Source organism: Dipteris shenzhenensis, chromosome 30 (genome assembly GCF_047967505.1).
Source record: "Dipteris shenzhenensis isolate YYH24624 ecotype China chromosome 30, Dip_SZ_1.0, whole genome shotgun sequence".
Taxonomy (NCBI): domain Eukaryota; kingdom Viridiplantae; phylum Streptophyta; class Polypodiopsida; order Gleicheniales; family Dipteridaceae; genus Dipteris; species Dipteris shenzhenensis.
In genome coordinates, this window is record NC_141625.1 from 48,747,243 (window position 1) to 48,819,331 (window position 72,089).

At 41.9% G+C, this 72,089-nt stretch overlaps 2 protein-coding genes across 3 annotated transcripts in view; one reads left to right on the forward strand and one right to left on the reverse strand.

Annotated features, from left to right (window-relative positions):
* The window catches only part of LOC147882250 (alpha-amylase type B isozyme-like), a 2,468-nt gene extending 648 nt beyond the window's left edge, over nt 1-1,820 (reverse strand). The window contains exons 1-3 of the mRNA XM_087401843.1: nt 1,300-1,820; nt 1,071-1,200; nt 100-902 (exon numbers count right to left, since the gene is read on the reverse strand). Of these exons, the coding sequence (XP_087257969.1) occupies nt 100-902; nt 1,071-1,200; nt 1,300-1,626 (1,260 nt within the window). The 5' untranslated portion in view covers nt 1,627-1,820. The remainder of the gene's footprint in view (nt 1-99; nt 903-1,070; nt 1,201-1,299) is intronic.
* Nucleotides 1,821-16,831: 15,011 nt separating this feature from the next.
* On the forward strand, nt 16,832-53,281 carry PYRB (PYRIMIDINE B). Of its 2 annotated transcripts, none has more exons than XM_087401540.1 (5): nt 16,832-17,408; nt 20,150-20,289; nt 20,417-20,590; nt 52,708-52,944; nt 53,034-53,281. In XM_087401540.1, the coding sequence occupies exons 1-5, from the start codon at nt 16,919-16,921 to the stop codon at nt 53,139-53,141; spliced, it is 1,149 nt and encodes a 382-aa protein (XP_087257666.1). In that variant the 5' UTR covers nt 16,832-16,918; the 3' UTR covers nt 53,142-53,281. The 2 variants fall into 2 exon arrangements, with proteins under 2 accessions (XP_087257666.1, XP_087257668.1); XM_087401542.1 differs by having other exon boundaries at nt 52,786-52,944.
* Nucleotides 53,282-72,089: the final 18,808 nt, after the last annotated feature.

Consider the following 72,089-nt stretch of genomic DNA (forward strand, 5'->3'; position numbering starts at 1 on the left):
GCAAAATACAAGCCAGAGTTAAACCGAATCTTTAGAAGCAACATGTATAGACGACATTTTAAAATAGAATGTAAAACATAAGCAAAGAAACAAACTTACAATGCAAGGCACTCCTGGGTGAGTAATGATATACGCATATCCCTGCATAACCTTGTCAGCAGGGAATGGCCAGTGCACCTGCGTAGAGCCCGTGTCATGATTCTCTAAGAATGTAACAGCTTTCTCAGGCCAATAGCCGATCATGCCCGGAGGCTTGCTATTGTGATCTCTTAATCTCCAATACTGGCTGTGGACAGCTTCCTGTAAAATCCCCTTTGTCGTGAAATCAAAGGCTGCTGATTTCCCACCTGTTGCATTCACCCAATTTACTAACTCTTGCCTGTGGCTGTCCTGATTGTATTGTAAACCATCATCACCATAGTTCAAAGTTGTCCACACCTCTCCCACTGAATACTCCGGCCCGGTCTTCTCTACATAGAGGCCTACATAGTGGCCTGCATACCCTTTAGCAAAATCAAATCTCCATCCATCAAAACCAATGTCAGACTTCAACCACTTCATCCAGTTGACTAGATCATTCTGTACACGTTCGTTAGTGTGGTCAATGTCTGGAGCAGCACCGAAATCTTCACCAGTGTCGGGCTGCCCAGAGCCATCGGTGTAAGGGTGATCGTGTTTAGTGACAGCCCAAGGTCCCCAATCGAGCCGTTCATCGCGCGTGCCTCCCTCAAAGATGCACCACACTCCACGTCCATCTTTCTTATCAGCGCATCTATGGTTGATGACAATATCAGCGATGCAGCGAACTCCATTTTCATGAAACGAGTCAATAAGCTGCTTCAGCTTTTCCTCATTGCCATACTTGGAGGCGTTCAAGTCGTAGAGCCTTCCTGGCATATATCCTGTAAGCAAAAGCGATATTGTATATCTAAGACCAAAGATTTGAAATCAGCCGCAGACTACGGCTTTTGAAGTTCCATGGAGCCACGAGACTAGACTCTAGTGCAAGCCACACCTCATGAAGCTACTAATACAGAAGCAGAACAAGCAATTCTAGCAGGTAGGCGCACCTTGAGGTGCCACAGAGTGACTCGAAGGCGGCAGCCAGACGTCTGTCATTCCAGCTTCAGCCAAGTCCTTAGTGACCTTCATGAGTACATCGTACCAACATGGACTCCTCCAAGATTCCCAGTTGAAGCCCTGTATAATCATTCAAGTATAAGTTAGAGTGTCAATAATATAGCACGGAGAGGAGAAATGCTTTACTTTAGCTTGCTTCGAAGTAGCAGATTGAACTACCTGGAACATGAGCACATCAAGAGGGTCTATCTTGATGAGGCCGCCTCTGGAAGCCGGCTTGGGCTGAGTTTGGACATGGTCTAGGACGTCCTGGACAGTGATATCAGTAAGCTTTAAGTCAGACTCGGAGGAACCTGCAGGGGCAGGGGGGACTTGAACGGCGGTGATGGGTCTTAGTTCCCTGGCATGAAGAGCAGGCGGTGTGAGGGAGGAGGAGAGAAAAGGAGATGGGAAGCAAGAGAGGTATGGTTTAGAGCCAGGAAAACGGAGCTTCTGGGTAGGAACAGGGCTATAGTGAGCAGTCGGAATTTGAGTGAGGGCAGGCATGGTGTATATAAATGTGGGGAGAGCTAGTTGGAACAAAGAGAGTGAAAGAAGAAGCAAGCAGCGCAAGGAGAAATGGCAAGAGTTCGACAGAAGAAACGTTTGCTGAGGAAGACGATCGAGATACAGAGCTAGAAATTTGTGTGAAGTCACAGAGCCAGAAATTTGTGATTGGTTACTCTTGGAAAGACTCAGAAGACGCTCCGTTAGTTTAGCCTGCCTCTTGCGTGTCGCCCCGCCCTGCCGCCAGCTGTCCCCCCTCCACATGGCGCTCCCGCTCGTGCCGACCACTTTTCCACCTATCACCTGCTGCCACTTGCCTGACGTTGACATTGGATGCTGTCCACGTGTCCACGTCTCCCCACGGGTGTCGGCGTGAATCTCGAAAAAACTTGGGTTCGTCCTTCCATATGGCACTAATCTATTCGCTCTTAAATACAGATTTACTAACAAAATAATTTGATCTTAAAAAAATGAAACACGAATCGCCCTTCCATTGGCCTATTTATTCAGTGCGAAAAAAGCCCTTATTAATTAATCTATTTGTGTGGGGGCTCAAGCCTCCATGGGCTGGATTAAACACTAATCCTGCTCGAAAGTGGCGAATTGCAAATTCGCCATGTGTCAATACTGAAAATCCAAGAAACGTCCACAATCTTCCCGATCCTTCAATCAATCACCCCTCACGAATATATGAGGGGAGGGGAGGAGGGTGGGAGGGAGAAGGAGACAAGGGGAGAGGAGTGGGAGGTGAGGGAGAGGAGAGGGAGCGTAGGCTGAGAGGATTGAGCATAGGGGGGCTGAGGGAGAGAGAGAGAGAGAGGGAGGTATTGAGAGGGAAGGGGGGTTGAGCGAGAGGAGTGAGAGGCAAGGGAGGAGGCAGAGAGGGGGAGGGAGCGGAGAAGGAAGGACGTAGCATTAATCGTCGACGGAGGAAGGAGACAAAATTAATCGCGATCAAGGGGATTTTAAGCATAGATTCATTGTGATTTAGGGGGAGTGAAGTCGACGACTAATTAATTAAGAGATTTTGGCGTAGGAGCGATTAGGGACTAGTAGGGCAACTACACACCAACCCATGCTCGCCCAAGCTTGGGTAGGCAAGTAATGTGTGGGCTGACAATAAAAGCCTACGTAAGGGGACTTAGTGCTTTGTTGGATTCCCGTTGTCAAAAGCTGTGCGGGCGAGATCTACTTGCCCAAGACGATGGGCTATGGCCACCGTCACCTTCTTGCGGCTTCTCTCTCTCTCTCAAGGTCTCCCTAGGCCCTTTCTCGACCATCAAGGGTTGGAGGAAGGAGGTGGCAAAATAAAAAAAACTAGCGGTGGGTGGTTAAAATGGGCAAGTGAGAGGCAAGAAGCGGGGATCTGAATGGAATAGGTGGCAAATTGATGATCGTGCCATGTCAACCCACAGTTTGGTGGATGAGGGTGCCATGTCATTGTGTGTTTTGATTTGTGTGAAGTTAGGCTATCTACATGTGGCTGTGCGTAGTCAATCTGCTCCTAATTATTCGCGGTCAGACTATTCGTGATTAGGTTGTGTAGTCCAGACGGTTCACGGTCTTTGTGTGGAGAAGCCTCCTTTGGTTCGGGCAATTAGTGGCACGGGAAGACTGCAATCCTCCAATGATGTTGTGGCACGTAGAGACTCTGTGGACTGGAGCAAAGGTGATGGCGTGTTGTGGCGGTGTGGCATTCATGATTACATTTTGACATGTGCCAGTCGACACCACTTGTCTGCCTATAATCTCGTTCCAGGTCACTCTCTGAGTTTGGAATTGCTGATGTGTCGATTGCTCATGGTGTTTCAAATTTTCGGTGCGGTTTTTACCATGCTTTGGTGGGTTTTTACCTTTATTTCGATCTGGAAGGGTACTGGATCAAATAGTCGAGATCGTCCTTCCATGGACCTCGGCCCTTAATGGTACTAACAAAATAATTTGATCTCAAAAACATGAAAAATGAATCGTATATGTCACCCTACTATTAATGGAAAGTTGGGGGCCTATTTATTTAAAAAATGGAAGGTCATATACCTAATAAGGTGACTACACTCCAACCCATGCCCGCTCAAGCTTGGGCAGGCAAGCAATGTGTGGACCGAACACGATAAAATTAAAAACTGCTCCATTTATCACAAACACCTACGTGGTATAGCGTGTGGGACTTCTTATTGGAGGGCGATGCTCAATTCTTGTTGTTAGAGGCTGGGTGGGTGGGGCTGTGCCTGCCCAAGACGATGGGCACCATTGTTTTTGCAACAAATTGCATCTAAATGTGGATGCACATAAGGTGATTCCCTTTGTTAGCTTGGGTGGAGCCTAGTGTGTATAACTTTTAAAGTTTTGAGGACTGGCTCATTACGGCATCCTTTACCCCCCCCCTAGTGAAGAGGGTGCAGGATGTGGGGCGTGGCATATGTGAGAGGTTAGGGACTGGTTGATTTGCATTTGTGCAAACATTCTATGAGAATGGATAAAACATGAGAGATTGAAAATAGCTACATTTTTAGCGCATGAATTCAACATACCATGAGGAAAGCCTACAAAAGGAAGTATCGTTGGTTGATTCTTCATGGTAAGTTTATGTCCACGGGAGCTTTCTCAAGCTACGAGCTTGTGATAGACTTTGCTTTGTTTTATTAAAGGCAATTTATTTAAAATTTGGAAAGTTCTTCACATGTTGGCTATCTCATATGGAACAAAGGATCAAAAGTGTGCAATTCAAAAGTGTGTGCCCGTGGGGAAGATGAAAAAGCCTTTACATTTGGTTCATTACATGTGAAACGAGAATCTAGAAAGTAGCCTTTCTTAAAGGATTGTTGTTTGTTTGATATCACATGTGAAAGCAAAGAATCCTCCACATGTGCAACATTACAAGTGGAAGGAAAGACCTAAATATCATGGCCTTTCTCCAAGTGCTATTATTTATAATCTTCATGGAGTGTCCACGTATCTTTTATGAGAATTTGATAAATTTATTAGAACTATGCTTTTAATGTTGGACTAAGAAATTATATGTGGAGATAAGTTTACATATCAATGTGGATGTGTGTAGAACAAATGTGATAACAAGAAGTAATATTGACATTGTGAATCACAACATCCACAATCAACATAAGTTGCTCTTGATTTTTCTTTAATATAAAAATCATATAGCCCTATCCAATTTTATGAGTAATGCCAACAATAGAAAGAGAAGTCTCCTTCAATGGTGCACAATACTAGGTGGGATTTAACATTGGTTGGCTCATATGCAATGCTACAAGCTAAAGTTTTTTGACAATTGATTCACTTCCTATGAGCACACGCATGGGCGACCCTCTCCAATATCTTCAATTCCCCTTTGGGAAATGGCATGCTAAGTACTAATGTAAAATTTTTTGTTGCCCTCTACAAAAGTTTAAAGAGCATACCCCTAGTATGTCATGTTATTTTATGTATGTACATCTCGCAAAATGGGTAAACCAGTTGTTGCTTCTTAGAGAGTTAGTAAAACAACTTTCCTTGGTGTGCTTCTCAAACTATATTTCTCTTCTAGAGAAGGCATGGCAAGGACCACTAACAAGTTTTTCATGAAAATGATAGGATATGCCATTTTAAATCAAGTAGAGGGTTATCAATTTAGTGGTCATACCAAACTTAACAAGAAAATGAGAAAAGATTTTGTCGCCTCTTCAAGAATAAACATATTTTCCTTGGTCTACCCATCTCTGATAATCTTTTCACTGCAGAGAATGCATGACAAGTACTAGTGTAAAGTGATCCATACTTGCAATGAATAAAACAAATCCTTTTCAATAATGATGAGAGGGTCTAGTAGAGCATGATAAAATCTTCTAGCACATCTAAAGAATGGATAAACCTCGAGAACATGTAAGCATCTCTTCCTTAGTGTGACCTTCTCCCATAATCTTTCCTTTTGAAGAAGGCTCGAGAATACAAGTATCACCATTTCCAAATTATGTATCTTGTGTGCTCAAAGTGCTTGCATATCCCCCTCTTCATTGCTCCCCCTTGAATATTGACTCTTGAAACTTGCTCACAAACTCTCCATAATAGAGATATATTTCTAGAATTGTTATACAAATGGTCACATGGCTATCCTGTGATGGCCAAAGATTTCCCTCACTAACTACTCCAAACCATAATGGTAGTTTAGAGTACCCTCATCCAATATATGCCATTCTCCACCAAATGAGTTGACCTTGAGGAAGAGACCTGCCACACTAGTAAGCCACACTAGTAACCCTTCAATATGACCTATGTAATCTCTCTCTCTCTCTCTCTCTCTCTCTCTCTCTCTCTCTCTCTCTCTCTCTCTCTCTCTCCTCACGCACATGCACTATGCACATGCACATGCACATGTGCACACACACACACATGCACGATGTGCACATGTGTGCACACACACATGCACGTGTGCGCACGCACATGCACACACACACACGTGCACACACATGCATGCACAATTGCACGCACGCATGCACACACATGCATGCACAATTGCACGCACGCGTGCACACACATGCACTGTACACGTGCATGTAGACACATGCGCACACGCACACACATAATCGCTTTGAAAAATGACCATAAGAAGGCTTATCTGTGCCCTTTGTGAATAGGTCTATAACATCCTAGATGAAAGCATGGTTGGGAGCTATGGCCCAAGGCAGATCTCCTCCCAAGCATCTATATACATTTTCACATGGATCCAAAGGACCAAGGAGCTTACAACTTAAAGATGTGACTGAATGTAAGGGTTGGGGGGGACACATCAAGGATAAGTGGCATACTGAGGTGCAACTAACCCAAAGGAATGTGGCTAGAAGTGGCAACAAACCAAGGAGAAATGCATAGCAGGAGGAATTGAAATGCAATATTGTAATATGCCTCCTAAAATTGATTATAGAACACTTTGGATGAATCAAGGCATGTTCACTCATTAAAAAATTGTACGTTGGATCATAATACATTACCCGGGTCAAAGTACTTGAAGCTCTTTTAAGTTTCACTTAAATTATCTAACCAAAAGGTCTTTAAGCCTGTGCTTTATGTGAATTGAACCACCTACAAGTAAACAAAAGATTGTATCAACTTGTTTACTTTGGAGTTACTTGCATTCATGCTCACACTCATCTTGAGCTCATGCTTATTTTCTAGACATGTACTCATGGTCATGCCAATGCTTGTGTTGCATTCATGTTCATGCTCTATGTATGTGTACCATGTGCTCATGGTCATGGCATGTGCTTGTGTGCATATCATGTTCATGGTCTATGTATGTGTACCATGTGCATGGGAATAAAGTGGAGTATCATGCAAACTAGCTAGCTTCTTTTTAAAAATAGAGAAGGGAACTTTCCATTTATGCTTATAAAGTTCAAACATACAAGCCAGCAGTCCCTCAAGTAGACATTGTTGAAAGCATTCATCTCAAATGATTGCAAGCTAGATTTTTTTTAACTCTTCAAAGTCAGTGTGCCCCTTATGCAATGGTACCCACAAAGCATTTCTTTTGCACGTTGGTTTGTTTCTCGCCATGAACGCCTCACAGTCCAAGCTATGGGTAGTGGCACCGTAGACTTCTTATACTTTTCCACAAGAGCAGACTTGAAAATTTGAAACATAGATGTGTAAGCTTCACAACTTACACCAACAACATCACAAGCTCCAAGCATCTTCTTTGCATCTACAATGTCCTTGAAGTCCTTTACACCACTTCAGCAACTTGCATATGCATGCGTTTGTGTCTTGGGTCCTTTAGTATCGTGATGACATTTCTTGACTTCAATAAACTGGCTAGAGCATATGAATAGTCAATATCATCCCTGTCCATTCTTCCCATTACATCTTCCATGAGTTCCTAAAGAAGAACACAAACAAAACTTAGCACAAACAATGTAGCACAAAAGAGTGAAATTTCATTGGAACATTGGAGAACCAACCTTGTAGCCTGGATTCTCCTCTTTCTAGCAACACTATTGGATGCCAATGCATCCATGTATAGTTATTAGCTTTTCTTATCCTTCAATCCCAAAGGTGTTTCCTTGTTGCCCTTAACCTAGGGGCCAACAATATATGGCCTGTTGAGCTTAGCTGTATATTGTTGGCCCCTGGGTTAAGGCCAAAAAGGGAAAAGGAGCTTACCAATATAGGAGTGAGTATGATTCTTGTAGGCAGTAACTAAGTATCTCATTGGCTAATTCTTGTAGCGAGTAGTTACGAGTGGCGTGACCCTAGTCAATTTTTGAATAGCAAGCATTGGTGGCAAAAGCGGTGAAGTAAAATAGCAAGGGTAATTAACCAATGGTAAGTAGCCCTGTAGCAAGCTAAGCATGCCACCTTTAAAAGCTAGTTTTTCTATAGTCTACAAAAGCTTTATAACAAGGACAAGGGAAGAGAGAGTGACATTATGAGTTCACGCTCTGCCTCTCACCTAAGCTTGCTAGGTTAGGAAGCTTGATAGTGAAATTTCATTTACGAGCTGAGGTAGGCTTGATTGTATATATAATCAATTTACTTCAATATATATGAGTGTGATTTCCTTTCCTATCTCTCTCAATGGAATGAAGCTCCCACTCTTTGGGATTCAATGCTCAAGTTTACTATGGTGTTCACGAGCTTGTTCTCCTTGGATCCATGCTCCCTCAACACTATAGTCTGATAGCATGCTCTAAGCCTTTAATCTCCCATCCTCCCCTCTTCTTCTTCTCCTCTTCCTCCCTCCTCCTCCCCCTCTTGCTTCTCCCTTTTCCTCCTCCTCTTCCCACCTCCTCCTCCTCCCCCCTCCACCTCCTCCTCCCTCCCTTGATCCTCCTTCTCAACCCTTTACCACTTGAAGTCATGAGGGAGACTAGCTCTCCACTCCTCAACCTTGGACTCCTCTTGAACCCTGCAAGCCTCTCAACCCTAGAACTCCTAGTTAGCTCTCTCAACCTTATCCCCCTTCTAAACCCTATAACCCCCTTATAAACCCTTGAACTCACATGGAGGTGACAGCCTCCACCCATCGCTATGATCCAGCTCTCTTTCTCACCCTCTTCTCACCTAAGCAAGTGCGAGAGCTATTTTCATGCTTCAACCTACACCTCTCAATGGAATACAACCCGAGGACCTATGCTACACTTGTGAACACCTATACTACAACGAGCAATGATAGGACTATAGGTGACCAAAGCCCTCGGTACTTGGACTTGGAAGAGATAGTGATAACATTCCTGCAAGCTACTTTTTGGAATGGGGACTAGTTTGGAGTGTAAGAGGGGTAGGTTTTTCTAAGTAGGGGGCCTCCTCCAAGCAGAAGAGAGAGGTGCACTTTTTGGGACCAACAATTTTCTAGGGAGATAGACCTTTTTTGGACTCATATGGGGGTGATGGGACCGTATTAAGACCTTGTTATTTCTTAATCCAATATGCTAATCCACTCCTTATGAGGCCATTTTTGAGTTTGAAATTCCCCTAATCTAAGAGATCCCAAGAAAAGAAATAAGCTAAACAAACAAACAGTTGGAGCAAGAGCCTTTGGAGAAAGAGAAGCAAGAAAAGCCCACGAGCCACATCGAAGAAGCTATTTAATGAAGGCCTGTGATGATCGAGCGGCTATTGTAGATAACGCTTGACAAATAGACCTGACAATCTAGGAGTAGGAAACATGTTTAGAAAATCAAGAAGCTCAACAAATAGCTTTGTAGAAGCAGCAAGTGCCTACCATGAATAGCCCGATGGCAAAACTCTAATGTGGGCTTGCATTGATGTATAATAGCTAAGTACCTATCCTTCCAAATTTGTTGAATTGCTCCTACTCTAGTGAGACTCTAAAGCTGCCATTCAACTTTCCTTTGTAGCCAAGCTTCTATTTGAGCAAAACAAGTATCTCCAGTTTAGAAAGCCATAATTGAATTTGGTTTTATAGCATTTGTAGAGAGGTTGAAAGTGCATTAACTATAGTCGAACTTCCCAATACCTAGTATCCAAAGAAATCTAACCAACACAAAATCTCACTCTAAATATCAACAAAGTAACCTAACAAAATTGTACAATGTATCTAATAACAACAACGCTGACAATACTCCAAATACCCTATAACATGTCATTGAACAACCATATAACATGGCCTTGGGACTTAGTGTAGCATTTTTTGCATTTGCCACTTGCCCAACACTCTCCCTTTTTGAGCACATATCAATCCTCCAATGGCCACCCCTTGCAATTCATACCACAATTTCAGTAGCATCTACTCACTATGAGAAATTGATGTGATCTAAATTGCAAGAAAGCATTGCAAGAAAGCAGGACTTTTTTTTTGGTGTCCTATGGGACTTGGATACCTGCATCACTCCATACACTATCCAACTAGACCTTGATAGATGGCAATGGGTCCCCTGCAACCTCCCCCTAGAGTCTCGTAGTAGCAATCCCTCATCTAGGAGAAGATTGTATAGAGTTTGTAAATCCGTAGGTCCTAGGCACTATATAACAGATTCAGAGGAGAGGCATCTTCAAATGGTTTTTGTAGGAACCCAAAGAGATGCCCTTTTGCATAGTAATGCTAAAGATGGAAGATCCCATTATGCCTAGGTTCATAGAAGAGGTTACAACTTTACATGTGCTAGAGCTAGAGATATATCAAGAAGAAAATATTGACGAGGCCCCTGAAGCAAACTTGCCCATGGAATGGTCTATCAAGATTCTAGAGAAAGGGAAACACACAGTAATAGTAGTAGTAGTAGTAGTAGTAGTAGAAGAAGAAGCAATAGGGTTAAAGCTAGCCCTCTAGCAAGACTGACACAAGATTATCCAACATGGGAGAGGAGCAAGCACTGAGAAGGCCAATCCCCCATAGAGGATACGATAGAAGAAGAGGACATGTCAAAAAAGATTTTGTTATAGCCTCTTCCACATGTTTTAATTGAACATAGAGAATATTTATAGTAGTAGACATTTAATTCATCTACAAGATGAGAAAATATGAATTTTTTGCTATACTCTCTACTGAGAACAATAATATTGATTTAGGCTTTAAAGATGAAGGGATCCACCAGTGTACAGGTTTAGCCCTTGTTAGGTCTTTAAGGAACCAATCTTCAAGACTTGGAAAGAAATGCATGATTCAGACAAGCAACAATTATAGAGGCCAAGTTTCTACAACTACAAGAATGTGTGGAGAAGGAGATGTAGGTGAAATGAGCAGAGGGGAAGACCCTTGAGAGCCCTCTTCATCTCCACTGTCTACTAACATCAAAGGAATCAAGAGGTCCATTGACCTTTGCATAGAGGGTTTTGACCAAAAAGATGCAAAAGAAGTAAGTTAATGCTTTAAAAGTTCGTTTGATTTAATTTAGGCTGCCTTCAAAGTCGACAGTTTTGGGTTGCAACATAGGGGTCAAGGGGAAAGCATAGGTATAGTCTCCTCACTTGGACATTACATGGGGTTGTTTTTAGAGTGACACATTAGTATGCATGCATTCTAAACTCTCACCTCACAACAAGGAGAAATTATTGAAGTGTAGGGAGATTTTGAAGCTGATGTCTCTCGTGCTCTTACGTTATAGTATCCACTGAGTTGCATGTATGCCATTTTCTTGGTATTATTATTTTTTCCATTTTGTGGGCTTCAATGGTCCAAACTTCTTTTCAATTTTCTTTTATTTTCAAGCACTTTGACACGTGTATTCAAAAGCTCTTGATGATCAAGAGCTTGTATTTGTGGGAAATTTTCCAATTTAGAGGAAGAAGAGCATTTTGAAATCCTCTAATTGGAAGAGGAGCATGCATGGTCTTTACAAACACTTTGACACATGTATTCAAAAGCTCTTGATGATCAAGAGCTTGTATTTGTGGGAAATCTTTTAATTTAGAGGAAGAAGAGCATTTTGAAATCCTCTAATTGGAAGAGGAGCATCCATGTGATAAGAGGGGATGTTGAAACCTCTCATGGAATCCTCCAAAAGGGAAGAATGAAAACATGTAACATTGTTCCTCAAACAAATGTGCTCTGGACATGTAATACTGTATGTATTTAAGGTGAGTACGTAATGCTCGTCATGTGATGCCACATGTTGGCATTGAGAGAGGAAGTTGGAACATCTCTATGTAATGGAAACAAGACATGTAGGGGGGTGTGTGGGTTTGGCTAATCATGTGAGGAGAGGATAATCATGATTTGTCGGTATGTGGATTACGAGATAAGGACCCTATTCAAATACTTGCATAAAGGCACACATGGTTGGAGTGTAATTGGGTAGAATGGCTCTTATGTCTCTCTCAAGTTGTTTAGTCTTTCCCTTTGAGATTCTTCTACCATTGAGCATTCTTTCTTCATGAATCTCTTCTCCATTGTGTACTACTTCACTCTCTCTTTTGGGCATATCGATCCTAGAAGGTTAACAATGAGATCTAGCCTAAAATATGCTCATGAATATTGAGACCTCAGCTAGCAAAGCCAAGTAGGAAGTTTGCTAATGCTTGGGTCCATGTGTAGTCCAAACGAAGACCCAAAGAACAATTGATGAAGCAAGGAGAGATCTACCACAAAAAACCATCCCTAACCTGTAGAGGTTGCCTCTAATTGTCTAGGCCATAACAAATCCAATTGAGAAGGCAATTATACTCATGAGCAACAATATGGTAGGCAATGGGGCCATCACCCCAATGACTTCATGTGTTTGGAAAATCATCACATTGGCAACCATGTAGAATACAAAGAGTGCTCCAACAGATATCACATCCATTAATATGGGAAAAATGGTAATGGGATGATGGAAATGAATGCATTGGCAACAGTGTCTAATATGAAGAGTTCTAATGAATATCAAATCCATCAAAATTGGAAGACGGTGATGAGAGTCTATGCACACACCTATCAAGTCCATCAAAGTGGAGGCACATGAAACAAAGGTACAAGACCTATACAATGTGGTTTGAAGAAATGGCTCCAATAAGAATGCACACCTATAAAAATATTGGCTTTCCTAAGGACTCAACCATGGAAAATCAAATGGGAATACCTATCACACATAGGTAGCAAGCTTGTCCTCCGAGCATAGCTACACGTGGCAAGGTGAGGAATGCTCCAACATTGATCAAAATAGAAGGTCATCTTGAGGTGGCCACACTCTTGAAGGCCAAAGGAAATTTTGTTTCTATGCATTAAAAAAGAGAGGAAGATAGATAAAGATGTAGAATGTTGAAATCTACAATCATTGCAAACTAATTAAAGATACTCAGAGAATAAGATTTGTGAGAAAGCCAACCCCATCATAAGGAAGAAGCAATGTTATTGCTGTAGCCCATCAAACAATAGAGCATTGTTATGATCATGATGGATCCAAAGATCCTTTTTGGTATATTTCTAGATGGTTTCTCACTTTGGCCAATCTTTTCCAGGTTTGATGTATGAATCAAGGATAACATTGTAAGTGACACCATTTGGTTTTGCACCCCTCTTCTTGAGTTGTAGCAAGGGCCCCATATTTGCCAATTTGAGAGTACACAGTTATGAGGGAATCCTACACCTAGACACTTGTCCTCTTGAAGCTCTCAAAATGCTTTGTAGCTAGTAATAGCGGAGATTCTCTATCCCAAACTCTCACAATAGTAGCAGTAGTGCCTACTCATAGCTCATACTTTTCCTGCATTCTCATCCACAAGAACACATGCAAAGCCCTCTACACAAAATAACAAGCAAGTGAAAAATCAAGGAGGAAGTGGGGAGGGGTGCCATAGCTAAGGGTTGGCAAGCTTTGGAGTTTCAGAGCTTGTCTAGGTGCCACCATAGGCGAAAGCTACAAGGCATCTAGGTTCTCATCAACGTCAAAATCCACAAAGGTTGAAAGAGATCAAAAGTCCTCAATTCTTCATCTTGTTTCTTTCAAATGTTGTTGCCTCCCATTGTACATAGCCCACCCTGGTATCTCTTTTGAGTGTTAAGGAGAGAGCTCTATACATTTTTGTGAAGATGATTGAGGGTGTAGCCGCCGGTAGATAAGGCATGGTGGATCGACTTATTTGGGTTGGATGTTTTGACATTTGTAGATTGGCACGGGGAAATTTTTAAAATTAGATGCATGCCATGTGGAGGGGTTGGAGAGTGCAAGGAGGGTTGTGCATGGAGCTATCATTTGCTTGCCACGTGCCACCCTTGCCTTAAGAAAATATAGAGATAGAGAAGACATGGTTGCCACATGCACAAAAGTAAGATGATAGAGATAGAACACATTAGGAGTACATGTACTTTCAACCATTGGATCAAATATGCACCGATTGATTAGGCAAGTGTGTTGAGCATGAAATTCATAATTGAGTGATCCTTGGATTCTTATGATCTGAGGAAAATGTCCTTTGTGTCTAAAAATAGTTAAAAGCTAGTTAAAACTAACCTACACTAAAATAGCAATATTTGCAAGCTTTTTGGAAGTGTATTGAGTACAAAATTCATAATCGTAGTACCCCTTTTCCACGGATTTGGTTTTGGAGATTGAATAATGTGAAAGCTACGACTAATTGAATGTTGGCTAGGTGAGCGTTGCGGTTATGCTAGAAGTGGCGGATATTACATGATTTCCTCATAGGTAGACATCAATGATGTAGAGTCGGGGAGTGCCGCAAGGAGTATGATCGCATCTTAGAAGGTTCAACATCTTATATAGTAGAGCAACAAACATATATAAAGTAAATCTAGGAAAAGCTTGTTTCTCCCATAAATTGAGCATATGGCAAGTTACAAACAAGGAAAGCTATGGGTTTTAGAATTTAGGAAGCATCAAAGAAGGTAGTGCATGATGTGCATCTCATTGTGAGATGAAAGCTCCATTGAATAGTCTAGGAATAGGAACTTAGCAACCAAACCTGCATAGTGGGTGTTTTGCAAGAAGGCAACCTCCTCAAAGCTCTAGAGAAAGTCAATTTCTTTAAGCAGACCTATCTATCTCAATTTGAAATCATTCTTAAACATGTGACAAGATGTGACCTACTACTAGTTCCAATTGTTTGTGTACATAATGCTTTCAAGTTGTGTTGGGATGATCTATTACACTCCTCTCTCTCTCTCTCTTTCTACAATTTTTCTTGTTGGATGAATATGGATTATCACATATGTACTTCGAGGATGATCACCAGTTTTGTAGATGTTTGGAATTGGGTTTTCAATAACTATTTGCCTATGTATAATCCATGGATGCAGGCAAGGGTGGTGGGCATACTGCTTCCTTGACTTTTTAGGGGAGTTTTGAGCTTCTCATCATTCATTAAAGACATGAAGGTAAGTCATTGTCTCATATAATGTTTGAGAGGAGGATTTCTATTCTAATAGATAATGATCTTTCATACCATGAAGTTTCATGACACTGCAACACTTTTCTTTACCTAAGATCTTCACCCGCAAGAGGCTCAATGGGCACTATGGAGTTGCAATGTTCATAATTGCAAATGTCTTGTCCTCCTTCCCCTTCAAAGTCCTGCCATCTCTCATCGTTGGAGTGCAATTCTCTACTCAATGGGTTCTTTATCACATTTATAGCAGCCCCTTTGAGTGGTAGGGAGTTTGTTGCTAGTGTGGTACCCGATTATAAAACAGGTGTGTGGAATCATGGTAAGCTGAAGGACAAAAAGTGGTTGATGAATTGGTGATCTTGATCCTAATGAACTGTAGGTATGTGGTTATGTTCACATTTTTGCATTTAATAATGTCATGCCATTTCTTGATAAAGATAACAATTCTTTGTTTCTGAATGCTTCAAGGAGCAGGTTCATGGCAACTGACATGGATTCTCAAAGTGATTGGACAAAGAGTTAATAGAAGTAGCGGACACGGATGAAGATGAAGGACAATGGGAATGAGAATCCCCCATTCCAATCTACTCTTCCCCTGGGCTGCCCATGAACCAAACTCTGAGCCAACTGTGTGAAGTAGCTAAAGCAAGCAATTATGCGATTTAGCAAACTCTGAGCCAAGCGTGTGAAGTACATGAAGCAAGCAATTATGTGATTCAACTTGAAAGTTGTGGCTATTTTGTTCACTTTCTTCTAGACAAAGGATGGCATAGTAAAGCAAGAAAGAAACAAGGGCTCTGTGGACTTGCAAGAAAATAAAAACAATGTATTGGTGGGCAAAGAGCTGGGCACAGCAAAGAGGAAAAAAGGCATGTAAGATGAGAAGAGTATGTATTGGTCTGGTTTGCTAATGGTCCCTATGTCCACACTAATTGACCCGACTTTATTTTTTCTCATCCATATGCCCATACTAATTGGCTAGCAAAGCAACCGAACATAGTTTTTGAGCTTCCAAATGAAGCTAATGACAAGAACTTTGACAATACTCGAGATACCAAATAACATGTCATGAAGCAACCCCTTATCATTGAGGAGATGGACTTTCCATTTGAATGGAATATTGAAGTGAGCCTGGGCGAACCACTTGTGAATTTGGAGCAGCCACAGAGATCAAACAAAACCAAAAGCTTGAGGACGGTTGTAATGCCTTAGTGAAGGTTTAACTTTTGAGATGCCAAAAATAATTTATAGCATTTTCGAGAGGTGTTTTTTTGGTTGTCTTGACTTTAGAGCATCTCTTTCAAATTTGGGGGTGCCTTTTTGGAAGTGCATTCATTCCCTCTCTCTCCTCTTTCATTTCTCTCTCTCTCTCACCTTGGGTAGACGCATTGAATACTATTCACCTTTTTCTCCCCTTTTCTCTCTCTCTCTTCTCCTTCTTCTCTCTCTCTTCTTCTTCTTCTCTTCTCTCTCTTGGCAGGCCACATGAATGAAATTCATCTTGTTAATTCAATTTTAATTTTGTGCTAGACTCAAAATAAAAACAAGGTGGTGATACCACTTTGGCCCTACTTGGAACCTTCGTCTTCATCACTCACCATCTACTACTGTTGCTCCTGTTGCTCTTCTACTGCTTGCTGTGCAAGGCTAAGGGGGTAGGTACTAATTACTTTCAATAAAGGAAGTTGCTAAAACAAATTTAGTAAGATTTGGGTTAGTTCCTATTTGGGTCAAATAAATTTAGTAAGATCTCGGTTAGTCCTATTTGGGACAAACATTCTTAACTACATCAGTAACCTAAGACGTAACCCTAGTCCCCACTAACCCGGTCAACTTGACCTACGACTCACAAACCCCCACTTTTACTAACCCAACCTAAGACCCTTTGGAGGGCCGATAAAAATAAATTTGCAGAGAGACTTTTGCCAACCCTGCCAACTCCTTCAAAATTATAGGAGTTAGTTCTCGCTGAGCGTTCAATCTCTAAAACTTTCCGTCAAGTCGTGAAGCATCAACGATGGGAGCAGACTTAGGGTTGCTATCCTCGCCCGTTTGCTCCAATTACGCCGAGACTTATTCATGTCCTGCTTTGAACAAACCATTTTTGCGGAAGAGCCGGATTCATCCTTCGCAGGGACCGAGACACTTGTGTAAGCACGCATTCTTCCTTCCGTTTAGGGCGTGCAGTGAATCAACAGTTGCTCAGCAGGATCATACATTGTTGCTTGGTCAGAAGTTCCCTTTGGATGATGTAATTGAGGCGCAGCAATTTGACAGAGGTCTTCTCAGTGGCATTTTTGATGTTGCTCGCGAAATGGAAAACATAGAGGCAGGTTCTGGCAAGGCACAGGTCCTTAAAGGCTACTTGATGGCCACTTTGTTTTACGAGCCATCTACTCGCACCAGGCTTTCTTTTGAATCGGCAATGAAGAGGCTTGGAGGAGAAGTATTAACAACCGAAAATGCCCGGGAGTTCTCTTCTGCAGCAAAAGGAGAAACGCTGGAAGGTAATATGGGTTTGTTTCTTTTTATAAGCTGCCATATTCCTCTCATCTTTCAAGTTTTTCATCAGTTCTCACCTCCTTGCTCCTTTGTACTCTCCATGGCCAGGTCACCTGAAAGGACATTGGCTGTGAGTAAGCTTTATAACCATATAGATATAGATAAGAATATAATAAACCCAACGCTAGCATTCGAGTCCGTCCCCTTTGGGCGCGTTCCTACTAGGGATGTCTCTATGTGTAGGGGACGGTCCTTGGCCTGCAACTTCCCTAAATGTTTTATTCAAGGTTCGAGCGCTAGATTTGTCTATCCTAGTCTTATGAGCTTATGTCATGGAGGGGAGAAAGGAGGGAAATAAGGATGGCTATTGGCCTGCCACGTTTCGTGTGGAAGCCTTATTGACGACTGGGCTGCTTGGAGAAGCGAAAGTCTTTTTGGAGCTATTTTCTTTTGGATTTCCACGTATTGTTTTCTCCCCCTTTCTCTCTCTCCTCTTCTTCTTCTTATTCTTCTTGCTCTCTCTCTTAGCTTCCAGGGCAGGCCTTTTGAATGTATTCAACTTGTTTTGGATGTTTTTCCTTGGAGGAGCCTAGTTTGGACGTTTTCCCTTGTCACATCAATGGTTCTCAAGAGTGTGGGAAATAGGCTATAGCACCTTGAGGTCTAGAGCATGGAGTGCTATTTCCCATAGTCCCACCCTATTTCCCCTCTATTTCCCATGGTGCATTTGCACAACATAACAGAAATAACTATTTCTTACGTATTTCCCTTCCATGATATAAGGCCTTTGGTGATATTTAGTAATTGCATTCTTACAGCTTGCCTACTTGCGTGGATATGTTTTTCGTTTCATGATTTCTTATGTAGGGAAATGTTCAAATAATTTTGTCTTGACTTGTAAAAAGTTAAAGTTATATTAGCACTACCTCTTATAGTGGAGGATTGAAACTTCATTTTTGAATTTCCACATGTAATTTTGAAAGAAATTAAGCGAGACTTGTGTTTCAAATTGCAATTTATGGAGATCATGCTACGAAAATTGCCTTATGCCTTTAAAAAACTGCCTTTCAATATCCCAATGCCTTTAAAAAATCATTTGCTTTCTCTTCTGCATCCAAAAGCGAATGCTTTACTACTATAGTTGGAGGCAATGCACATGCGTAGGTCTATATCTCAAAGGATTTGATTTTGAAACATCACAACTTTGTAAGCCTTTTGGGTTCATTTGCAACCCAAATCGTTCTTACATTGGTGCAGCTTGGCAGTTTCATAAAAAACCTAAGAAATCTATATTTATTGCACCGGTATTAAGTGACGTCTCAAAGTTGTTGAGTTATTGCTTCAAGGATAGTCCATGAACTTTGGAGAGACCTATTGAGAGAGCTTATGTTCCGGTAGATTTAAGTTGGATTTAAGTGGGGGTTATACTCTCACGAAGTGTAGAAGAGAACCGTACTCCAAGCTTGCTTGAGACATTTGATTTTACTACACTCTACAATAAGTTAGGAAGTTGAAGTCATGAATAGGAATGCTTCTTTCCTAAGTTTTCAATTATCGATATGAAAAAGATAGATGCAAAGTTTTAAGGGTTGAAAAATCAGCCTTGTACTTTGATTTTGTATGATGAAATCTCAAAAACAAGACCTTAATTTGAAAAAAAAAGCTGCATAAAATTTGTGATGTCTAGTAAGTACTTGACTCTGCTTTAATAGCATGTGGCCCTAGGTAAATTGTTCATGACTCCAGGACACTAAGCTACTATAGTTTCGTGGATCTTAGATCTTCTTTGGGTTGATGTCTATGATAAAACGACAACAACTTGAGTATGCCGTGTTGAATATCATACGTATGTCTCACTTCCCAGTTCTATTGTAAGCTCTCTCGTCTTTGCACAAGGAAGACTTTATCTTTCAATTTAGTAATTTAATCTTATTACTTCTTAGAGTGGGCTATAATACAAGAAAAGTAAAGAAGAAACTCCACGCTATCTTAGGTTGTAGTCGTAATATATTTAGAGTTTTGGCTTTGGGTATGTTTAGATTTATTGAACGTAGAATGAAACTCGAAAGTGGAGAGCTTTGAAGCTTTTTGTTTTTTTAGCTCTTAGGTTTGGAGGTCATCTGCTCTTAGGTACTTGTTTAGTGTTGGTTTTCTCCCACCCCTTATTTTATGATTTATAATTATTTGTAAATTCAAATTAAATAACAAAAATAATGATCATAAATGTTTCCTTGTATTTGCGTCGGTGTTTCGCTTGTTTTCTTATATTGCATTGGTTTATCTTTGTTTCCTTGTGCTAGCATTAATGTTTCTTTTGTTTTTGATATTTCACCTAATTTAATTCTCTCTCTCTCTCTCTCTCTCTCTCTCTCCCATTTCTTTTTCTTATTCATTGCTTTGTTTCTTATGTTTTTGTTGTTTTTAAAGCTTGGTAAGCACTGGCTTTACCGAGAGATTTATGAAATTTTGAACCCCAGATGAGAACATAAACATAGCATTGGTTACTAAGTTATTTTCATTTTTATTTTTCTCATTCTCTCATAATCTTGTTTAAAGTCTCATTCTCTCATAATTTTGTTTTATAAAGGATTATATTCTAGTTTTATGAAAATAAATAAATGTATTCAGTTAGTTTCTACTTTGTAAGCTTGACAATATGTATATGAGATCTAGGCAAATTGGGAAAAATTGATGTCTTTATCTGCTCAAACGTTAACATATTGTGTGGGATTGAAGTTGACAATAGATACAATAAGAACGGTTGAAGGGTATTCGGATATCATAGTGTTGAGGCATTTTGAGAATGGAGCTGCAAAGCAAGCTGCAGCAGCTACAACGATTCCCGTAATCAATGCTGGTGATGGGCCTGGTCAGCATCCAACTCAGGTTCTACATTTTCATATGTATTTGAAGTTTAGTATTACTTCACTTATTCAGGTGTCTTTGGTGAAGCTGTAGAGATTTGGCTTTCATTACATTCAGTTTGCTCATGGTTTTTTTGGCATGCACTCAGGCATTGCTTGATGTGTATACAATTCAAAGAGAAATAGGCCGCTTGGATGATATCAAAGTTGGCCTTGTCGGTGATCTTGCTAATGGACGCACTGTGAGGTCACTGGCTTACTTGCTAGCAAAATATAACGATGTGAAGATTTACTTTGTGGCACCTGACGTTGTCAAGATGAAGGTCTCTCTCTTCCCCCCTCTCCTATACTAATACAAGTCTAATATTAATACGTTGATTTTTCTAGCTATTTGGTTTCTCATCGTGGCTTTGAATTCTCAGAATCTTTCAAAGACCAGACTTTTCTTTTGGAAAATAGACTGAGCAGTATCTACTATAATCATCGATGAATGTTACATAATAGAGTGAACAATTTATGCTTTTAGGTTATGCATAACACCAAACATTCACAAGTTTTCCTCCAAGTTGTGGCCTGCTGGTATTGCGATAATTTCTTCTATTTAAATGTGCATTGCCCTATTAGCTAGATTTAGATTTAGATGCTCGTTTGGGAGAGACTAAAATGAAATCGTTTAGACTTCACAAGCAGTTGTAGCTTGAATGAAGAGATTTGGAGTGCTAGCCTTTGTCATGGCTGAGTTTGCCCTTCACCTCCAGAGTGCCCACAGAAACTCAGTACGAAGACTTTGTATAAATGGATGCTGGTGTGTGGTTTTGTATATGTGAGAGCATACTTTTATACTATGGTCTAAACCCACTGTTGGGCAGATGTCAGTGGGGATGTTATAGTAGCTAGTCCCTGCTATGCGTGATGGAGTTTATGGTTTTCAATCTTATGAGTGACTATCGTGAGATTGAAACTGCACTATGTTGTGTTTTTAGAGGATGAGTTTGGGAATGTTCCTAGATTTATCTAAGTATATGCTTCTGCCGTATTAGCGGACATGCAAATTTAACCTTGTGAAGTTTTCGTCCAAGTTGCGGCCTGCTGGTATTGCGATAATTCTTTCTATCTTAAATGGCACATTGCCCTATCAGCTAGATTTAGATTTAGATGCTCATTTGGGAGAGACTAAAATGAAATCGTTTAGACTTCACAAGCAGTTGTAGCTTGAATGAAGAGATTTGGACTACTTTTTGATTAACCTTCTCTTGTAGTGCTAGCCTTCGTCATGGCTGAGTTTGCCCTTCACCTCTGGAGTGCCGACAGAAACTCAGTACGAAGACTTTGTATAAATGGATGCTCAAGTATGTGTGGGTGTGTGGATTTGTATGTGTGAGAGCATACTTTTATACTATGGTCTACACGCACTGTTGGGCACTGATGACATTAGTGGGGATGTTATAGTAGCTAGTCCTTGCTATGCGTGATGGAGTTTATGGTTTTCAATCTTGTGAGCGACTATCGTGAGATTGAAACTGCACTATGTTGTGTTTTTAGAGGACGAGTTTGAGAATGTTCCTAGATTCATCTAGGTATATATTGTTTCCTTTTGCCATGAAAATTTTTTCTACCTTGTATTGACTATATTGATGATGTCGTTTCTTTTTGCGATCTCAAGCCCTTTAGAACAATTCACTCATTAATGTTTACCCATAAAAGAATAGCACTCCCCAGAGAAGGATTTATTTTTGATAATCAAGTTTTGCCTTCTTGTTAAAAAGCACTGCAAGAATGTGTCTCTTATGATGGGGCATTATCATGCTATTTACTGATGTGGTTGAAACAGCAGGACCTACAACAGTGTAAAAATGCAATCTTTAAAACTTAAGATATCCAGAGAGATACTCAATCAACTCTCATCATTGATTGAATTCATAGTGTATGCAAATGCATGAGAGGTCGAATGGCTAAGGAGAAATGGCTCTTGTTGTTTATAGAATGATGTGCTATTTGGGACTGAGGTTAGTTTTGCTGAATGTTTTGTGACTGAAGCTTGGCAAAACAACATAAAATGAGTTAGAAGTTTCAATTCTATGTGCCTCATATGAGGAGAACGAGGTGTAGGTGGATATACCTAGGATAGGAGAGGTAGTGCATGCCACCCATGATTTGGTCTGCCCCAGCCCATTGGCCCTCTCCATGGGCACTTGGCTGGGCTGTATCCAGCGCCGTATCCAGCCCTAATCAAGGGCATACAAATGCTGACAAGACAAGAAGGAGATCTACGGTTCTACGTGCTGCCCATGTGGCAGCCAGTTTGCTGCCCACATGGCAGCCCTAATCCATCCCCCTTCATCCCATCCTATTTTGTATATTATCCTCTCCCCCCCCCCCATGTATGGGGGTTCACAGGAACGTAACCAATCAGTTTTAACATTGCCGATCTCACTCTCTCAAGTGCAGAAAGACTAGTCCATAAATCTTCATTTGTACAGTAGCAAGTACAGCTGCAACAAAGCATCCTTCTTAAGTTTATTTTACGGCAGCCACAAGGGCTGCCCAGGCCAGCACATCTGGCTGGCAATAGACCCTGGTGTAGGGGACATTGGGGCTAGAATGTGCCTAGCCATGAGCCCTAGTAGCGGGCAGAAGACCTAGGAAAGACCCAGCAGAAAAGTGCCAATTTACTATTGCCTTATATAGGCCTGTACAGAGCAGCAGGTCTGCAGGACCTGGCTGCTGGTTGGCAGTCCCACAGACTGCAGTCGACAGAAGACCTTCGTTGAGGGTCAGTCAGCCTGACTATGTACCCCACAGAAATGGTTCAAGTCATTCTGAATGGACTAGGAGAGGGATACAAGAATCTAGTCCAGAGTATCAGGTCTATCTTCATCAATAGAGGACTTCTCACACAAAGCTGGTCGACTACCACAAAGCAGCATACAATAAAAGCAAGCGGCTGTGACTCTAATCAACAAAAGAAGCAAAGAAAGCATAGTCGACCCCTACGCCAAGCATGTTAGTGACAAGCGATCTGTTGCATGACCAACAAGCTCACGACGACGCTCAGAGGATGGAAAGCAGCTCTACCTATAGCAACTGACTGGGCTACACGACGTCAACACACAAGCTCCCAACAACTGAGCGGCTCAATGTAACAACAAACGAAGCACTAAAGCAATCAAGGCAATGCGAGACTAAGCTGTGACTCTCTATAACCCCCACAAGCGGGCTATTGTCATGCAAGCAAGACAACGCCTAACACGACCTTGTAGCACAGACAACAAACTCAACCGGGCAAGGTGACAACCTACGAGACGAAGCTACAACGCACAACAGCAACTATTGCCATGGTCGGCAACTCGGATGCCCACAAGCACAACGGTGCAAGAAGACCTCACGAGCTAGCAATAAGACCTGCAATCATTCAATGGCTCATGGCGGAGAGAACCCGATGCGACGGAACCGGACGATGAAGAGACCGGATCTCCTAGATTATGTCAAGATCTTACATATTTCTTAGCACTTTATCACACAGAGATTGATCACACAAGTGACACATGGCAATCAATCTTCCACCCTTGGTCTTGATCAAGAAGTCGACACGTGGCAACCTTAGCTGCCACATCACTCTTGTCCGCCACGTCTGTACCTTCCAGTTGACAAGCCACGTCATACTGCGAAATCAACATCCACTCAGCAGTCCAACTCAATTGCCACGTTAGTAGTGACTTAGCAGTGCCACGTCGTTAGGCCGTGTCAACGTTCACTTCATCAGTGCCACATGGCGCACAGTGCCAGCTAGGCACAATTGCCTCCTCATATGCACACTTTGCATTCTGCATGCGAACCCATCCGACACATCATCACACCATCATTTTTTTCCCTCCACCTTGATCCAGGAGGGTGCTCCAAAAAGAAAAATCAATTGGTTTTTCGAGCTCTACGCACTCGTCAGCTCATGCGTAGGTTTTGACACTTGCATCATACACTTTTTAGCCTTGTCATCAAATCCACTTATTTCACACATTGAAGCCTCTACATCGACACATCTGACCCAACATCTAAAAGGAACACAAGAAAAAGAAACTATTTCTTGCTTTTCATCGCTCGACGGTTGGTCTAGCATAGATTAGTTTGCCATAAAGGAGACGGTTGAATTTCTCCAAGCAGCCGATCGATGCCTTGCTCGATATTCTTGACTAGTTTCTACTCAGAGTTAGTCCCTTCGCTCACATGTGGTTTCACATCATAATTTCTGAAACCCTAGATCATTGAGCAGATTTCAGAGTGTTAGAGGTATTGGTAGATTGTTCAGCGGGTAGATTGTACATCATTTCATTTTGCACTCACATGCCTTAATTGTAAAGCCCATTGGCTAGTTTTTGGCATTGTGCACACTATTTGAGCCTTGTAAAGCCTCTCGTTACTTGGGATCATTTGCCACACAAGCCTTGTAGCAGTTTGGATATATATTTGCAGTTCAATCTTCACCAATAGTTCAGATTGCAGTTGATATAGATAGTGTTTTTTCACAGGCACTTTGAGCACTATTTTGCATCATGTCTACTAATAGCAATCTCAATTTAGAGGCATTTACTAAGTTAGACAACTCCACTACGGCACATGGAAATATCAAATGGAGACCATTCTTGTACTTCAAGACAAATGAAAGTATGTAGATGGGTCTACAGCTAGACCATCTAGTGAACCTGCAGCAACTCCCACCATTATCGGAGCACAAGCACTTGCACCAATTGTATCTACACCTACAATAGATCCTATCATTGCCCGAGCACAGGCAGATTGGGACAAGAAAGACAAATATGCGTATCATTTGATTAAGGAAAATATGCAAGATGTCATGCTTGGACAGCTCAATATAGTCAAGACATCCAGCTCTTTATGAGTCCAAGAACACTTTCAGGATGAGAAACCAGCTCAATTAGAGTTTCCGCAACAGTAATGAATTTGGTCATGCTTATGTACTCAGAATCAAGGATTACAATAATCAACTTGCAGTAGTAAGAGAGACTTTGAAGTTGCAGAGATGGTTCAAGTCATCTTGAATGAACTAGGAGAGGGATATGAGAATCTAGTCTAGAGTATTGTCATTCAAAGGCAAATTCCAACATTGGAAGAGATACAATCAATGTTACTTGGTGAGGAGCTTATGACAAAGGTAATTTAAGTACGGAAAGGTCATTCCAATGATCAAGCATTCACAGCCTCAGACAGAGACAGAGGCAGAGACAGAGCATCTCAGAGAAGTCATTAGCATGAAAATCAGCATCAACAACAGCATCTGCAACAACATCAGTGTTGGGGTAAAGGCACTGGCCACCCTATGTAAATAGTACTTTATGTTGTACTTTAGTGTAGGACACTTAAGTATGCTATGTACACATTTGTACTTAGCTGTACTTAAGGGTTACTACCTTATCCATAATATAAAAGTGTGTACTTGGGGAGGTACCACTCACTCATTGTGATTATCCCCACAAGTGTGTGTCTACAGTGAGTCACTCCCTCACTCCCTACTCTCTCCCTCACAATCTATCAACTGGATCAGAGCCAACGGGCTCTCTCCCCTCCCCTCATCCTCCATCCTCACGGGCTTTCCATCGCGACATCTCCCTCAGCCAAGGGGCTGGGACTGGTTACGTCGCAGGATCTTCTTTGCGAGAAACGCCACGCCATCTCTCAGCTTTCGACGCAGGTCTCGAGGCGACGCGCATCCACGAACAGCACGCAACCACGATTTCGACGTGCATCCACGAACAGCACGCAACCAACAGGTTCCTTGTAGGCAAGCAGCCGGCAGCAGGCTGTCGGCAGCATCTAGCACGCGAGGCAAGGAGGAGGCGGCGTGAGCAAGCTGCTCACGGACAGTCCCAGACCAGTCGCGCAACGGCGCGCTATCGCGCAGGTCGGCCAGACCACCCGCGCAAGGGCGCGCTAACGCGCAGGTCGGCCAGACCACCCGCGCAATGGCGCGCTATCGCACAGGTCGGCCAAACCGGCCGACACAGGTCGGCCAGACCAGACAGACGACTGGCCCAGCTCCTCCTCTTCGTGGAATCCAGCATCGAAATCGCAGGAGCAAGTACAGAAACTTCTGTACTTGCCCTGAAAAATGTGCTGAAGATATCTAGCAAGGGCTGCGTGCACTCCAATCGAAGTAGGAACAAGTTCTCTGTCAACATCGTGCTACGCGCAAGCTCGAGCAATTCAGCCCCGAAAATCTCTCTGCAATACACATTTCGAAGGTACTGTTTTGCACGAAAATCGAGTGCATAGTACAGCAGCAAGTACACCGTACAAGTACAGCCAACAGGCAGGGTACCGTGCAAAGGTACGCAAGGTGTTCTACTTGGGGCAGGGCTTACACTCGCACTGAGGCATTATGCCGCAAACAGTGTTGAGACAGGTCTTATCACTTGGCCAGTGATTGTGCACAGTGGTGGCACTGAGAGTATGCATTGGACAGATCTGTACTTGATACTTGCAGTGTATGCTTTGTTGGATGCAACTCAATGGATTTGCAGTCAAACGCCTTGTGTGAGCAGTAGCAGTTGATGCCATTTACTGTGTCAATGCACGGAATGTGCTGCCAATTCAAGGGGCTTTTGATGCTATTATGCTTGTGACAAATGCTTTAGCTTGTTGCTGAAAGTACAATCACATTTGGTACAGATTTGGTCGATTTTGACCAAGTTTGACTTTAGTCAAATTTGGGGCTTTTGTAGCCTGACCGGCAATTTGTCAAGTGGGAGCACTCTACATGCATCAGGCTATCTTGTGGAGCACTACTATGCTTTGAAAGTGCAAATTTGACTTACAGTGTTTGGTCAAAGGTCAATCTTTTCAAATTGGAGGTCACATCCCTGATTTTCTTCATGCATTCAAAGGGCTTTTGAGCCACCTTACTTCCAAACTGTAAATTCAGTTGGGGGGGAAGTTTCTGGAGCATATAAAGGTCTAAAATCAGAGATTTTCATCCAAAATCAGAGATTCACTGTTTCTTGACAGTCCTGGACTGTCAAACAGCAAGTTTGACCAAATTTGACTGTCAAAAAGTCACTGTTTCTGCAGCAAGTGGGAGAAAGACTTTCAGTTGGTTTTATGCCACTGAAACAGTACCAAGTTCACTTTTGATCGTACTTCCGCTGCGGGAGAATTTTTTCTTGGAGTGACTAGTGCTTAATTGCACACCTACAGGGAGTCTACTTTCTTTACTATGAGTTCCGGTAGCGACGTGTCGTCCTTGTTTCAGATAAAGAAGCTCGAAGGAGCTAAAAATTACGACATATGGAGGACACAATGCTACAATGTGCTGATGCAGAAGGACCAGTACAAGCCTATAAAGGAGAGGGGTGTTAAGCCCCCCAACGTTACTGATGAGCAGTGGGAGAAGATGGACGGCTTGGCCAGGTCGACCATTATGCTTACAGTTGTTGATTCACTGGTTGTAGGCATCAGGGATGAACCTATTGCGTGGAAGATGTGGCAACGTCTTGAGAATACTTATGCCAAGAAAAGTGCCACGGGAAAAGCTTACTGGCTAAAAAAGCTTGTTGGTCTTCAAATGAAGGAGGGGACAGCTATGTCCACTCATATTATTGAGTTTAACAGCATATTCAGCCAGGTGATCAACCAGGGGTTGAAGCTCGATGATGAGCTGAAAGCTACACTCATCCTATGTTCTCTACCTGAGTCATGGGACACATTCAGGACTTCTACCAGCAACTCAAAAGCCATTCTGTTATTTGCAGATGTGGAGAGTGCTCTTCTACAGGAAGAGATGAACAGAAAGAACAATGCTATTGGGAAGTCAAATGCTTTGAATGCACGCAGCAGGTCCAAAACACGTGGAAAAGACAAAGAAAGAGAGAGGAGCAAGTCCCGCTCTAAGAGTGATCTTGTATGCAACTATTGCGGCAAGAAGGGACATATTGAGAAAAAGTGTTTTCAAAAGAAGAATGACCAGAGAGCCAAAGAAGGCAAGGCTCAAGGCAAGTCTAAGGGCAAAGAAAAAGAGGAGCTGAATGTTACTTATGTTAGTGACAGTGACAGTGGACGTGAGATATGTTTCACCTCTTCACTGGAGGCTCATACACTTCATGCTGGTGATGGATCAGATATGTTTTCCTGGATTATAGATTCAGGTGCTTCCTTTCATGTGACATCCTACAGAAATCTGTTTGTCAGATATGCAGGAGGGCAAAAGGGAGTTGTCTTTCTTGGTGATAACCATGCATGTTCTATCATTGGCATAGGTGATGTCAGGCTTGTTCTTGAAAATGGCCAGCAGTTAATGCTCAAAGGGGTCAGGCATGTTCCTGAGGTGAAGAAAAACTTGATTTCCACAGGGTTGTTGGATGACGATGGTTATCATACCACCTTTGGTAATCAGAAATGGAAAATCAGCAAAGGGGCAATGGCTATTGCCAAAGGTCCTAAGGTTGATACTTTGTATTCACTTCATGGTGGACATTGTCCACATTCTGATGTAAATGCCACCGAGCTGCCAAAGATTTCATTGTGGCATAGCCGGCTTGGCCATATGAGTATTAAGGGAATGGAGCAATTGGCTCATTTTGGTTACTTGCCGAGTCTAAAATTTTCAGATTTAAAGAAATGTGAATTTTGTCTCTACGGTCGTCAAGTACAAATACCTCATAAGAGAAGGTCAGATCAGAAATTACAGCTCTTGGAGCTAGTACATACAGATGTGTGTGAGATGCCTACACTCTCTTTAGGAGGTTCAAAGTACATACTGTCATTCATAGATGACGCCACCCGCAAAGTGTGGGTTTACACTCTCAGAAAGAAGAGTGATACGTTCAAGGCTTTCACTAAGTTTGTTGCACTGGTCGAAAATGAGACAGGCAAAAAACTGAAAGCCTTACGATCTGACAATGGTGGAGAGTATTTGTCCAAAGAATTTCAAGAATTCTGTGAGGCAAAGGGTATTCAAAGGGTGTTGTCTGCACCATATGATCCTCCACAGAATGGTACAGCTGAAAAAATGTTCAGGACCATTCAAGAGAAAGTCAGATCCATGTTGTCACATGCTGCATTGCCCCACACATTTTGGGCTGAAGCTGTAAAGACAGCTGTGCACCTTATTAATAGGTCACCAAACAAGAGACTATGTGGCGGTGTGCCTGAACAGGCATGGACGGGTAAGCCTCCGTCTTACAAACACCTACGGGTCTTTGGTTGTGTCGCGTATGTGCATGTACGCAGGGAGGACAGAACTAAACTGGATCCAAAGTCTCTTAAATGCATATTCCTAGGTTACGGTGACAAAGGTGAGATGGGCTACAGGATTTGGGATCCCAAGAACAGAAAACTTATACGCAGCAATGATGTCGTGTTTGATGAAACCATCATGTTCAAGGAACCTGTTGTACAGCAGGGACCTTTAAAAGTAACTATTGATGATGACAGGCATCATGGGCAACACGAACAGGCTGTAAATCAGCCACAACAGCAGCATAACCAGCCATTAAATGATGCTGCAGCAGGTCCTAATGGACAGCCAGGTATGGCAGAAGACATCCCAATGGATGAAGCACAGTTAGGTGATCTTCCTGACATGCAAATGCAGCCAGGAGACATGGGACAGCCACCTTATCTGGGTGATGAACAGGCTGGACAGCCAGCTCAAGACGATGGTCATTGGGTTAGAAGGTCAACTAGACCGACGGGGCAGCCAGAAAGATTTGTTCCAAGCATTGATTATTTGATGCTCACTGATTGTGGAGAGCCTTCATGCTACAGAGAGGCTAGGCAGAGGGCAGACAAGGTTCAATGGGATCTTGCTATGAAGGCTGAAATGGACAGCCTTCACAAGAATGGCACTTGGGAATTGGTATCCTTGCCTACTGGTAAGAAGGTACTGCCATGCAAATGGGTTTATCGACTTAAGGTCACACCTGGTGAAAAGCCAAGGCATAAAGCCAGACTGGTTGCCAAGGGGTTCAAGCAGGAATATGGTGTTGACTTTGATGAGATATTCTCTCCTGTCGTTAAGATGACAACACTCAGAACTGTATTAGCATTGGTTGCATATGCAGATATGGACTTGGTCCAAATGGATGTCAAGACGGCATTTCTTCATGGTGATTTACATGAAGAGATTTTTATGCAGCAGCCAGAAGGCTTTACAGTAAAGGGAAAAGAGAAGCTTGTGTGCAGGCTGAAGAAAAGTCTTTATGGTCTTAAGCAGGCACCCAGAGAATGGTATCATAAGTTTGATACATTCATGCAAATCCAAGGATATAAAAGAAGTGACACTGATCACTGCTTGTATACCAAGAAAGCTTCAGATGGCAGTTTACTGATCCTCATTTTGTATGTGGATGATATGTTGATTGCTGGAAAATCTCATAAGGAGATCAATGCCTTGAAGAAAAGATTGCACCAAACCTTTGATATGAAGGATCTTGGTGATGCCAACCATATACTGGGCATGCGGATACTTCGGGATAGGGAAAAGCGGTTGCTATACTTGTCTCAGAAAGAATACATTGGCAAGGTCTTGCAGAGATTTCACATGGAAGGGGGGAAGAGTATTGGTACTCCATTGCCTCCATATGTGAAAATCAGTGCTTTGGACAGCCCTCAGACAGATGCTGAGAGAGCTGAGATGTCAAAGATCCCGTATGCATCAGCGTGTGGCAGTCTCATGTATGCTATGGTTGCAACCAGGCCCGATATTACGTTTGCAGTGGGAGTGGTTAGTAGATACATGGCAAACCCCGGCAAGAAGCATTGGAATGCAGTGAAAGGTATCATGAGATACCTGAAGGGTACACAAGATTTGTGTATATGTTTCGGCAGTCAAGATGCAAAAGTGCAAGGTTATACAGACTCTGATTATGCCGGTCACCCTGATACCCGGAAGTCTACTACCGGATACGTTTTCACTTTCACTGGAGGTGCAGTGTCGTGGGTATCTAGAATGCAGCAATGCGTTGCATTGTCTACCACAGAAGCTGAATATATTGCAGCCACTGAGGCATGCAAGGAGGCTATATGGCTATCTCGGTTAGTGGCAGATTTGGGTTATCCATTGGAGATTCCATTGTTGCATTGTGACAGTCAGAGTGCCATACAGTTGGCACGTAATTCTGTCTTTCATGCAAAGACGAAGCACATAGATGTGAAATATCACTTCATCAGGGAGGTGCTTGAAAACAAGCAAATTCAGCTTGTTAAGGTGCATACAGATGACAATTCGGCAGATCTGTTAACCAAAGGGTTAGCTGCAGAGAGGTTTGCCCACTGCAGATCTCTTATGGGTATTGGTTGAGGCCAATATTCTTTCTCTCCTTGAGGGCACACTGCCTTTAAGTGGGAGGTTGTTGGGGTAAAGGCACTGGCCACCCTATGTAAATAGTACTTTATGTTGTACTTTAGTGTAGGACACTTAAGTATGCTATGTACACATTTGTACTTAGCTGTACTTAAGGGTTACTACCTTATCCATAATATAAAAGTGTGTACTTGGGGAGGTACCACTCACTCATTGTGATTATCCCCACAAGTGTACTTAGCTGTACTTAAGGGTTACTACCTTATCCATAATATAAAAGTGTGTACTTGGGGAGGTACCACTCACTCATTGTGATTATCCCCACAAGTGTGTGTCTACAGTGAGTCACTCCCTCACTCCCTACTCTCTCCCTCACAATCTATCAATCAGCATTAGCATCCAAGAGGAAGATTTCCATGACGAGAGAATGCATCCACGAACATGTCAAACATTCGGTGTAACTACTGTCGTATGTTCGGACACTATGAAAGAGATTGCCGGAAGAAGCGGTATGACCAAGGAGGTCAATCTAGCAGCAGTAGAGGGATTTGTCGTGATAGAGAAAATGATCGTGGTGGACGTCAAAGTCACAGTCATTATGCCAATGAACCTCACACAATGCATCTTGCGAGTGAGAACATGCGAAAGATTGACACATTGTACCTTGACATTGATTACAGTTTTAAGGGGGAATGCAGTTATCAAGTTGACCATGCAGAACAAGATCCTTGGTACATTGACAATGGTGCATCATTTCACATGACAAAGCATCAAGAATGGTTCATAGAGATGAAACCATTTGAAGGACCAATGGGTGTTAGCTAGACTACAGATAACACATCAAATCAATTCAAGGGAAAGGCATAGTCTCTATGAACAACTTTGTTGGTACGAAAGAATCAGTGAAAGATGTACTCGATGTTACAAAGCTCAGCAAGACCTTTTGTTAGTTGGACAAATGACATAACATAACTACAGAGTCATCGTCAATGGAGATGAATGCACAATAAGAGATAAATCCGTAGGATATCAGCTAGTGGGAAAAGCAGGCAAGGATGCTTGTTCAGGATGCTAGCTTCAGGTTCAAACTTGCATGTCATGTTAGCTCAAGAGTAGCCGATGCCACTTTTTGCAATATGGCCCAAGAGATATGATCATGTCAATTTCAAAAGTTTGATGCAGTTGAGAAATCAGAATGTGGCACTTGGTATTCATGTAATGAAAGGGGAAAAATGAAAAAAATGGCTATTTTAGAGACCCTTTAGAGGCCTTTTAGGTGAAAAATGTGGAGGGAATATATTAGTCTATCTGCCACTCATTATACACTTTTTGATGTGATATCTAATCCTATCTACTTCCTCCTCCTTCCTCTACGTGTTGCCTACTCTCAGCACGAGTGATGATGCTCGTTTCAGTAGCTCCACCCTTATACGTGTTAGAAACATGGTAAAGAGAGATAGAGAAAAGGTTAGGTGTGAGGAAATGATACATGAATGAAAACATAATGAAAGGCTTTCTTATTCATAATTATGAGAAGTACAAGCCTTATATAGGCTACTCACTCACACACTAGCACCTAGTGCATATGGGATAAGTCCCATAATGGCACATGGCACTCACGCATGAGATTTGTATTAGGTTTTCTTTCAGTCTCATAGACCCATCGGTCTTCCGAAGACTCTAATAAAATTTCTTTCTTTCTTCTCTCTCTCTCTCTCTCCTTGCCCTTCTCTCTCTCTTCCTCTCCCTCTGCCTCATTTCCTGTCACGGGGACGTGAATTTTGTAAGCAAATAAGCTATGACTAAGTTTGCAACCAGTTTGGCCATGGGGAATTGGCCTAGAGGAGCGGTGAGTTCTTGAAAGCCCCTAGAGTTAATATCTAACTGGACACACTGGCTAGACCTAAATGTTAGAATCAAGGCATGGCATCACTTTGACCTCGCGGAGGGGTGTGGCGGAGCTAGGAAGTTTTCCCTCGGATAGATTCCCAAGTTTCCCGTGGGAAGAGGGGTTAAAAAGGATTAAAAGGTTACCCCTAGACAGTACCAATGTTTGTCATTGGTTAGTGGGGTTAGAGCCTTTAAAAGTTGCCCCTAGGAAACCAACGTTTCCTTGGTACAGGGGGTTAGGTGCCACGTGTCCAAAGTTGCCCCTAGGAAACCAACATTTCCTTGGTACAGGGGGTTAGGGGCATTAATGTGCCACGTGCCAGGCATGCAGCCCACCAGCTCCACTTTTAGCACCTTTCCCCCCTTTGGGGCAGATGGCGTCCAAATCTCGGGCCTGTTCCGGAATTCACCATCTTCTCCTTCTCCTTCTTGCTACGCTAGACCTTCCAGAGGTTGCTGGTTGCTATTTCGTTGCTGATTTTCTCTGTTTCCTTGCCCTCCAGCCCGGTTGCACGCAGTCCAAGCCCGGGAGCACCATCTGCAAACTGCTGGAGCCCAACCTGGTGCATATCTGCTGCTGTACAATCAGACTGTACGGACCCCTTTCTAGGCTGCGGGACTGCGTACGGACTGTACGGACATGCCGTACAGCCTGTATGGACCCTATTGCAAGCGTCTTGTGCTTGCACGCAGCCCGAGGCTGGTTTCTCTTGCTGCGAATTAGGGTTTTTGGCTGTGAAACTCTGTTTTGAGCTCTTTGGCAGGGTTTTGGACACCTCGGGGACCTGTTCTTGTGAGGAGCAGGTGTTTTTGGCCCGTGTTAGAATTATTAATATATTCTAGGCAGTGGCCAATGTAATGTTCTTACTCCCCTTTTGTTAAAACATATTGCATCCTTGATAGTGCAATCTTTAAAGGGTGCATCCTTCCAAAAATTAGAGATCCATATTGACTATTTAGTAATAAAGGTCCTTGCTAACAACATATGCACTAATACCAAAAAACTTTCTTGGCGAAACCCTTCCACTAAAGTTGAGTCTTAAGGTACTCTCAGGATTTCCACAAGGCTTTCCCATAGATGAATCCCTTTGTAACACAAGGTTGCTCCCCAGAAATGGTAGAGAATTTTTTGTAATTCTTTCGTAGGCTTGCCTCCTTATGTTTTGGGCCTTAGAATTTCTTTGCACTACGTCTACAAGAATTGTCGGTAAGTTTTTGGGTTTGAAAACCATTGGTATTATCATCGGTACTGCCATCAATATTACCATCAGCAGCAATACCAGCGTTATTACTAACTCTAGTAAAAAATTTACCGACTAATATTCTAATGGGAATATTGACTTTGGCATTCCCCGACAGAATTTACAGAATTTAAATTATTTTCCACTACAGCTTTGATCATTTTAAAGATTAAGAAATCTAAGAGTATGTACACCAAATTGGAGTTAGAAATTCTCATATATTCATGATGCTTGAAGGAAAGTGTATGCAGCTTGCCAAGGATGCAATCTTCACATGCATGAGGAGGCGGCGACTCTAAAGGAGGCAATGCATCAACCATATCATGCCTCTGAAGTGTCATTAAGCTGCCATAGCTCATGTGCCCATACCTGGCATGCCATAACTCCGCATTCTGTATCGCAGCAGTAGGAGTGCTCACTGATAATGCAAGATCGAATTTTTTTTCATATAGATCAAGCTGAAAAAGACCCCAATACAAAGTGCCAGACAACATTAAAGCATAGTCATTCTCTTTGTCTCTGACTGCGCACTTGTCATCATCAAAAACAACTTGAAATCCTTCTCTATTGAGTGAGGACACCGAAAGCAAATTCTTCTTTATGCCTAGCACATAGAGAACATCTGAAACTTTGAAATCTCTGCCATCAGTGGATGTGAGAATAATGTCTCCCACTCCATACACTGAATAAGAAGAATTATTTGCACAAGTCACCTTCTTTTTGGTGGGTGGAGGATGCATAGATACAAACGGACTCTTCTTAGAAGTGATGTGCTTTGAAGCACTGCTATCAAAATACGAAGTAAGAAGTGTCTCATTGACACTGAGAGAGCATGCATCCTTTGAAGGATCATAGCTGCAAGTCAAAAAAAGCATATGGGTCATCATCATTAGTGACTGTAGCATTTGAACTACCCATTGAAAAATCTGAAGTGCAAGACAGAAAGGCATAGTGCTCTTCCACAAAGTTGGCTGCAACATCTCCCCCATCATGAGAATGTGGAGCTGATGCATCTGATACAGCCATACCAGAATCCCTTTTCTTTTGTTTGGCTATGCGCTTCTTGCATTCTCCAATATAATGACCTGGCTTCTTGCAATAATGACAAATGCCCTTCTTTTTCTGCTTATCTACATCGCCCTTTGCCTTATAAGAGGGCTATCCTGAATCAGCTTTATGCTGATGTGTGGGTTGATTGGCATGAGGCTTTTGCTGCCCTTTATCCTTGGGCTTGAACTTGGAGAGCATGGCATGCTCGCCAGCCCGGGTTGCCATATTTCTACGTGTCTGCTCCTTCTACTATCACGAGGACGTGAAAAGTGAGGTAAAGTATCTTTGTAACTCTAACCCAAGGTTAACCATGGTTAAGTGTTGTAATGGTTTGGCCGTGAGGGACTAGCTAGAGAAAGCGCACACTAAGGGCAAAGTCTAGGTGCACCACTAGGTCCCAGGGGCAAGGCAAAGGCTTTAAAAGTGGGGTCTAAAAGTTGGGCCCAAGGACAATCAACGTTGTTCTTGGTATGGGGGTTAGCACTTTAATGAAGGGGCAAATGGCAAGGAGGAGATGCCATTTGTCATGTTTTGCTGCCCTTTATCCTTGGGCTTGAACTTGGAGAGCATGGCATGCTCGCCAGCTCGGGTTGCCATATTTCTACGTGTTTGCTCCTCCTACTGTCACGAGGACGTGAAAAGTGATGTAAAGTATCTTCGTAACTCAACCTATGCTTAACCCAAGGTTAACCATGGTTAAGTGTTGTAATGGTTTGGCCGTGAGGGACTGGCTAGAGAAAGCACACACTTCCTAGAAGTTCCTAAGGGCAAAGTCTAGGTGCACCACTAGGACCCAGGGGCAAGGCAAAGGCTTTAAAAGAGGGGTCTAAAAGTTGGGCCCAAGGACAATCAACGTTGTCCTTGGTATGGGGGTTAGGACTTTAATGAAGGGGCAAATGGCAAGGAGGAGATGCCATTTGTCATGCATGTGTATGCACGCCCTTCCCCCACCTTAGATCTCTCTCCCCTCACTCTGCTAGAGGTGTTGGACGTTTTTAGTTATTCTTGTGCAGTTTTTGAGCTGTTTGAGCTGTTTCAAGCCTGTTTTCAGCCGTTTTAAGCCTGTTTTGACTGTTCCTAGGCTAGTACACATTTCTAAGAAGTGCCAGAAGTCATTTCTGAACTTTCTCAAAATTTTCGTACGGACTGTACGGACGTTCATGTTCAGCTGTCTCTAGCAGGTGCCCGCTGCGTGGTGGCTTCTGGAGCTGTTTTGGACGAGTGCAGGCTGCAAGAGGAACTTTCCCTATTGCTTTTGGTACCTTCTCTTGGGAGGACTCAGGCACAGATCTCGAGGCAATCATTTCGGGACAGATCTGTGAACCATCTTTCCTGTACAGCTCTTTCTTGTTCACCCTCTGCTCTCTACCTTCATTCCTCTCTTCTCATGATTGCTGGAAGACACCTGCACCCTGCGGGGAGCCTGGACAGAGGATAGGTGCGAGAAAGGAGCTCATCCCTCTGCCATAGACAACGGGAGTTGGTTCCAGGTTTGGTTTTTCCTTGTTCTTTCTTGCTTTGCAGCTTTTTGCAGTGCATGCGTGTTGTGTGCAGTCCTTTCAGAACTCCAACAGGTTCTAGGAAGCACCCAAAGGCAAGGGTGATCCTGTGGAAGGCCTAAGGACAGTGTGGATGCATGTGATAGCCTTGAGGCTGCCTTGAGCTCAGTTTGCCAGTGGTTTGGATGCCTGAATGCCTCTAAGTTGTGTCAGATCAGAAGTGAATGCCTGAGTATGCCTTGCTAGTGGGAATTCTAGTGGTGCACTGGGATTAGATGCCTTGAAGACAAGTAGAGGATTTGCAGAGAGGAACAGTGCAGGGTTATAAAGCATTTCCATTCAGAGGCATTAAATAAATACCGTAAGGGGCGCCAAGGCATTTGGGGCCAGTGGGTGCACTGTGAGCAGGGGCATTCTAGCCTCACCTTTGTTGTTGTTGAAGCTTGTTTCTAAGTTGTGCTAAGTGATTTAAGTGACTGAAGCTTGCATTGTGGCTATTTATGAAGTTTATGAGTGAGTAGAAGAAGATCACTGCCCTTTTGTTTATCGAAGGCCGGTTTCATCTGCAACAGAAGTCCTACCAACTCGTGAAAAGAGAGATGATTGCTACCCCCCTCAATGACAAATTCAGCAAGGTGTGGAAACCAAGATAAGACTCGGGAAGAGAGTTCAAAGTGGTGGTGATCATCTCTATCACGGAGTTCTTTCAGCTAGATCACATGGACCCCAACGAGACGAGGCCTCGACATGACCGTGACCCGGAACCAGTGACCCGACAGCTCAGACAGAGGGTCGACACATAGATCACACTTGGAGACATCCCCTCCTTGTTTAGAGTTGGAGCCTGACCGACGGGGGTCACAGTAGCCCTGGTTAGACGTAGAGCTACGACCAAGAGACGTGCCAAGACTGCACCTCTGAGTGGCCGACAACACTTTATTGCCGACTTCATGCCTCCACTGCCTCATCCATCCTGATATCTTGCTGTTGCTGGGGATGATGATGATATTGATGATGATGCTGAGATTGATATATAGTCGACCACCGACATCACTATGTTGTACTTAGGACTTAGTACTGCCATTCTGCATTTTTGGCATTTTGCATTTTGCATTGGTATGGACGCTCGTTTAGTAGCTTCACTACCACAGCTCGTATCAGGATTTTCACAGTCTCATAGACCCATCGGTCTTCCGAAGACTTTAATAAACTTTCTTTCTTTCTTTCTTTCTTTCTTTCTAAATCCAGAATGACTACATCAATATTCAACAACTGTTCCCTCAAGTCCTGAAGCTTTGTGAGGTGGGAATCATGGAATCTCCCTCATCCATATGCGTATGGAAAAGCTCTCACTTCAGAAAGGAAACTCTGGCATCATTTCTTGTTGCAAACATACTCTCTAGTATCTCCCAAGCTGCCATAGATGTCTTGCATGACCGAATGTGAGGTATAATGAACCTCTTAACAGAGAGAGAAATCAGTGAAAGAGCTTGTGCATCTCCAGTGTCCCATCTTTTCTGCTCTATCGTGGGAGCTCCTGGAGCAGCTGCACAACTACTTGTGCTGTATTTGCACCTCTACCCCTACCTTCAGCTGTAGGAGTGGCAGGTGTAGCCGTTGTATTTGGTCTTGCTTCATCTCCATTGACATAATCCCAAAGATGTCTGCCAACCAAGATATTGCGAACTATGAAACTCCACAAGGAGTAGTTGGTGCCATCCAACTTATCCTCCTGTGTGAGAACTCCGAACACCTCATTGGGGTTGTTATGAGCCATTTTCACCAAATAATCTCAAAAAACACAGCAAACTGACCAAGTAAAATCCCTTTTTGAGATGTCAAATGCAAAAGTAAAATGTGCAAAAAAAATCTGCCCACAGTGACAAATACTATCACAGCCTATCAAAGGCTCAAAATGCACTTCAATGCTCTATTGAATGCCCAAAAATCTGCAAAAATTAGCAAAGTATGCAAATGGACTTGTACTAAGTCCAGAACTGCTTGCAAACTTCCAAAATGCTCTTTTACCTGCAAAATTGCAACCCAAATGCAAAAGCCCCAATTTCTTGCGGGAAATTGCATACAAAAGAGGGCAAATTATCTAAAAGCCCCAAATGTTGCACAAATTGCACTCTGCCTGCAAAAGCCCCAAATTTCAATGCTAGATTGCAGTGTAATTGCAAAAAGCCCCAAAATTCTCCAAAACTTGCAAATCTACTGCAGTGTCTGCTACAGCTTCAAATGTGCTCCAAAAGCAAAGTCAAACAATGGTTGATGCACAACTTAGCCTGCAAATGAGCTCTATCTGCAAATGATGGACACCAGCAAAAAATCCGGCAAGTATAGAACCGTACGGAATTGTACGGACGTTCTGTATGGACTGTACGAACAAAACTGGCTCAAAAGTACGAAACTGTACGGACAAATTGACGCGCGGGTATGGAAATCCGTATAGTCATACGGACTGTATGGACAAAATGCGCAAGTGTACAGACGGAGACATGCAAGGTACGCAATCCGTACAGTTGTACGAACTGTACAGACAGAATGGTGCTGTACGGACATCCGGGAGTTGAAGCTTGGCGATGGAGCAGAAATGCAGGAGCTGAAAGCAAGAGGCTGGGAGCACGGAGCAGGTCTGGGAAGGAAGTGCTCTCATACCAAACGTGAGAAAACAGAATGGAAGCAAGAGTGAGCAAAGAGAGAGTGAGCTAGATGTAGTTCACTCTCGAATGTCAACTAAATTGAAGTGGATGGAGTGTGAGTACAAGAAAGAGATATGGGGTTTTGTCTAATTGACAAAACCCTATCTAATCACTAACCGTAGTTAGAGATTAGATCGTGGTTAGGGGGAAAAATCTCTAAGAGGAAAAAGTGCCCCTAACTCACTTATTCTATGGTAAGATTTGTTTATCCTTGGCCATTTCACATTTATACTCACATTATGTCGATTTGTATATTAAGTTCATCATGAACATATGAGAATGGTGTACATACTCTTAGATTTCTGATCTTATGAGAAGACTTATTATCCTTGCCTATTTCTCTTTTATACTCCAATTATGTTGGTTTGTATTTTAAGGCCAAAGACTATGCACAGAAGAAGGGCATAGATTATGAGGAGACATTTGCACCTACATCCCAGATTATTGCAATGGCTGCAAATTTTGTGGGAATGTCCATCAGTTGGACATAAAAACAGCTTTCCTTAATGGGGACTTGCAGGAAGAGGTTTATGTCAAACAACCTCCTGGATTTGAACTTTATGGCAATGCACTTCAGGTATGCAAGCTTAACAAAGCTTTATATGGGCTGAAACAAGCCCCACGTGCATGGTATGCCAAGATAGATGCATTCCTGGCAAGTAAGGGATTACACAATAATCCTATGAAAAGTACCCTCTACATGAAGAAGGATGGGGGGGATATTTTGGTCATCATTCTTTATGTAGATGACATGCTGCTCACAGGGTCAATTGAGGATATAATTGCAGATTTCAAAGCTGAGTTGAAAGCTGAATTTGACATGACAGATTTGGGCATGTTAAATTTTTATTTGGGGATCCAGTTTATACAAGACAATCGTGGCATCGTTATGTCTCAATTCAAGTACGTGCAGAAACCCTTGGATAGGTTCAACATGCATGATTGTAAGCCTACTGCCACTCCCATGGAGCTAGGGCTGAAGCTTACTATGTATAATGCCGGTGAATCAATGGATGTCACACTTTACAGCTAGGCTGTTGGTGGATGCCTCATATACTTGTGCAATACCAAGCCCGATATTCAGTATGCAATATCTCAGGTGAGCAGATATTTGCAAGGCACAAAGTCTTTTGGCTTGATGTTTCCTCGGGGGGCGGGGGGGGGGGGGGTGACTTGCAGATGCATGCTTACAGTGATTCAAATTGGGTTGGAGACTGTGATACGAGGCAGTCCACTAGTGGTAATTGTTTCTTTTTGGGCAACGCTTGCATTTCTTAGCTAAGCAAGAAGCAATCTACAGTGGCTTCTTCCTCATGTGAAGCTGAGTATCGGGCATCTTTCACAGCGACAGTTGAGTGTGTTTGGCTGCGACGTTTGTTCGTTGATCTTCGTCTCATATTGGAGGGTCCTTCTCCTATTCTCACTGATAGTCAGAGTGCTATTGCAGTGGCAAAGAATCCTGTGTTTCATGCTCGCACGAAGCACATTGAGGTTCATTATCATTATGTCAGAGAGAAGTTGCATGCAGGGGAGATCAGTATGATCTATGTGTTAACACATGACAATGTTGCAAACATCTTCACCAAAGCACTTCCACGTGAGAAGTTTGAGGCATTTCGCAGTGCCCTAAACTTATCTTCTTTTGGTGATTGATCACTACCTTGTACACCATATTGGCACTATAGGGGGGTGTTAGAATTATTAATGCAGGGGGGTGTTAGAATTATTAATATATTCTAGGTAGTGGCCAATGTAATGGAATAAGTGAGTTAGGGGCACTTTTTTCTCTTAGAGGTTTTTCTCCCTAACCACGATCTAATCTCTAACTACGGTTAGTGATTAGATAGGGTTTTGTCACTTAGGCAAAACCCCTTATCTCTTTTCAGCCCAGCTTCTTTTTGTTTTCACTTTGGGATTTATTCCTAGCTTCTCTATTTTGAGGTTCTCTATGGGATTCCCTGGGTTTGTTGCAATCACCCAGTCACAGAGGGTGAACCCAGGTTGAGACTAGGTTGTTGAGGTCAGAGGATGCCTATGCCTTGCTCTAGTAGTTGGGATGCACAGTTTGCCAATTTGATGCAGTGTGTATCTGAAAATGGCCTTCAGTTTCCTAAAGGACAGTAGACCATAACTTGCATTGCATATTCATTAATCACAGCCACATTGCATCATTTCCAACCTCTTAACTTTAAACAATGCAACTTAGAAACAATTGGAGAAGTAACTGGATGGAGGCTAGATTGCCCCTGCTCAATGAAACCAAGTACAAGACACCACACTGGCCCCAAACACTTGGCGCCCCTTCTGGTATTTATTTATTTCTTTATAAATGAAATTGGTACATACAACAAGGGCTCACCCTTATGCTCTGCTCCACGGGCAATTCCACTGTCCAAGCCAAACCTTGGTTATAACTTGCATTCCAACCTAGTGCACACACTAGTACCGAAGTGCCAAGGCAAAGCTAATTCACCATTTGTCCATGACCAACTGTAAAGGTGTCCAAGCATTCCACAAAGACTGTAACCAACTGTTAATGACAAGGCATCCATACACTTCCCAAAATGCTCAAGCAGCCCCAAGGCACCCAAAATGCAATACATTGCCCCTCTAGCACTCCCCCAGGCACACCCTCTATAACCGAGTGTCTGCTTAAGCGTGTAAGGTCCAGAGGAAGCTCCAAACAACAAATGGAGCAATAACAAGCTTCCAAAATCACCAAATGTAATCACATGAAAGGGATAGCGACAAGAGAACTCAAACCAGCTTCAACTGGCTTCAATCCAGCTCTGAAACACCTCCAGAAGCAACACATCCAGTGTTGAGGCTAGTAGGAGGAACTGACAGCTAGGAGAGGGGAAGGAAGAGAGGGATAACAGGCTGGAATCAGAGATAGAAGAGAGCAGGAGGATCACGGGCAGGAGAGAGAAGGTGAGCAGGCCGTACAGCAAGGGGAAGGGGCCGTACAACAAGAAATAAACGTCTGTACAGAAGCCTTTGGAATCCGTGCAGCAGCAGCATTAATGACGTCCGTACAGCCAGCAAATAAACATCCATACAGCCAGAAAATTGTCCTCGAAAGGTGTGCAGTCAGCCATGCAATCTATCCCGTACAGTGCCTTGGAGTGTGCAGCCACCATGCAACCTCATGGAACGTGCCAACAGGTCTGTATAGACAGCCAAAGGTTTCGATTTTTTGTGCAGCAAGGAGCCAGTCCGTACGAGTGCCTTTAATGCAGTGCCTGCAGTCCGTACAGCCGTACAGACTGCCTTGAAATGAGTGGAGTCCCAAGAAATGCGTGGAGCGGGGAGCTTTGGAAAACATGCCAAGCCTTTTGATCTTCAAAAAACGTAAGAGACCCTCCCGTAACGTTGAGGAGAGGAGAAAGGAAAGGAGACGGGGTAGGTAGTGCATGAGGGAATGTGGCCCCCTCATTAAAGCTCTAACTGTTGCAAACCAATGGAACATTGGTTTGCCCCTCACATTAAAATCCTAACCCCTTCTAACCAATGAAACATTGGTTTCCTTGGGCCTCACTTTAAGACCCCTCTAAACCTTGCCTGCCCCTAGCAAGTAGGCCTAGTGTGTGCACCTAGGGACTTCTGGGAAGTGTTGCTTCCCCTGGGCTAGTCCCCTAAGCCAAAGTTAGTCACGGTTCATACATTCACATCCCTGTGACAGTACCTAGGGTGGGCCGGTGAACAGTGGTAGCCAGTGGGATCAGTTCAGGGTGTGCCCTGGTTGGAAGTTTGCTATTTCTTTTCACTAAAGAAGAATAAAGAAATACTGCAAGGGGCATTCTAGCCTCACCTGTATTTTTCTTTAATGCTATTTGTTGTGGTGTGTTTAAGTGGTTGCAATTGACGGTGTGATCAGAGATAGTTGTGGTTTACCGCCCTTTGGGGTTCCGAAGGCCGGTTACATTTCCTCACTTCTCACTCCTCCCCCTTTCTCTCTCTCCCTTTCATGAAGTTCTATCCCCTTCCTCCAATCTTCCCCTGCCTCCTTCATTACATTGGTATCAGAGCTCCGACTCTGGCACCTTTGTTTTGGTTTCTCCTTTCACATTTCATCCTCGAAGTCATTGTGACCAAACACAACACTACTCTCTAGAGCTGCAGCTACGAATGAGCAACTGCAAAAGATCAGCATGTGGTAGTCCACCAACTTCTTCATCCAAGAACCATAGCGCAGAGTAGAACAACCAATCAATCAATCGGCTAGGTGCTAGAATCGACCCTTCCCCAAACCTGTACGCTTCCAAGAACAGGACGTGCTACAATAGCCTGGACACAAATTCGGCTTCGTATAGAGTTGCAAGCACCATATGAGGGATCACCTTCACAATGACATGTGCATGAAGCACGACCATCCATCATGCAATAGATCCCTCACGTTGTAGTTGTTGTCCGTCTTCCCCCTGGCGTATGTGCATCGTTGAAATCAGCCACGTAACCGACCAAAGTCTTTTCGTACGCGTAGCCACAACTCCGTGAGTACAAGCACCGGTGAACTGCACTAGCCATGCTCGGATTGTTAATGACGTGTGCTCATCTACCACCCCAATTGGGAGTTATGCCAACAGGAAACCCCAACGCTTCGTTTGTCGATGCCATGTGCACCACCATGTAGCGTCACGTCATGCCGTCCTCTACGGATCTCCATCGGCCAATTCCACCGCCTACAAGGAAATCTTTAGTCTTAGGTTAGTTCTAATTGCGGGTAGGATTGGGTTGGGTCAAGTAGGATTGGGTTGGGTCAAGTCGATAAAGTTAACTGGGGTTAGATTTAGTTAGCTAGTTTAGTTAGGGAAGGGTTATGTTAGTCAGGTTGGGTAAGGTTAGCAGATAACCAAAGGGATTGGGTTAGGTTCTCGTGTCCTAACTATGCAGCCTTTAGGTTAGCACTAACTGTCCTACGTGACCTCCAAAAAGAAAAAGAAAAAAGGGGAGCCTTTTCATAGCCTCTTCCGAAGGCCCTCCACGGTCCCAATTGGGCTCATTCGGGCCCCGTTTTGAAGTCTTTTCGATGACCTTTGTCTTGAGCTTCTCCATCGGCCTTTTCGTGGCTCTATACACTATATCAAGGAAAGCCATGCATTTGAGCTTCCTCTCTCCCGTGAGAGCAGTCACCATGGAGAAGCATGCACTCCTTGCTGAGTCTGCATCCCAAAGGCATCCCTCTGAAAAGACGGTGCAATAAAAGCCTGAGAAGAGGACTGACTTGCTCCCAATTGCCTTGCAACTCAAAACCAGATCTAGCCATACTCACCGGTGCAGTATTGAACGGATGCATACCTGAAGGTTGACCCAGTATAGTGTTAGCATTATATGCATCTCCTGTCTACAGTGTACTTGTGTGCACACTGCTCTGAGTGAGGGCTTCTTTGTGGGTGTGCCTGCCCCTCGTGAGGTTCTTTCATTCCCGGTTCCACACTTGTATCTGACACTATTTTCCATCAGTCGGAGGCTATTCCTACACTCAGAGGGGGCACCCACGAGACAGGGCCGAAGCGGGGGACAGCTCCTGGCCGACCAACTCCTGGCCGACCAGCTCCTAGCCGACCAGCTGGTTGGCCCAGTTGGCTGGCCGACCAGCTCCTAGGCCAACTGGACCGACCACCTACCCTGGCCTCCCCTACATAAGGGCCCTCCCCCTCCTCATTTTGATTATCTTCTGGTGCAGCTCCTCAGGCCTCCTGCAGGCTCCTCCAGCCTCCTCGTTCCTAGGCTCCAGCCTCCTCGCCTCAGGCTCCTGCCTCCTCGCTCCAGGCTCCTCCAGCCTCCTCGCTCCAGGCTCCTCCAGCCTCCTCGTTCCTAGGCTCCAGCCTCCTCGCCTCAGGCTCCTGCCTCCTCGTTCCTAGGCTCCAGCCTCCTTGTGCCCCTATCCTCTGCTCCAGTTCAGCCCCTTCTGCAGCTCCTGTTTCTCATCTGTTCAGGACTCCTTGTATTACAGTTGCTGCCCTGGTTTATGGGCTGAGTTACAGCAGATCTGTTTGTGGCACATCTTGTTGTCTCTAGTGTTCTCTGTGTGATTCTGTAGCTTCAGTTTGCTTACATCTTCCGCTGCCACTCTTGACATGGTATCAGAGCACTAGGTGCTCCCCATCCTCTTGGTTACTGAAGCATCCACCAACACCTGGGTGATTTCTTCTTTGCCTTCTCCTTCTGCTGGTTAGCAGTCTTTGTTCCTCCTGCCCCGAGATCGGCACCTTGGTCACTTCTCCCTCTGGTTGGCATCATTGCAGGCTCCTAGTTTGCTGGTCGGCATCTTCCTAGGCACCTGTCTTGTTGGTCGGCAGTACCTCCTGCATGCCCAGTGCTGGTCGGCAACACCTCAGCCACCTTCTGCTTCGAGATCTGCCCCTGTTCCCAGTCGGCAGTACCCTGGGTGGTCCCTGTGGTGGTCGGCAGTACCCCAGCCTACTCCTGCTCCAAAATTGCCTCTATTTCTGGTCGGCAGCCTGCTTCTTCCCGAGATCTGTCCAGTTTCACTCACAGTTCTATTAATTTCAAAACCTTACAAACGGGGGTCTGATTGCTACTGAAATTGATCATGGGCTGAGAGTAGAAGTGGCAAATGGACAGCATATGATCAGTAGATATGGTTGCTAGGATGCAAGGATCAAGTTCTTTGATTATTATGAATTTGCAGGTGATCTCTTGGGAGTGGATATCGGTCCAATAGATGCTCTCTTGGCTATGATTGGTTGACATCATTGGGCAAAATGACCATGGAATTAAATGCTTTGTCACGTAGCTTTATCCACAAGGGCAGATTTGTAACATGGCATGGTATTGCAACCCCTAAATTACAGGTCATTTCAATAGGCCAGAGAGCTCAAGAGGGAGAGTGCCATATATCCGTTGAATGTGTCGAGATGTCAGGAGGGTAGCATTCCCTGTGTTGAGGATTTATGATATGCAGGTCTGCCTTCACAGTTGCCCTCAAGGAGAGATGTTGATCATGCCATAGTCCTAGAACCTAGTAGTAAGCCAATTAATAAGGCCCTGCACAGTCTCTCTAAGGTAGAACGGGAAGAAGTGGCAACACAGGTGCAAGAATTGCTTGAGAAGAATTTCTCTCTCATAGCACTTCTTCTTTTGCATCCCTAGTACTCTTGGTAAAGAACAAAGACGGCTCATACCGCATGTGCATTGACTACAGAGACTTGAATAAGCCCACTATCAAGAACATGTTTCAGATCCTCAGCAATGTCACAAGAAACGTTTCTAGATTTTGGCAGGCATCGCCTAGAAACGTGTAAAAATATTGTATTTTATGTATAAGAAGGGAGTAGACTTAGCAAGGGGGTAGAGGGCTTAGGCTGCAGGCTGGAGTAGAGGCTGGAGCATGGAGTAGAGGGTTTAGGTTGGGTAGAGTAGAGGGCTTGGCAAGGAAATAGAGTAGAGGGCTTAGGCTGGGTAGAATAGAGTGTTTTGTAGGCATCAAAACAAGCAAGGGAGAGGCAAATCAAATCGGCGCAAAAAAATACTATAAATAGTATATTTTGTACCTAGGACGATTCACCCTAAATGCCACGTTTTGCAGGTTTCTAAGAAATGTTTTGGGCCCGAAACGTTTGTACACGTTTCGGATGCCTGAAACGCGCTTTATGGTGACACTAATCCCCACTTTTGAAGCTAGATTTTTAGTCCATTCATAGGATAGATGACCTATTGGATGACCTCAAGGGTGCTCAATTCCTCACTAAAATTGATTTGAGGTCAGGCTACCATCAAATCAGAATGGAAGAACGAGATGAGCACAAGACATCCTTTGGCACAGAGAGAGGTTCGTATGAGTTCAAAGTGATGTCTTTTGGATTGACCAGTGCGCCAACTACGTTCTAGGCACTCATGAACAAGATCTTGCAGCCTCTTTTTTACAAATGTGTGCTGGTATTTTTTGATGACATCCTCATTTACAGCAAGGATAAGCAGGAACACATCAGACATGTCAAGTAGGTGCTGGAAATTTTGACGTTGCATCAGCTTTATACTAGAGCCAACAAGTGTACTTTCATGGTAGAAGAGGTTGAGTATCTTGGTCATATTGTGACCAGGGATGGAATTTGGGTGGATCTATCCAAGGTTAATGCATAGGAGAGTGGCCACAGTCACAGAATCCCCATCCAACTTAGAGGCTTTTTGGGTCTTTCTTTTTCTTTACAAGAGATTTATCGAACATTTTGCCAAGAGGGCAGCCCCTCTCATTGACTTGTTAAAAAAGGATGCCTTCAAGTGGTCAGAAGAAGCACAACTCAGTTTTGAGGACCTCAAAGATGCCTTGAATAATGCACATGTACTTGTTACTCTGATTTCTCATGGTCCTTCATTGTAGGGACAAATGCAAGTGGCAAAGGCCTGGGGGCTGTTCTGAGACAAGAGCATGGAGTTATAGCTTTCGAGAGCAAGAAATTTGAGGCCAAGGAATTGAACTATCATGTTTATGACGAGGAAATGTTGGCTATTCTACATGCTTTCAAGAAATGGCACCACTACTTGTACGGTGGCAAGATTAATGTTAAGATGGATCATAGGACACTCAAGTACTTTCTTACGCAGCACAATTTGTCCATGAAGCAGAAGAGGTGGTTGGTTGCAGTTTAGTCCTATGATATCAACATTGAGTATAGGAAGGGGAAAGAAAATGTGGTTGCGGATGCCTTGTCTAGAATGTGGGCTTGTAGTTTTTTAGCTGTTCCCACCATCTATCAGGAGTACATTCAGGAAGAATATATGTAGAATTCAAAGGCAGCTCCAATATTTTTGGAGTTACAAGAGTCTTCAAGCCAAGGGCATGCTGAATTTAAGCCGCATCATGGGCTGTTGTACTGCAAGGATATAATTTATCTTGTGCCAGATTCAAAGTCTAGACTGCTGGTTTTGCATGAAATGCACTCATCTTCTATGGCAGGACATGCGGGTATCACTACGACATGAAAAGATCAAACATAGCTTCATCTGGGATGGTATGTGGCGGGATGTGGTTAATTATGTCTCTGGATGCTTGCCTTGCCAACAGAATAAGGTGGACAGCCAACTACCCGTAGGTCTCTTATAGTATTACCTATTTGAGAAGGCAAATAGACTTACATAGCTATGGATTTCATCACAAGGTTGCCTTCTATAGAGAGGGGATGGGAATAGCATTTATGTGGTGGTGGATAGAATGACAAAATAGGCTCATTTCATACCCACTAAGACCAGGTATTCAGCATCACAGGTTGCTTGACAATTCATTGAGCATGTTTTTAAGCATCATGGCTTGCCTCAGGAAATTGTCTGACAGAGATGCAACATTTATTGGTCACTTTTATAGGAGTTATTCACAGCAGTGGGTATTCTCCTAACACCTAGCACTGCTTACCACCTTGGGACAAAAATGCCTCAAGTATTCCTCCTACCCATTTATTCACCCTTTCTGACTGTCTGTCCGTCTCTACACAGAAGTCCTAGGATAAGTGGTTGGCTCTTGCTGAATTTTGTTACACAACAGTACCAAGCACCTTTCTATTGGCATGAGCTCTTTGTATGGATGCAAGGTTGGGATGCCACCTTTAATTGCAGACATGGCTGTGAAAAATCAGTGAGTAAGAAGTGACTTGGAAAGAATGGATGCCCTTTTGCAATTGGCTAAGGAAAATGTGCAGGATGCCCAAGCCAAGCAGAAGAAGTATGCGGATGAACGCAGGGGGTATCTGTCTTTTGAAGAAGGAGAATATGTGCATTTACGCTTCCATAAGAACTGTTATGCCTTGCTGAAAGGTAACACCAACTTGAAGCTTGCTCACAAGTATTACAGTCCCTACAAGATCATCCGCAAAGTTGGAGAGGTGGCATATGAGTTGGAGCTATCTAGTATCTCCAAGATTCATAATGTTTTCCATGTGTCCTTGTGCTGAAGCGGCACGTAGGAGGACATGTCCAAGTTCTTCCTAAGCTACCACGTATGGATAAGGAGGGTCACATCCTCTATGTCTCGGAGCGCATCATGGGTTGCAAAGACCATGTGCTCTGAAATAGAGTCTACATTGTGCAGATACTCCTTAGCAAAATGCAAAAGCTTAAAGAAAGAACTGCACTTTAGCAAGCAGTGTTAGAGCAATGCTCAATGAGAAGAATTGGTATTAGTAGAGGTAATTCCTACTGCAAACTACGTGCTTAATCGACTTCCGACCAAATTGATTCAAGGTATGACACCTTATGAGGCATTCATTGGATACAAGTCATGCATTGGATATTGCGACATATTTGGTTGCATAGCATATGCCCACATACATGATGATCATTGCAGAAAGTTGGATGTCAAGTCATATAAATGCATCATGGTTAGCTACAGTAAAGAGAGCAAAGTATACAAGTTGTATGATTCCATCAATCGAAAGAGCATAATCTCCAGAGATGTAGTGTTTGATGAAGAATTAGAATGGAAAGCATCAAATAAACAGGAGATAGTTACTTAGTTACCTATAAAGAAGGTTGATAAAGAAGAGCAAGAATTGCCAGACAATCCTCCAGAAGAGTAGCAACTCGGACTGTCTATTAGAGAAATCAGACCACCAGCAAGGTTGACATATGCTCGTAAAAGAAAAGCAATATAGATTGAAACTACCAATATGCTCTTATGACTACCATCATGACTACGAAAGAGCCTGTGCACTTTGAAGATACAGTTGACAAGTCAAAATGGCAAACCGCTATGAATGAAGAGATGGATGCTTTGTATAAGAACAACACTTGGGATTTATGCAATCTTTCAGTAGGAAAGAAGGCAAGTGCAAACAAGTGGGTTTATAAAGTAAAAGTACAATCCAGATGACATAATTGAATTGCAAAAGGTTTTGCATAGCAATATGGTCAAGATTATGATGAGACATATGCTCTAGTAGCAAAGATGGATTCCATAAGATTTTTGATACCACTAGTGACACTCAGCAGATTAAATGTGTACCAACTAGATGTCAAAAATGCTTTTATTAATGGTCACCCAGATGAGGAAGTGTATATGTAACAACCTGTAGGGTATGTTGAATCATGAAAAGAGCATTAGGTTTACCATCTCAAGAAAAGTCTCTATGGCAAAAGCAAGTATCCAAAAGTTGGTACATAAAAATCGACAAATATTTTGCTGATCATACTTTGTATCACAAAGTTAAAAGGGAAGACATTATTATTGCACTTTTGTATGTATATGATCTGATTGTGATAGGAAGCAATGACGGCTTCATCAACAAGCTAAAACAAGACTTATTTGTAGAGTTAATAAGAAAAATCTTGGACTTACGGACTATTGTCTTGTATTGAGTTTTGGATATACTTAGTCAGTAGAAATATGTGGATAGTCTCCTAAAGAAGTTTCATATGGCAGATTGCAAGATTGCAGCTACTCCCATCTAGCAGAGTTTGAAACTTACCAAAGATCCAAAAAAGCCTATAGTCAATGACAAGTAGCTCATCGGATCTCTTATATATCTGACTATCAGAAGATGAGATATTTGTTATGTAGTAAGCTTACTTGCATAGTTTTGTCGGTCCTACATAGCCCTCTCAAGGAACCATAAAAGGTTAGCTCCTATCCAGGTAAAACTCAAAGACTTTACCTCACCAAAGCAACTCAAAGCATCGGCAATCTTATTCAAAGCTTAGGCCACCGTGCCTTCGTTCCTCTCAACTCAAGCATATCACATATGCATGTGATAGACTCATGGTCTATAAATACTATAAACTTGGCTCCATATAAATAATGTCTCCAAGTTTCAATGCGTTTATAACTGCGTATAATTCCTTCTCTCATTGAACCTGGGTATCATCTAGCTTTTTACTCTCAAATGCCACTGGTCGGTCAGCTTGGAATAAAGCTACGTCTAATGCGAATTTACTAGCATCAACCTAGACCGGGACTGGTCTGTGGGATCTGGTAAGGCCAATATAGGTGCTTCCTTCACCTTAAACTTGAGAGAATCATTCTAGGAGATAGGATTGTTGGACCGAAGTTTGCATCCCGTAAGGAGGTTGGTGAAAGGAAAGGTTAACTTCTTAAGAAAGACAATGAATCCTAGGAATGCACAAAGTTGCCTTATTGTCTAAGGGACAGGCTAATCCAACATCTTTTGGATCCTCTCATGGTCAATGCCCATGCCCTCTCAGAAAATTATATTTCCAAGGTACAAGAGTTCTTTGCGAAATAACTTGCTCTTATACTCCTCCACATATAGCTTCTCATGCCTTAGTGTCACAAACACAATATAGAGATGCTCGACATGCTCGTTGAGAGAATGGTTGTATGCCATAATTTTCTCTAAGAAAACCACTTTGCATAGTTTGCCCGTTCAGGAATAAAGGGAAAAAAGAAAAAGGGAAAAAGTCAAGCCACCCACAGACACAAACATGCATGTTTGTGCCTGGCTGCATGTACACACATACGCCTCCCTCTAAAATGGAGCAAACCGGGACCAAAAAAAGGCAAAAAGAACCATTCCTTTTTTACTTGTCTCTCTATGATTATATGACGATGCAATAGAATGACTTCCACACGCATTGATGGTTGCTTTTAAAACACGCCTTGACAGGGTTTGTACATCTGTCATTGAATAGAATAAACGAATTGTGTTGAGAAGAACAATAGTTTTTGGAAAGAATTACATGGGGGCTTCATCTAAGTTGCATGCATTTTGTAACAGAATTTTTACTTGTGATGCTCTATTTGTTGATTTGTTTTCAATTCTTGTGGGTCTACAGGATGACATCAAGAAATATCTCACTTCAAAGAATGTGGAGTGGGAGGAGTCCACAGATCTGATGGATGTGGCCTCAAAGTGTGATGTAGTGTACCAGACACGTATACAACGCGAACGCTTTGGAGACAGAATTGATCTCTATAATAAGGCCCGAGGACGATACATTGTGAACAATCATGTCATGAATGCTTTGCAGAAACATGCTGTTGTGCTTCATCCTCTCCCACGGCTTGATGAGGTATCCCTTACAAGCCTATTGCAGATGTGAGAGAAAGTGGGCATGGTGTTTAAAAATAAGGACAATAATCCACTGACCGTGCTTTGCAGATAGCAGTTGAAGTTGATGCAGATCCCCGAGCGGCATATTTTCGCCAGGTGAAGAATGGACTTTATATACGGATGGCTCTTCTGAAGTTATTGCTGGTAGGCTGGTAACTTGTGCAATGCAAAAGCTGTGACAAGTTATCTGGTTTGCCAATATCCACCTAATGAGTACGTACATGCAATTGCTACATTTTTTGAGGAGAGTCCATTTAGCTCGCAAGAGGTAGGCAGCTTAGGTAGGCCTAACGCATATGATGGAGAGACCTGTGACAAATGTTGCGTGTCATAATTTTTATGGAGTATAGGATTTAAAGAAAGTATAGTATAAGATCAGATATATTTTAGTCTTATGAAGATATATATACAAAGATAGCAGGCTCTTTGCCCTTCGTGCCTTGTGTAGTTGTGATTACATGATTGCTAAATGAACAATTGGCGCATGGTATCCATTGTATACACAGTTTGAATTCCTTCAATCTTTTTGAAGACCATCCTAATGTCATATTTCGCCAAGAGTTATTTATCAAGTTTTGAGTAGAATAGTTAGAAGAGTGATAACTAAATGTAAGTTGTGTATGTCCATTGAACCCCCTTAGTGCCTGCTGTAGGCACTTGCTCGGTGCGCTTCCCCTCGCCATGCCATTGCTGCCTCTTCCCCCTCCTTACTCCTCACTTCCCCTGCCTCTTTATCACCCCGTTACCGTATTTTCTTGTGCCATTGCCTGCCGTCAGCCCCAGCATCAGGTCGCACTGAAGTTCCAAGGATTGCAGCTGTTTGTGGCTTTTTGGAGTGACGTTTGGTTACGTAACAGGTTGCACCTGGCCGTGTGGAGTGGTGTTCTTCAGCCCACATTTTCTTTTGGAAGGCCTCCAGGCTGGTCTCTGCTGGCCCTTTGGCTCGCTTGGTGATCCTTTGCACTCCCCGCTGGTCTGCCTTTGTGTCTGAAGCTTGGTAGCCTCTCCAAAGTGGCCCTTTGCAGAGGCTCCTTCCAGCCCTCAACTTACTCTTTCCTTTCACTGAAGCTTCACAAGTGTTCCTGGCCCATTGTCGCATTTTCGAGCTGTTCTTTTGTTTGGGAGCAGCCCCCATAGCTAGTGATTCATTGTGCCTGGCTGTGTTTCTCAGCTCTTTGGCAGTGGTTTTGGAAGGTCCTAGCCTTCTCCCATTGCAGTGCTGGTTTTTTCTCCAGCCAGCCTGTTGAGAGGATTTTGGTTCTCTCTAGTCTCTCCTTCCCTTTCCCCCTTTCTCCAGCCAAGTTTCCCCGACATCACCTAAGCCCTCGTGGAGCAGAGCCCCATCTTCCTCAGCTCGCACCTAGTTTACTGAACTCTTTGGTACCACAGGTTTATAGTTGATGACATGGACACAATCCATCACTTGCCTTTCTGGTGATGCTTCGCTTCCCAGGGCTGCCGAGAGAGTACTGGCCCATTCTCCCTTACGTTGGCCTCCAGAGGAGAGAATATCTCTCATTAGTCAGTTGTAACAAAAGACGGGGTTCCTTGTCTCTAGATGGTCGTTGAGAGTCCCGAGACCCCATCCAAAAGGTTTTTGAAGATTTGATTTAAGCACATAGCTAAAATATAATAGAGCTGATGCCAATTTAGTGGTTGTCGCTATCAAACATGCTTGATGAAGTCTCGGCAAAAGCACCTATTGAGTCTAGAAGGGACAACAAAGTACAATATTCATTGCAAATTGGAAGTTGAAACAACATTGATTAAAGGGAATCACGAAGTAGAGGACTGAATTCCTTTGATAAAAAGCAAACTAGGTTCTAATCAACAAGGATGATGCGGTTCTTCTTGAAATGATCAAGTAAAAGATGGGGACAATTTTAGGTGCAGTCGGGCCCGCTAAAAAAGCATAGAGGTTGTTTACCCTTGCGTATATAAATTTTGTAAGAAGAGTGAGTTCTTTGGTAATGCACGTAAGTTTTGTGATCTTATGTTTGTACTTGGTGCAAAGAGGCATCAAACATCAAACATCCCTTGTGAGTTAAGACTTGGGAGGCTTGGTGGGAGTGGCTTGGGGGAGGACCTTGGAACAATGGTAGGGTCCCTCCATTTTCAAGCTTGATGGAGCAACCCAAAATTGTGATTGGAGTGAAAAATAAATTTAACAACAAGGAGAGGCAAAAGGTGCGCAAGGTACTAGGCAAACAAACAAGAGCAAAAGGCGATGAGCTTGGACAAACACACTCAAAGATAGTTAGAACAAGCAACCTTTTGGAGAGGTCTATTTTCACCTTACACTTGTTATATCAACCATCACGTGACAAGTATAGAGAGAAAATATGGTGTACTATTGTTAATGTAAAGAAGTGATAGAACAATAATTTACGTAAACACTCTTATAGAGAGAACTCAACTATGGTTAACTATTAAATAGGAATGAAGGGTACATTAAGTGCTAAACCTTAATTCAATGTAGCTTTAAAAGAAACCAATCCTTAACATATCACCTCAACGCTAGCGCAAGTGGTAGGAGAGTGAATACACCTCCATGGCTTGTCCTAATGAAAAGAAGTGGGCTAGGGAGTTCCTTGCCACTACAAGAACAATGATGATAAGTGTTGATTCCTAAATGCTCTTGGTGTTTGGAGAGCCTAATGAATTAGTGAAGGGGACATCATGATGTCCAAATCGCATATAAAATTGATTAAGATCACCTCTCTTCTATGGGAGCTTTGCAAATAACAAATAGAACTTGTAGAGAGGAGGCAAAGGAGAAGTTCTGTAATAATCTGTGGATAGGGTGGTTGGCAAGATGGCAAAGCAATGTGACATGTTCATCATAATCTTTATCTTTTAATAGGCTACGGCGTCCAACACCATGACCTCATACTCTTAGATTAAGAATCACCATTCAGTGTTAAAAAAGGGAGGGGAGGTGAGGGGAAGAGAGGCGAATTTAGTGCTAGCCTTGAGGGCATCAAATGTAGTCATGTCAAGGGAGAGGACTTGTGTCATAAAGGTAGGTTGAGTGAAGGTGGTGACCCTTGTGCTGTTTTATTCAGAAGTGGAGCAACTTACGATAGTACCATGTTGGTGCACCTATGTGAGGTTGCTCCAAGTATTACAATGTTATTGGAAAGGGCAAATTGCAATGCTAAATATATCCAAGACTACGAAATTTTGTGCCTTTTTATCTAGAGTATTCAAATCTACTTTGTAGGAAGCTCTACAATTGCTATATCATTTATTGTTGTAGATTTAAGCAATTCACAAGGTGGTGTATTTTTGTTCTTCCTTAAGTTATATAGTAATAGGAAAAAGAAATATAACCAATTTGATCAATCAAAACCACTTAGACCATGTAATTCGAAAAGAAAAATTTGAAAACAAATCATAGTCAGAGCCTTAACATGGCAATGAAAATGATGGCTATAAATTTATCAAAACATATGTAGTTGTTTTGGAATTGCTATGGTTACCCCATGGCAAGACAAGGTCATGCTGTGTAAAATTCCACAAGGATTCTCAACCATTTATTTTCTATGAGGGCAACCAAGTGGAATCCATGGACACGTTCAAATGTGTTGAGGTTGGATATCCCTTTGAATCATGGATGGCATGGTTGTGTTGAGAAAAGAATAGGATGCTAGAAGGCTCAACTTTTGAGAGTACATGTGGAGAAATTGTGTTTGGTATTGGCAATTGAGGAGTGCTTTGATACACCTATCACACTGGTTGAGGTATAGGATGGGTTTATTTTATAATATACCCAGAATGACATGGCAGATTATAGAACAATTTCACCTAGTTTCTTTAGGGTTAGAGAAACCACACCTTACCCCATTCATCATACTCTCTTATTAACATAATTGATTGAGAATTGAAGAGTTTTGTATATGAATTTTGTAAACACCACTCAAGCACATCTTTATTTTATGAAAGACAGACAAGGAAGGCTTTTATCATTAGTTTAACCTTCTCTAGTGGACAAGGCCGGCCTCATCATTAGTTTAACCTTCTCTAGTGGACCTATGCCTTTTGTCTCTTGGTTCTTACCTTTAGCATTTTGGTTCTTGCCTCTCTTTGGGGTTTACCCTCTTCTATTGGTTCATTTCACTCTTTGTTGAGGTTATTGCATTGTTTTTGACTTTTTGCTACAAGTTCAACACTACCTTTCTTCTTGACTTTCTTTTTGACTCATGGATATGTGGTTGTACTCATCTTTGTTTAACGAACTATTAAGGCTTTGTGTCTTTGTGTTTATGTCCTTACTCTAATTTCATCAACTTATTGCTACTCCTAATAAAGTGTAAGGTAGAGCGCAAAAACAATCATACTCTCTCATTAATATAATTGATGGAGAATTGAGGAGATTTTGTGTGCAAATTTTGGAAATACCACTCAAGTGCATCTTTATGTTATGAAAGACACTAGCTAGGAAGGGCCTCATCATTAGTCTAACCTTATTTATTAGATATTATAAAATGTCAAGCCACGTGTTACAAAATCTCCCCTTAGAAGTCACCATATCTTCTCTAGGTATTGGTCTCATGATTATTGGCATGATTAAGAAATCAGGTAGATGTTACAATTTATGCTACTTCTTGCTTGGCTTAGTGAAAATGCTATTTCAAGTTGCCTTAAAATATAGTTGGTCTTATGGAGTATGGACATACTTTCCAATTGTTTTTCCTATAATAATAGTATCAAAACTCTTATCCTATCACTCATTTTGTATTTTGTTATAATATTAGCATAAAAACTATTATCCTTATATATCATTAAAAGCCATATTAGCATAAATTATATAAATGCTATTGAATTTTTAAAGAGTTTATTCTCTAAATTAGTTATTAATTCTATATTATTATGGGATTGGGAACTTGATTCTCTTTTGGGCCTTGGAAATTCAATCTTGGGTCTAATCTCATGAGGGATGGATCAATATACTTTATAATTGAAGGTTGACCATTGGATTTTGTCTCTTTGCAAATGGCTATAGAATTCAAACTCTAAAGTTGGCCAACAAATCTGGGCCTTTGAGAGTGAGCATTGAATCTACAGTAAATAACTAATTTAGGGCAAATACTGGTCTTTGTGGTGGCAATAAGGTCCTGCACAAGGTTTGGTGATCAAATCTATGCTTTGAATATTGATTTACTAAGTTCGGGGGCTTGTAAATGGCTAGCACATTTGGGCCTTAGGATGGCTACCAAATTTGGTCCTTAGCTACCAATCATATGGTGAATTAGATTTGGAAACTAATTTTGTCTTTGAAATTGGTCACCCAATCTAGGCTTTTGATTTCGTAATCAAATCTAAGCCTAAGTTAGAAGCTAGATCCCGAGCTTATGAGAATAGCCTCTGGATTTATTGGTTAAAAGGAACTTTTGACTCCCAACTAATGATTTGTAGCTTTAGACTTTTAAAGAATGACCTACTAGATCTAAGTCTATGAGAAAATTACATTCGTGCCTTAAAAGCAGACTATTGGATCCAAGCTTATGAACGACATTAGATTTGGGTCTTTAGTATTCTAAACTCTAAAATGGCTTCCACGTCCCAAATTGCAAGCTTGTAGACCATATTTGACCTTGAATGTTTCATTGCATGCATTGTTTGAGCCCTCTTTTGAGCTAACTTTGAGCTCACCTTCACTCTAGTTGTGGTTTCATAAGTGTTGTTCGCTTAGTTTTACTTGAATCAAGTTCTTTTTGGTGCCATTTTTTGGGAATGTTTAGCAACTCTTGTGGATGGCCAAGATTTTCCCAAGTTGTGGAACCCAAAACTACCAGTACACAAACCCACTGTGCATAGAACCACTCTTTCTTTGGGCATAGAACCATTTGCTCTTTGCTTTGTTCTTTGGTACCTACGTAAGAAGATTAATAAATATAAGAAAATAATGTAGCTTATAGACATCCTCACCAGGAATGTACAAATGCACTTTTGTCAGGCAACCTACAACCTAGTTTAGATCTCCCTTCAATTGACCATTCTAGTGTTGTGAAAGGCAAAGTGTGACTTGAATAGAGATGCTGCATTGATAGATGCAACATGAGTCATCTCTTAAACCAAACAATTTGAAAGTGCCTATTGCTTAATATAGATGAAGAACAAAATAATTTGTTGATTGTGTGCATCGATGAACAAACATCATTGCCGATGATGAAAGAAACTAAGCATGAATAGGAGAAGGGAAATCCCATATTTCATTTCACAATTGCCATTGATGTGGGTGATGTATGTCTGGAGCTTTGTGGCTTTGTTGATAGAGTTCCTACTTGAGCAATCTCGATAATATGGTAATATCATCAATTACTTTGAGTGATGGCATCAAAATCTCGTCATCCCCTTTGATGTAATTTTGCTTATTGGTTGGACGAACATCTTCTTCTTGAGCCGTCCCAATGTATGGTTTTATTGATTGGATGAGCTTGTTGTAGATGATTCTAGCATTTCACTTCTGGAACACTTGAGTGATGAATGAATCTCATGGAGATCCCAAAGGATAGAATGACTTCCCTTGGAACCCTCTTGTATCAAATGAGTTTCGACTCCACTTGAAACTCTTGAACTAATGAACCACTATGAATTTAACAAGTCCCCCTAAAACTCTTAAACTAATGAATTGTTGTGGATCCAACAAGTTTCCTTGGAACTTTGGAGCTATGTAAAATCCAATGATCCCCCTAGCAATCGATAGCTAGAACTAATGAGTTCCCCTTGAGCCCTTTATGATCAAATGAGCCCCTTGGAACTTTGTAAATTTTTTGACTTTGTTGTATTGCTAACTATATCCACTCTTCCTCAAAAAGGAGGCTAGGACTATTCGTATGAGTAGATTTGTTGGACTAGTAACGTTGATGCACTTTTATCTTGTTAACACCTGGATTAGATATTTCCTTTATCTCTAGCCCTCTGGGATTCCATGTCCCCCTTTTGGCATTCCATGTTTGTTGGCCCTTGGGAACATGCAGACTTACCAATACAAGTGCAAGAGCAGGTGGCACCAAGTGCTTAGCGATTAGGTGGCGATCATTTGTTAACTTTTGAATGGCGAGCATCAGCAACAACAAAAAGCAGTGCCCCCACATTTGAAGAAGGGGCAACTAAGAATTAAGGGCTATTGGAGCAGCAATGGAAACATGGTGATGAAGAAAATGTGTTTATTCAAAAGAGAGATGGCCAATATATAAGGACTGGTTACATCCATGTATGACATCATATGCGAGCTCAATAGAGCATCTAGATCCACAAATCTCTCCCAGTATCTCTCAATCACACACCACACTCCTAGATTCACTCAATCACACCTAACTGAGGCACACCTACACACACGTGTCCTTGCAACCTTTGGTATGATCCTATTACAATGGCTCTTGGTTTACAACTCAGAGAATGGACAATGACTATGCATGGAAAAGTCCCATGGATTTGACAAGGTAAAAGACACTCATAAGACCAACAATCATTTAAGGGGGGCATCCCAGGGCAAAGAACCCTTATTGACCACACACAAAACAATGTAGAAGACAAATTAGTCATCCACCCTAACAAGGTTGACTTGGTGGTGAAAGCAGTGAGATCATTAATCTCCTCTGGTTCTTCTTCTTTTTTTTATTCTTTTACAAGATTTGCTAAGAGTTTGTTTTTTGTGTAGCACTCCTTTTCAAAATGACCAAGCTTTCCAGAGAAAATTGCACTTCATCTTGCTCTTGCTTTTGTAGATCCTTTGAAGTTGCTTTTGACTAGAATTGCCTCACTTTTTTTATAGGTGTAACAATTCCTTTGCTTGATCTTTCTTTCTTCTTCCAAGAGGGATGTCTCAATACCTACCAAACTGGATTCTGGTAGATTTGTAAGAGTAATGTTGGGACAAATTGATGTAATGGGATCATACCAAAGGTTGCAAGGTCTATGGTTATGAGTGTGATCACATGGGTGAGTGTCTGAACACATGTGTGTGTAGGTGTGCTTGAGTTAGGTGTGATTCAGTGGATCTAGAGGTGTAACGATTCCTTTGCTTGATCTTACTTTCTTCTTCCAAGAGGGATGCCTCAATATCTACCAAACTGAATTTTGGTAGATTTGTAAGAGTAATGTTGGGACAAATTAATGTAATGGGATCATACCAAAGGTTGCAAGGTCTATGGTTATGAGTGTGATCACATGAGTGAGTGTGTGAACACATGTGTGTAGGTGTACTTGAGTTAGGTGTGATTGAGTGGATCTAGAGTGTGGTGTATAATTGAGAGATATTGGGAGAGATTTGTGTATCTAGATGCTCTATTGAGCTCACATATGATGTCACACATGGATGCAACCAATGCCTATATAATGGCCATCTCTCTTTTGAATAAACATGCTGATCTTCGTCACCATGTTTCCATTGCTGTATCAGAGCTTGGTTACCCTCCTTGATCCACATCATCATCTTCCCCACCTCTCTTCTTCTTGTTCAAGGCATGGGGAAGATGATGACATGGCTCAACGAGGGTAACCAAGATCTGATACCACATGTTGGAGCAACAATGGAAACATGGTGATGAAGAAAAGTGTGTTTATTCAATAGAGAGATGACCAATATATAGGCCCTGGGGTTAAATCCATGCATGACATCGTATGTGAGCTCAGTAGAGCATCTAGATCCACAAATCTCTCCCAGTATCTCTCAATCACACACCACACTCCTTGATTCACTCAAGCACACCTAACTCAGGCACACCTACACACACATGTTCACACACTCACTCATGTAACCATAGACCTTGAAACCTTTGGTATGATCCCATTACATCAATTTGTCCCAACAAGGGTGGTAGACCAATGGTGAGCAATGGTTCAGCAAACCAAGTGCAATAATTTTAGAAGGTGGTTCTGCAGTAGTCTTAGAAGAAGTGTTGTAATAAGCAGAAGAGAGCAGACAGTGACATTATGTAGTTCATGCTCTCTCTCACATGGTTGAGTGCATAGATCAAGTTGAGGCAGCCTCTAATGTTCCAAATATTAAAATATGTACATAAGCATTTGTAATTTCAAAAACTAGGCTTTTGGAAGTTAGCCTTGTGTATTCTCGCATCACTGGTTGCACCTTATGCACACAAAAATATGGCGAATCATGCTTGCCACCAATAGCCATCACCCGAATAGTTACTCTTCCCTTGAATTCACAACATCCATCAATAATGCAAATATTTCAAGCATAAGAAACCTTGGAATCGATCATCAATATTATTTAATCTTTCAGTTTTTAAGGGATGCAAAATTAACAAATCACAGATGGATGGTGCACACATTTGACTTGTTGATTTTGCATCGCTTAAATATTGAAAGATTAAATAATATTGGCAATTGATTCCAAGGTTTCTTATGCTTGAAATATTTGCATTATTGATGGATGTTGTGAATTCAAGGGAAGAGTAACTAATCAGGCGATGGCTATTGGCTGACAAGCATATTTTTATGTGTGTAAGGCGTAGCCAATGATGTGGGAAATAAACAAGGCTTACTTCCAAAAGCCTATTTTTTGAATTATAGATACCCATGTACATATTTTACTTTTTGGAACATTAGAGGCTTAGCATAAGCATATTATCTAAAGTGGGAAAAGCAAACTCTATTTCTAGAAAAAGCAAGCTATTTTGGAAAGTGTGTGTGGCTTATCCCCAGTTCGTGCATGGAGGAGATGTACACGTGCCTGTATCAGTTGTTGCTTGAAATTATTGAATCAATCAAATACATAGGAAGTGGAAGACAAGCACCACTCCTATGGCGAGAGATTGCACCCGACGTGCTTGTTATCTTTTCCATTTGTGAGTTTTGAAAGATCATGCATATTTTTGTGTATAGTTTTCATTGTGTTTTTAATGATTTGCAGGTTCTGCGAATGATTCCCGTTGCAAAGTACAAAGTAAAGCTCGTGTCCAATAGCAATTGTAGTTTGTGTCTTGTGCTTGTAAACACTTGCGTGTCTGCTTCCAAAATCATGGTCTCAGTGTCCTGAGTCACGGTAATAGTGCACTTAAGATAATCAGGTTTGGCATTATAATCAACGTGCCAGGGCATCCTAAGAAAGTTGTAGAGAAGTCCTCAGTGAATTGGTTAGTGGCCTCTACTTGATGCTCAAGACATGTCAACGGAGTAGGAATAGTCTTGCCATAGTTAGTGTCTCGAGTCACGGTAATAGTGCGCTTAAGATATCAGGTTTGGCATTGTGATCGACGTACTAGGGCATCCCAAGAAATTTGTAGAGAAGTCCTCAGTGAATCGGTCAATAGCCTCTACTTGATGCTCAAGACGTGTCAACGAAGTAGGAATAGTCTTGCCATAGACAACTTGAAAAAGTGATATACTTGGAGCAGAGTGCTTAGTATTGTTGTAGGAAAAATGTGTAAATATTTGTCCCATTTGTGTGGCTAACCCGATACATAAGCATGCATCATGTCAGAAATAGTATTATGTGTGACTTCTATTTGACAATTGGACTCCAGATGAAAAGTGGTGGAGAAGTCTAACTCCATTCCAAGATTATCAAAAAGTGCTATCTAAAAGCTACTACAGAATTTACTATCTCAGTCTGACACATTACTTTTGGAAGGCTGTGGTGAATAAATATGTGCTTGATGAACAAATGAGCAGCGTGAATTGCTGTCAAAGTCTTTTTACACAGAATAAAATAAGCTTGTTTGCTAGATCTATCTATGATAGTCCAAATCATATCGAAACTTGAGCTAGTTATTGGAAATCTAGTAATGAAATCCATATGGATTTCTTTCCATGGACAGTTAGGAATCGGTAAAGGCATAATCAAACCTTGATATTTGCCCTTGTAGCTCTTGGCTTTCTGGCAAATAAGGCATTATGCAGCAAATGATGCAACATTGAGTTTAAGCTTGGGCCAGAAAAAACCTTGAACTATAGTTTGATACGTTGTAGCGATATGTCTATGCCCCATGTAGGGTGGTTGATGCACCTCTTTTAGTACCAAATGACGAAACAATGCATTGATGCACAAGTGCTTTTTGTAGAAAAGGTAGTCATCATGGATAGAATATGAGGCCATAGGAGTACCATTGGCTTGCTTAATTTAATGCTAAATTTCTAAAAGTCTCGATCAGTGACATAGGCATCCTTCATAGGCTCAAAAGGGTCTCCCTCGATGACTGAGATATTATTTAAGCTAGGTTGTTGGCTCAGTGCATCGGCAACTACATTATCTTTGCCTGATTGGTATTGGATCATCGGTTTAAAACGATCAATAAAGGTAGCCAATTTCATGTGTCTATCAAAGATCACTGGTTGAGTAAGGAGATGTCTAAGGCTTTGGTGATTAGTCTTAATAAGTAATTCAGAACCCATAAGATAGTGCTTCCAAAGTTTAAGGACCTGTACTACAACGGCTAACTCTTTATCATATGTGGAATAATTTAGCTCCACTGGTTTCAACTTACATGACTCAAAGGCAATCGAATGGCTATCTTGCATAAGCACATCCTCAAAACCCTACCCACTAGCATCACTGACCATGATAAAGAAAGGTCTTGTGAAGTCTGGCATGGTCAAAACTGGTCTTCGAAACATTGCCTCTTTAAGTCGCTATTGGAAGGCTAAAGTGTGTTGTTCTTCCTAAGAGAAAGCACGAGTCTTACCTAGAAGTTCAATCAATGGATGTGCCTTGTGTGCAAAATTGTTAACAAATCTTCGGTAAAAACTACACAGACCTAGAAAAGATCGTAACTCATGAATGTCTTTAGGCTATGGCCAGTTCACTATTGCCTCTATTTTCTTGGGATCTACTTGAATACCTTCATCTGAAACGATGTGACCAAGATATTAAATTTTAGATTTGAAAAATGAACTTTTCTTTGGGTTGGCATAGAGTTGGTTCTCACGCAATAGAGAGAAAACAAGATCCAAGTGTTTCTCATGTTCCTCTCAACTCTTGCTATAAACAAGAACCACCTTGTAGAGGATGCCAAGTGGATGCCCACAAGATATTTTCACCAATACCCTAATTTGTTGACTACCTTTCTGCCATGCAATTGAGGACAGTTGTGATATCAAGCAAGAGAGATGTTACTAGAATTGGGATTATCCCATTATTTTTTAATCTTTTAGTATTTAGTTGTGAGATCTAGCATTTTGTCGCACAGCTGATGGAGTGTGTGCTCTCTGTTCGCATGAGTCTATAGCAGTGTGTGCACCACTTATGCGACAAGCGACAATATATGTAGTAGTGTGTGCACCATCCGTATGCATGGCTGGATATATGGCTATGGTTGTATGAGTATGTAGCAGTGTGTGCACCACTTACGCGATGACAGTATTTGTAGTCGTGTGTGCACCATCCATATGATTTTATGCATGTGTAGCAATGTGTCCCACCATGCGATGGTATGTGTCGCATGTATGCACCATCCATCTATGATTTGTTGATTTTGCATCACTTAAATGCTAAAAGATTGAATAATATTGGTGAATGATTCCAAGGTTTCTTATGCTTGAAATATTTGCACTATTGATGATGTTGTGAATTTAGGGAAGAGTAACTAATCGGGTGATGGCTATTGGTGGCAAGCATGCTTCACCATTATTTTGTGCGCATAGGGGCAACCAATGATGTGGAGAATAAACAAGGCTTACTTCTGAAAGCCTAGTTTTTGAAATTACAAATGCTCATGTATATATTTTAATTTTTGGAACATTAGAGGCTTAGCCTAAGCATATTATCTAAAGCAGGAAAAACAAACTCTATTTTTGGAAAAGGCAAGCTATTTTGGAAAGTGTGTATGTGGCTTATCTCTAGTTGGTGCATGGAGGAGATGTACTTGCACTTGTATCAGTTGTTGCTCAAAATTATTGAATCAATCAAATACATAGGAAGTGGAAGATGAGCATCAATCCTATGGGGGGTGATTGCACCCAGTGCACTTGTTATCTTTTTTGTTTGTGAGTTTTGAAAGCATATTTTTGTGTATAGTTTTCGTTGTGTTTTCGATGATTTGTTAGATCCGGAGTGATTCCCTTTGTAGGATAGTTAAGGGAGTGCCTACTAAAGCTAATAGTATGAGTAAACATACCTAGGGTTTCTAGTTCTTTATTTAACTAATCAAAAGCTTTATCCCTTCAGTATAGCATAAGATGCAAAATGTGTATAGCACTTTTCCTACTAGACTTCACCTCAAAGCCCCACATTATAAATTTGTTATAGCAGATTTGATCTCGACTTGTATTATATTAAGCTTTTATGAACATGGCCTTATAAAAGGAAAAACTCTCGGATTTAATAGATTATGATGTGAGTTAATCAATAAAACTATGTGCCCTTTGAGCTCCCTTACCTTCTCTCAATTGCCATTTACTTTGTGACAAGATGCTTTGTAGTATTTTTCTTCATCTTGTTTACTATAGATTCATAAACCATTCTTATACTCTTTACTTTGATTATGTACAACATGTATCTTTGACAAACGTGATTTACTGTTAATTTTGAAAGCCCTAGCCAAGAATATTTTGTCATGTTCTAAGCCAAAAAACTCATCAAACTACGTTCATGTCTTTGACCACAAAACTTTATAAGGTCTTCATCTGTATTGCATGAACTAATGAATCAAACCCTTGGGCTTAAAATTACTGTAAGATTATGCAATTCATTAATGAGATTTACACGTTAAAACATTAGAGTTACTTCTGTACACTCAGTTTAAATAGAATATTTATGTTTACGAACAACACCTTGTTTCTTTGTGAACTTAGTTGCTTTCCTATTTAGGGTAGTAGAAGTAGCAATTGTAAACCAACTATGATGCTTGTCTACCCCTTTAAAAAAATGTAGTAAAGTACTAACTGTTGAGATATTGAGCTCCACTCGTGATATGCCAGGGTAACCGTTGTGCATTTATGTCACCAACTTATTTGTTGTAGATGCGGTTGGTACACTGCCCATGAATAATAGCTGGATGATAGCTATCTTTATGTACTCTAGTTAGTGGCTTAGTTAGTATGCCACCTTAGTTAGCTGAGTTTGGTTTGAGACCCACATATAGGGTTCACCTATTCTTTTGTACTTAGAGTTCTTTTTGCTTTCACAACTAAGAAGAGGAAAACTATTTTCAGCCTCCACCTTAATGTGTATTCCCCCATTGTGTATGTGAGAAAGCTGCAAGTGAGACTCCTTACTTCTCTCCCACTCTCTTCACATGGTATCAGAGCTTGGTTCATGGTAAGGAGCTCAAGAAAGCAAACCAATTTCGCAGTGTCTTGGTAAGAGGATCAGTGTTGCTTTCCTTTTTCGAGTTTGGGAGCAAATCTTTGCAGGTAGCATAGCCAGAAAGTGCAAAAGTGCACTGTCTCAAATTGGGATGCCCTTCGTGGTGTGGCGAGAGGACAATATATGCTACGGGCAAGGGCAAAGTCCTGGGTGACATTATTTTTTTGATTTAAGGCCATTTCGGGGCCTGTTTTGGTGGCGGAAGTTTTTCACAGGCACTTAGAAAAGCGCTTGTTTTTGCTATGCGACCACTGTTCTACAGGTCGGTGAAAAGTTACCACAGAAATTGCATCGTATGCTTGTGCACAGAGATATTAGGAGGGACTAAAATATTCTTATTGCCTATTAATGCAAAATCATCACTAGGAAGTGACTGTGTGGTCAAATACCACTCTTGTCACTTTTGTAGATTTGCCCTTGTGAGGCAAAAGTTGTGTTTTTTTGCACTGACAGAATATTTTGTAGTGTTCTGTAATGGCGTCTGATGCTCTTTCACAAATTGTCACTGAAAAGCTTGACAAGAACAACTTCCATGCATGGGAAGTTTAGAATGACGAATTTCCTTAAGGGAAAAGGCTATTGGGAGTTCGTTACTGGAGCTAAACAAGAATCAGTTATTCCTAATGTTCCCAATCAACAAGAGTTGCGGGCATTTAAAGGCTGGCATGATAGAGCTAAAAATTTTATGTACGAGCTGTCTATCAGTATTTCAGATTCTATGATTGTGCATATTCAGGATGCAAGCACGCCGAAGGAGGCATGTGATACTTTGACAAGAAAGTATAGCACAAATACACAAGCCAAGAAAATGCAGCTCAAGCAAGAGTTGCATAATGTGCAAAGAGAAAATATGAGCATCAATGACTACCACATAAAGGTGAAGAAGATTGCAGATGCATGTGCTTCTATTGGGTCGCCAGTGGAAGATGATGATTTAGTTTCTGTGACCTTGAATGGTCTAGGAAAGGATTATGCACAATTCCGAACATCCATTGCCATCTGTGAGAATTTTCCTGATTTTGAGGAGTTGATTGCTCTTCTAATTTCTAAAGAGCAAAGAAATGGTGGTGCATCTTCTTCAGGAGGAACTTCAAAGAAACTGAACTTTAGTGGAAGATGATGATTTAGTTTCAGTGACCTTCAATGGTCTTGGAAAGGATTATGCACAATTCCGGACATCCATTGTTGTCCGTGAGAATTTTCCTGATTTTGAGGAGTTGATTGCTCTTCTAATTTCTGAAGAGCAGAGAAATGGTGGTGCACCTTCTTCAAGAGGAACTTCAAAAGAAACTATCTTCTACTCAAATGCTAAAAGAGGTAGAGGCAGAGGTAGAGCAGGCTGATCTGGCCATGACAGAAATCAGAATATGCAGCAAATTCAAGAAAACCAGTCCTATGGAGGAGGACGTGGTAACTTTAGAGGTAGGGGGAGCCAAAGAGGTCATGGTGGATGGCAGAGAGGCCAAAATGCAAACAACAATGTTGAATGCTACTACTGCGGTAAAATGGGTCATACGGTTAAAGACTTCTATAAAAAGCAGAATGACATCATGACTAAAAAATTGCAGCAAGGCAATTATGCATCCTCTAGTAGATAGGGTGGACAAAAATGAGCATCTGTTTATGGTGTAGCACATGACTAATTCTGTGACAAGTGCAGAAGAAAGCAATGATGTGTGGTATGTTGACTCAGGTGCATCAAACCACATGAAAGGTCATGCAGAATGGATGCAGGATGCAAGAAAAATGGATAGATCAGGATTTGTGGAGATTGTGATGATACTGCACATCCTATTGTGCAGATTGGTAAAATTCCTTTGTCTATGCAGGATGGGAAAAAGAAATACCTGTCTGATGCATTTCATGTCTTGAATATCACCAAGAACTGGTTTCTATTGGTCAAATGGTTGTGCAGGGCTTGCAGGTCATATTTAATCCTCATGGATGCTTTGTTGAGGATATGAAAGATAAAGGTCGCTTGATAGCAAAAGGGAAGACGAAGGGCAGGATGTTTACGTTGGATGTGGACATGCCTGAATTGAGTGTAGCAATGTTTGCACATGGGACCGGTGTAGTTGCAGATATTGATATCTGGCATAAATGCATTGGTCATGTTAATGTACAGCGACTTAAATTAATGCAGGCCCAAAATATTGTTGTAGGATTGCCTAAGTTCAAGGTTGTAGAAATATCATCCTCTCTTTTGTAGAAAAAGTTTCTCTAGTAAATTTTCTTCAAGTAATTATATATTTTGAAATTTTTAGCTTATTCTTTAGTTTCATTCCCCCCCCCAACTATCCCCCCACTATTTAGTTATAATTTTTTCTCCAAACTATTTTAAAATCCCCCCCCCCCCCCTCGTCTCTATAACTTACAGTACATATAATTCCCCTCTTCTCATTAACTAAGATCTAAAGATCCCCTCCTCCCCTTTTTTTCTAAATAATTATTTCTCTTTTTCTCCCTCATTTTGCCCTCTATTTATCTCCATTTAATTGTGTTCCCCTCTATCAATCCCCGCAAGTAATTTCTCTTACCTTCCTTCTTCTTTCTATTAAACTTCCCTCTCAAGTTGTTTTTGGAGGTTTTAAAACTATTCCTTCTTGCACCATTATTCCTTCGCAACTCTTACCCCATTAAAAAAACCCCCTCCCCATTCCCATCCACACTCTTCTCACCCACTCTCCTTCCACAAAGGTTCAATATTCCCTTCCCTGTAAACATTCTTGTCTTACATTAAGCTTGATAATTGTATGGCAAAGTGTTAATTTTATTCAGACTCCAATAACAAGGGAGGGGTGTTTATGACACATGTCTTCCCAACTTAAGTCGGTTCTCACCGTCTTTCTTGTTGGATGGTGGTAGGTATGCAAACTCCCCTCTTTAATAAAAGTGATGCTTGCCACGACTTATCAAAGCACAACCTTTTCAACAATTGTGCATTCTAGAATTTTTTGACCAATTGCTCTCTCTTTTGAGCTACATTGTTTTCATCTCACTATGGAAAGGGGTCACGTCAAGTCTAAAACACACACATAATGTTTTCCCTGCAACTTTCGACGATTGCAAATAGTACATTTAAGTTATTAAGGCCTTCTTGCCTCTTGACTCACTTGTTTACTCGCTAAGCAATTCACTCTTCCCCACTTACCTTTTTTATCTTGCTCTTCTAGCCTTTTTTGCTTCTTGACTGCCTTCTTTAACTTGTTATTTATTATCAATTTTTTCTAAAAACATTCTTCTTATCCTTCTCTTATCCTTGCAGAATTATTTATGGAAATAACAACCCAATCCATATCTCTCAACAACCCACTTTGACTCTTAGTCCCACCTCCCAAACAATACATTTAGGTCATCATGGCCTTGGTCTTTTTGACTCCTTTCATTGCTATTATGAGCAACACTATTTTATTCCACTTACCTTTTAAATTTTCACTTTTTTAAGGACTCTTCAAACCCGAACAATTATTAGAATTTCCTACTTTCCTCTCCTTGCTTGTTATTGCTACTACTAAGAGCTCAACCTATTCTCTTTGCTTCCACATTACTAAATTCTCACTTACCTCACTCAAATATATATTGTCTATTCCTTAAATTTGCACTTCTCAATACTTCTTAACCTTTTCCTGTAGACAATAGGTCATCACACTAGGTGATGACCTACTATCTCACCTAGTGTGTTGTATCCTACTAGGGCAAATGTGGGTACACACACACACACACACACACACACACACACACACACACACACACACACACACACAAACACACACACACACATACTTTTCTAATTTTCTATTTTCCTTGCAAGTTACCTTTCTTTCCTTCATAAATCCTTTGACAACCAATCCAATTTTGTCCTTTTCACTCCCTAGCATAACCACACTCCTTTAATTTTTCTATATTTCCCTAATTTTCTTTTCCTCAAACTCCCTTATTTTTCCCTTAATTTTTTTCTAATTCTCCCCGTATTTGTCTTCTCAATCTCCTTTATTTTTTCTAATCTCTCTCTCTCTACATCTATCTCTCTCTACCCTCTTCCTATCTCTCTATACAATCTCTCTCTCTCTCTCTCTCTCTCTCTCTCTCTCTCTCTCTCTCTCTCTCTCTCTCTCTCTCTCTCTTGTCTCTTCATTTCTCTCCCAAATAACCCCCTCTTTCTCTCCCCCCAAAACCCCCCTATTTTACCTATTCATCCCCTCTCCTAAGTATTAAATTCTAACCTCTCCTAATTTCCCTAAAAATTTCCTAAAAATTCTTAAGTCTCTTACTAACCCTGCCCCCTTTTTCCTTTATTTGGTATCGTTCTTAACTCGCCCACACAACCCGTGACTCGGCCTCGATCCTTGCTTGTGTTCCCAACCCATTTTTCTTATTTTCTAATTATCTCATTTCCTCCATTAATTTTTTCTAAAGCTACTCCTTATTTTTTCCTAAATTTGTCCTAATTTCATCCTTACATTTCTTATCCACCTTTTTATTATTAATTTTCTTTGCTACTCTTTAAAAAAACCCCTCTTTAGCCCTAATTGAATCTTTTTCCTTATTAAACCTATTTTAGTTACTTTTGCACCAAGCTCTAGTAAACTAATTCCCCTAGATTTGTTACTCCTAAGTTTTGCCATTGCTCTTTGTCACTTCAAGAGGTGGCTTTAGGATAGGTACGCCCACCTTCTTAAACTAACCTAAGTTCTAAACCCACTGCCATTTTTCTCGGTCTTCTAACCAAAATACCAAACTAAGCCTTCTTGGGCCGCCTCACCTTTTTTGCACGGCTTTTTCACTCCCCATCTACACGATTCCCCATCCTCGTAACTTCCCTCTCCTAC

Bases quoted from the DNA above. Each gene is read 5' to 3' on its own strand.
- PYRB (XM_087401540.1), top strand. From the start codon at position 16,919: ATGGGAGCAGACTTAGGGTTGCTATCCTCGCCCGTTTGCTCCAATTAC. The intron at 20,591-52,707 runs GTCTCTCTCTTC...GTGGGTCTACAG, and splicing joins CTGACGTTGTCAAGATGAAG to GATGACATCAAGAAATATCT. The intron at 52,945-53,033 runs GTATCCCTTACA...CGTGCTTTGCAG, and splicing joins CTCTCCCACGGCTTGATGAG to ATAGCAGTTGAAGTTGATGC.